Source organism: Rutidosis leptorrhynchoides, chromosome 8, assembly GCF_046630445.1.
Source record: "Rutidosis leptorrhynchoides isolate AG116_Rl617_1_P2 chromosome 8, CSIRO_AGI_Rlap_v1, whole genome shotgun sequence".
Taxonomy (NCBI): Eukaryota; Viridiplantae; Streptophyta; class Magnoliopsida; order Asterales; family Asteraceae; genus Rutidosis; species Rutidosis leptorrhynchoides.
Genome location: NC_092340.1, coordinates 144,320,696 through 144,392,784, shown reverse-complemented (window position 1 = coordinate 144,392,784; position 72,089 = coordinate 144,320,696). Strand labels below are relative to the sequence as shown.

At 32.2% G+C, this 72,089-nt stretch overlaps 1 protein-coding gene across 1 annotated transcript; it reads left to right on the top strand.

Annotated features, from left to right (window-relative positions):
- Positions 1 to 14,704: 14,704 nt before the first annotated feature.
- LOC139863861 (uncharacterized) lies at positions 14,705 to 67,371 on the top strand. The gene is made up of 16 exons (XM_071852463.1): positions 14,705 to 14,861; positions 14,997 to 15,203; positions 15,465 to 15,557; positions 15,700 to 15,846; positions 15,962 to 16,406; positions 16,524 to 16,770; positions 53,942 to 54,113; positions 60,564 to 60,740; positions 60,802 to 61,269; positions 61,406 to 61,589; positions 61,709 to 61,941; positions 62,326 to 62,447; positions 62,498 to 62,582; positions 65,403 to 65,936; positions 65,994 to 66,589; positions 67,342 to 67,371. Exons 1-16 carry the CDS (start codon positions 14,705 to 14,707, stop codon positions 67,369 to 67,371), a joined length of 3,897 nt encoding a protein of 1,298 aa, XP_071708564.1.
- Positions 67,372 to 72,089: the final 4,718 nt, after the last annotated feature.

The following is a 72,089-nucleotide window of genomic DNA, read 5'->3' as shown; positions in this document are numbered from 1 at the left end:
ATGAAAGCCGATGTTGCTAAATACGTAGGAGAATGTTTGACGTGTTCTAAGGTCAAAGCTGAGCATCAGAAACCATTAGGTCTACTTCAACAACCCGAAATCCCGGAATGGAAATGGGAAAACATTACCATAGATTTCATCACTAAATTGCCAAGGACTGCAAGTGGTTTTGATACTATTTGGGTAATAGTTGATCGTCTCACCAAGTCAGCACACTTCCTGCCAATAAGATAAGATGACAAGATGGAGAAGTTAGCACGACTGTATTTGAAGGAAGTCGTCTCCAGACATGGAATACCAATCTCTATTATCTCTGATAGGGATGGCAGATTTATTTCAAGATTCTGGCAGACATTACAGCAAGCATTGGGAACTCGTCTAGACATGAGTACTGCCTATCATCCACAAACTAATGGATAGAGCGAAAGGACGATACAAACGCTTGAAGACATGCTATGAGCTTGTGTTATTGATTTCGGAAACAGTTGGGATCGACATCTACCGTTAGCAGAATTTTCCTACAACAACAGCTACCATTCAAGCATTGAGATGGCGCCGTTTGAAGGACTTTATGGTAGAAAGTGCAGGTCTCCGATTTGTTTGAGTGAAGTGGGGGATAGACAGATTACGGGTTCGGAGATAATACAAGAAACTACCGAGAAGATCATCCAAATTCAACAATGGTTGAAAACCGCCCAAAGTCGACAAAAGAGCTACGCTGACATTAAAAGAAAAGATATAGAATTTGAAATTGGAGAGATGGTCATGCTTAAAGTTGCACCTTGGAAAGGCATTGTTCGATTTGGTAAACGGGGGAAACTAAATCCAAGGTACATTGGACCATTCAAGATTATAGATCGTGTCAGACCAGTAGCTTACCAACTGGAGCTACCTCAACAACTCGCGGCTGTACATAACACTTTCTACGTCTCAAATTTGAAGAAATGTTTTGCTAAAGAAGATCTCACTATCCCGTTGGACGAAATCCAAATCAATGAAAAACTTCAATTCATTGAAGAACCCGTCGAAATAATGGATCGTGAGGTTAAGAGACTTAAACAAAACAAGATACCGATTGTTAAGGTTCGATGGAATGCTCGTAGAGGACCCGAGTTCACCTGGGAGCATGAAGATCATATGAAGAAGAAATACCCGCATTTATTTCCAGAAGATACGTCAACACCTCCAACTGCTTAAAATTTCGGGACGAAATTTATTTAACGGGTAGGTACTGTAGTGACCCGAACTTTTCCATGTTTATATATATATATATTAAATGAAATTGTTATTTACATGATTAAGTGTTTCCAACATGTTAAGCAATCAAACTTGTTAAGACTTGATTAATTGAAATAGGTTTCATATAGACAATTGACCACCCAAGTTGACCGGTGATTCACGAACGTTAAAACTTGTAAAAACTATATGATGACATATATATGGATACATATATAGTTAACATGATATTATGATAAGTAAACATATCATTAAGTATATTAACAATGAACTACATATGTAAAAACAAGACTACTAACTTAATGATTTTGAAACGAAACATATATGTAACGATTATCGTTGTAACGACATTTAATGTATATATATCATACTAAGAGATATTAATACATCATAATATCATGATAATATAATAATTTAAAATCTCATTTGATATTATAAACATTGGGTTAACAACATTTAACAAGATCGTTAACCTAAAGGTTTCAAAACAACATTTACATGTAACAACTAACGATGACTTAACGACTCAGTTAAAATGTATATACATGTAGTGTTTTAATATGTATTCATACACTTTTAAAAGACTTCAAGACACTTATCAAAATACTTCTACTTAACAAAAATGCTTACAATTACATCCTCGTTCAGTTTCATCAACAATTCTACTCGTATGCACCCGTATTCGTACTCGTACAATACACAGCTTTTAGATGTATGTACTATTGGTATATACACTCCAATTATTAGCTCTTAGCAGCCCATGTGAGTCACCTAACACATGTGGGAACCATCATTTGGCAACTAGCATGAAATATCTCATAAAATTACAAAAATATGAGTAATCATTCATGACTTATTTACATGAAAACAAAATTACATATCCTTTATATCTAATCCATACACCAACGACCAAAAACACCTATAAACACTTTCATTCTTCAATTTTATTCATCTAATTGATCTCACTCAAGTTCTAAGTGTTCTTCATAAATTCCAAAAGTTCTAGTTTCATAAAATCAAAAATACTTCCAAGATTGCAAGTTTACTTCCAAGTTTTCTAAATCCATTCCAAGTAACCATCCAAGATCAAGAAACCTTTGTTACTTACAGTAGGTTATCTTTCTAATACAAGGTAATAATCATATTCAAACTTTAATTCAATTTCTATAACTATAACAATCTTATTTGTGAAAATCTTACTTGAAATTGTTTTCGTGTCATGATTCTGCTTCAAGAACTTTCAAGCCATCCAAGGATCCTTTAAAGCTAGATCCATTTTTCTCATTTCCAGTAGGTTTATCCAAGGAACTTGAGGTAGTAATGATGTTCATAACATCATTCGATTCATACATATAAAGCTATCTTATTCGAAGGTTTAAACTTGTAATCACTAGAACATAGTTTAGTTAATTCTAAACTTGTTCGCAAATAAAAGTTAATCCTTCTAACTTGACTTTTAAAATCAACTAACACATGTTCTATATCTATATGATATGCTAAATTATTGATTTAAAACCTGGAAACACGAAAAACACTGCAAAACCGGATTTACGTCGTCGTAGTAACACAGCGGGCTGTTTTGGGTTAGTTAATTAAAAACTATGATAAACTTTGATTTAAAAGTTTTTATTCTGAGAAAATGATTTTTATTATGAACATGAAACTATATCCAAAAATCATGGTTAAACTCAAAGTGGAAGTATGTTTTCTAAAATGGTCATCTAGACGTCGTTCTTTCGACTGAAATGACTACCTTTACAAAAATGACTTGTAACTTATTTTTCCGACTATAAACCTATACTTTTTCTATTTAGATTCATAAAATAGAGTTCAATATGAAACCATAGCAATTTGATTCACTCAAAACGGATTTAAAATGAAGAAGTTATGGGTAAAACAAGATTGGATAATTTTTCTCATTTTAGCTACGTGAAAATTGGTAACAAATCTATTCCAACCATAACTTAATCAACTTGTATTGTATATTATGTAATCTTGAGATACCATAGACACGTATACAATGTTTCGACCTATCATGTCGACACATCTATATATATTTCGGAACAACCATAGACACTCTATATGTGAATGTTGGAGTTAGCTATACAGGGTTGAGGTTGATTCCAAAATATATATAGTTTGAGTTGTGATCAATACTGAGATACGTATACACTGGGTCGTGGATTGATTCAAGATAATATTTATCAATTTATTTCTGTACATCTAACTGTGGACAACTAGTTGTAGGTTACTAACGAGGACAGCTGACTTAATAAACTTAATACATCAAAATATATTAAAAGTGTTGTAAATATATTTTGAACATACTTTGATATATATGTATATATTGTTATAGGTTCGTGAATCAACCAGTGGCCAAGTCTTACTTCCCGACGAAGTAAATATCTGTGAAAGTGAGTTATAGTCCCACTTTTAAAATCTAATATTTTTGGGATGAGAATACATGCAGGTTTTATAAATGATTTACAAAATAGACACAAGTACGTGAAACTACATTCTATGGTTGAATTATCGAAATCGAATATGCCCCTTTTTATTAAGTCTGGTAATCTAAGAATTAGGGAACAGACACCCTAAAGATAGATCTATTGTGCCTAACAAACCCCATCCAAAGTACCGGATGCTTTAGTACTTCGAAATTTATATCATATCCGAAGGGTGTCCCGGAATGATGGGGATATTCTTATATATGCATCTTGTTAATGTCGGTTACCAGGTGTTCACCATATAAATGATTTTTATCTCTATGTATGGGATGTGTATTGAAATATGCAATCTTGTGGTCTATTGTTACGATTTGATATATATAGGTTAAACCTATAACTTACCAACATTTTTGTTGACGTTTAAAGCATGTTTATTCTCAGGTGAATACTAAGAGCTTGCTGTTGCATACTAAAATAAGGAAAAGATTTGGAGTCCATGTTTGTTTGATATTGTGTAAAAACTGCATTCAAGAAACTGATTTCGATGTAACATATTTGTATTGTAAACCATTATGTAATGGTCGTGTGTAAACAGGATATTTTAGATTATCATTATTTGATAATCTACGTAAAGCTTTTTAAACCTTTATTTATGAAATAAAGGTTATGGTTTGTTTTAAAAATGAATGCAGTCTTTGAAAAACGTCTCATATAGAGGTCAAAACCTTGCAACGAAATCAATTAATATGGAACGTTTTTAATCAATAAGAACGGGACATTTCAACGTTGTACTGCATTGACTGCATGAATAGTGTATAGACAAAATTCATATCTTAGCGTATCTGCTACTTCATATCTTAGCGTATCTGTTACTGTAACTTTGCCTGACAACTTCCGTAGATTCCTCCGTAACTTATGGGATTTTAGTATTATATATGCATATGTAAATTATGTATTGCAGGGTACTAATCTACATCATATAATCTATTTCTTATCGAAAATCCTTCATCTGATCGTACGAGATGAATCCTGCAACCAGTTCGAGTCCCTCAGATTCCAATAGCTATTCCGATAGTTATTCCGACAGCTATTCCGACATAGATGTTCACCTAAGCTCTGAAAACAGCGTCATCGGCATGAATCAACCAATCATCCATTATCAATTCATCTGATGGGTTCATAGTCGACTTAATTAATGGAAACGCGCAGAAGGTAATCCCTTCCACCAACCGAATTCACCTCTTGACAATGAACATGAAGCGTTTACCGACGAACCTGTTCGAAACACCATTTTCAGTCTCATTTCCAGGGTAACTCGACAAGATTATATTCTATCCACAATTCTGAACCTTATTCATCCACTCGTTCTGACCGACAATTATCCTGGAGTAATAAGTCAACGAACTTCGCGCTCGAATAATCAATTCGGAGAATATAGTGCAAAATGTACCTGCTTCAGCAACATCACCGGCACCAACAGTACCATCAATAATAGCACCAGTACCATCAACAATCCATGCTTCAATATCATCATCTGTACATTGAGTATGATCTTCGTTCTACGTATCGTTCTACCTCATTTATCTTCGTTCGACATGGCAAATATGTAATCTCTAAAGCTTTAGAGATTATTTATTCTAGTTCCAACCGAAAAGCAAATGAGTTTAATATCATATTAACTCATTAAATCCATGAATACATCTGAAGAAAATATATATGTATATATGTTTTCATAAAGATTGTAATTAAAAAAATTCTCTTGTACAAACTGTTAATGGTGAAAATATTTTAACGGGTAGGTAATACCCGAGGAATATTTAAATTTCACATTAATAAGTTACATTGTACGTTCTTCGAATCTTATTCAACGATCATATACTATCCTACTTACATCCACCGATATACAAATTCGTTCACCACAGAATAACCATATTCATCCAATTTCATATTTGGATTTTGATTTATCAGAATCCAACAAGTGGCATAATGAAGAAAACATTTGACAAAATAAAATTTGTTAGAAACAAATAAATTAACTATGAGAAATTTTGTTAAGAATCCACGCTAACTGTTCCTAGCTAATTGTTCCTAGCTAACTGATTACATTTTATTTATCGCAATTTACATGCTCGCAATTTTATTTATCGTCATTTAATTTCTGTTATTTACTTTACGCACTTTATTTATCGTCATTTAAATTCTGTTTTATGCACTTTAAATATCGGGACACGTATACAAGGTTTTGACATATCATATCGATGCATCTATATATATTATTTGGAATCACCATAGACATTCTATATGCAGTAATGATCGAGTTCTCTATACAGGGTTGAGGTTGATTCTATAATAATATATATACTTTGAGTTGTGATCGAGTCTGAGACATGTACACGGGTCACGATACGTATTAATTAATTGGAATATTATATATTAAACTATATATGAATTATTGAATTGCTAACTGTGGACTATCAACTGAGGACTATCAACATTGGACAATTAAAATGAATTAAAATATTGATTATAACATATGAAACTAAATAATTCTTCAAGTTTGCCACATGATTTCATCTTAAACCTCATTGTATCTCGACGATTACAATCTGCGTTCAAGCCTTTCGTGATTCTTTAAAACACCTCAATCGAGAGGATGAACCAACCGCACTTCATCTACGTAAGAAGATATTGATGCATATAGTTATGCACTTGAAAACTCTCGGAACCTGAGTAAACGTTTAACACGTATCTGTGATAGCTCCTTTGGCGTTGTTGTTACCAAAATTAATTTTACAATCCCTCTCCAAATTAGCCAATTTCTTCACAGCTCCAGCAAATCAACTTTGACTCTTCGTTTGAAACAACCTTATTATAACTATGTTATATATGTGTGCTCTTTTATTGTTACCGGGGAACCTTTCATATTCCATCATGTTACCATCAGCGTTTAATCATCTAAAAACATAATTCTCTTGAAACTACTTCGGAATGATAACCGGCGACTCATATATCATAGCATTAAATGCAGAGGAAAAAAAATTGTAGATGGTCTAAACGGACAACAGTTTGATGATAAAGAATAGTATGTTGGAAAAGCTCAGAAAAGTTGGAACTGGAAAATGGATTGAGCTAACCACGAAGGATACCAAGGACAAACACAAGGACCATACCATATATTCAAAGAATCCAGGTAATTCTGGATCCGATGAAACTTTCAACGAATATCCTGCTCGTACTCATATTAAAATCTTGCGTAAAATCTTTCTTCATCAACCATCGGACTTAGAAATCCCAAAATATCATCATAAATATCTTCGATATTTCTGAGGATATTTTCATAACTCTTCTTGTTCAAAATTTTATACCTCTTAGTGCTATCTGTATTACATTATATTGAAAATTGTTATAGTTTTCAATATTCTGTAACATCTAAGTATAAATTATGAATGAATTCTGGAGAAGTGTCGGGGACTGAAGCATGAGTTAGTATAATATAATGACACTTGATCAACGTGATTATATATTACAGTAAGTCATGCTGAGTTTCTAAATGGAATATGATGATTCACATATTATAACGTCATCATGTGTCATGTTACATAACTCTTTCATTCTGATTAACTTCTGAACATATCAAGAAAATATATTCTTGATAGTTTTATTCTCAGTGATTCTGGTAATTTGAAAATCAAATCGTACTATCACGTTCCCTCATGCTTAGAACATTATAATCATTCGAAATTCTATATCTACAAATTCTGGACCATTATTCGCTTGACTTGAAGTCGGGAAGGGAAAACAAAAGCATAGAGCTTTGAAATATAAGGGAGAATATAAAGCCCGATAACAACATATAAATTACAAACCGTTTATATCAATGTTTATCGCAACATAAAGACACGGGAGAATTAAAAACATTATAATCCCAAGGGCGAAGTAGAAGAAAGCAGATTCCTCTGGTGGAAGTTGGAAAAGGAGAATGATTGTTGCGATAGTAAGGATGATGACAAGGATCAGAACTGGATTAAGCATTTTTAGAATCTTTTGGATGTATGAAACAAGAAGGAAAGTATATGAATGGTGAGAATAATTGAACAGAAGAGTTTAATTTATAAGGGAAATATCAGACAGAGTAATCGAGGCAGATCACCGTATTTAATTATAGAGATCTTAATTTCCTTACTCGTCGAAGAAACAAATCTTTTAGATTTCGAAGATTTTCTTTCAAATCCCTTGAATTCCGGAATTTAACCGAGACAACTTCAAAAGTTAAGACGAATCTTTACTTTTCTCATTTCAATCTTTTGCGATAGCTTCACTCATACGCTTCAAGTAATCGAATCGTTTTATCTAAATTGCTCACTAATGATAAAACTCAAATTTCTAACTCGTATGCATCATGAAAACATACTTATTGTCAGCCATGATGATCCCACTCAAATTTCGAGACGAAATTTCTTTAACGGGTAGGTACTGTGATGACCCGGAGATTTCCGACCAAATTTAAACTTAACTCTTACTTGATTTTGACACAATAACCAACGTCTGTAATGTTGAGTTTCAAAAATTATAAACTATTTACAAAGATTCATTTAACCTTTGACCATCTCTGACGATTCACGAACTGTTGTTTGTAAATAAATATGTACATATACATAATGTAGTGTATATAATAACTTGAAATTATATAATATAATTTAAACATTTAAAACTAAATATATAAGATAAGATATAAAATAATTAAGTTATACTTAAAATGAATATATATATATATATATATATATATATATATATATATATATATATATATATATATATATATATATATATATATATATATATATATATATATATATATATATATATATATAGGATTTCTATAGATAATTATTATAATATGTACATTATAACATATATAAAATAAATGGCGGTTGTAATATTAATAAATTACAAGTTTAGATATAGTGATATATCTATATTATTATTACTCTCACTATTATTAATAATATTAATTTTAAGTACTAATATTAATATAATATATATACTATATAGATATGAAATTTGACACATGTAACTTATATATATTGATTGTTACTTGTAATATCATTAGATATTATTATTACCTTTATCCTTGATAACCATTATTTTTATTATCATAATTAATAATATTAGTAATATCATCTTTATAACTATTATTATAATAATTAATATTATTATTATTAATATCATTAGTATTATTATAGTTATATTTGTTAGAAAATAATATAATCTATTATTACTATCATTAATCATATAATTATTATCATTTTTATGATTATTAGTATCTTTATTATTTATAATTATAATTAATATAACTATTATTATTACTAATGTATTTATTAATTATTAATATTAATTATTATATAAATTAAATTAACTTGAATATCTTACAATCTTGTTACATGTATCTATCATTCTGTAGATACAGTCTTTGCTCGTGATATATGTTGAAATCAGTGTACATTACAATACAGATTCAGTGTAAATCATTTGTCCACTTTTTTTTTTTTTAACTTTTCCTCCTGGATGAATCTTTGTGTCTCTTACATGTCAATGAAATTCTTTGTATAAACCAATTCACTCATTGTGTTAAACGAATTATACAGTTTTTTTTTCCATTACCAAATATCGTTTACAACAGCAATTACTAGATCGAATTTTTAAAAAAAATTAAATAAAAATGAAGAAGAACCAGGTACTCCCTGTACGCGTAATTATTTTCTTTCAAATTTCTAAATTTAATCCCATTTCAAAATCCATTAACACAGAGTTGTTAGGAATCATTCATTCAAAATATCTGCAAGTTTTCAAGTCTTAATTCGCGAAATCAAAGATTAATTTGGGAGTCAAAGATTCAAAGTAAAAAGTCAAACTTTTTGTTCTTCGCAAAATTCGTAATCGTTTTGATGTTTCAAGGTAAATTGATGATTCCTATAGTTTTCATTTATGATTTGAAAACTATTTCATGTTATAATTATTGTTCAATACGTTCTAAAAATCAAAGTTAATTTTTTTTTTGTTAAACAGCGACGGCCGCTGGCTGTTTTAATTTTTTTTTCTTTTGTTTACAATTAAAACGAACACTAGTTAGTGATTATTATTACTATTTTGAAGAATCTAAATGTGTTGACTAGTTGTTTTGATTATTGTTTTGGGTCGATTGTTTGTCAAAGGAAGAAGAAGAAGGAACAAAACAGAATAATACGGGTTTTATGAATTTTAGATGATAATTAAAACAGAAAAACGGGTCTGGCTGAGTGGTATGTGTGTTGACGGGTATTCGTGAGGTCTTGGGTTCGAATCTCACCTGGAGCATTTCTTTTTACTTGAAGCTATTAAGGGTATACACCACTTTTATTATTATTATTATTATTATTATTATTATTATTATTATTATTATTATTATTATTATTATTATTATTATTATTATTATTATTATTATTATTATTATTATTATTGTTATTGTTATTGTTATTGTTATTGTTATTGTTATTGTTATTACTATCATTATTATTATTATTATTATTATTATTATTATTATTATTATTATTATTATTATTATTATTATTATTATTATTATTATTATTATTATTATTATTATTATTATTATTATTATTATTATTATTATTATTATTATTATTATTATTATTATTATTAAGTAATATTAGTAACAAGATTCTTAGTTAAATTAATATGATTATCATTATTGTTATATTTACAACTATGATTGTTATCATTAGGTATATTATACGGTTATGAACTAAATTAGGATGTTATGAAAAACCTTATGATCTTGAATGAGATAGTGTTTAGATAAACATAAGATTTAATCTGATTAGGAGTTAAATAATAAAACTATGGTCGTACAGATTATAAACAAAGTATCTATATAAATATATATATATATATATATATATATATATATATATATATATATATATATATATATATATATATATATATATATACGTATAGATATAAAACCGTTAAGTTCTTAAGACATTAATAACTATTATTATTGGTAATATAATTATTATTATTACAACTAATATAATTATTATTAACATAAATACCATTTTTAACAATGTCGTACCATTTTTAGTATATTCAATATCAATAAAGTTATGATTATTAGAAAATCATTATTATCAAAACTAGCATTTTTGTTATAGATAAATATTTAGTATCTAACATATATTTAATACACATATTATAAATATATTAATAGTTTGTATAATATATATCACACATATTAACATTATTTATATAGCTATATATATGTAGCAAAACTAATGAATTATTTTAATATAATACTAACCATATATATATATATATATATATATATATATATATATATATATATATATATATATACAACATAAATGTATTTAAATATATAATTTAAGATATAATATGAGTATTTATCTTTAATGGAATTTAGTATAAATTTTATATAACTAAAAATATATATAAATAATACATACTAATAAAAGAAATCATGTGATTCCATTAAATGCATTAATAAATATACAAATGATATAGGTTCGTGAATCTGAGGCCAACCCTACACTTGATAAATGACGTCATATGTATTTTTACTACAAAATACATTAGGTGAGTTTCATTTACCTTTTTACCCTTTATATTTTTGGGCTGAGAATACATGCAAATTCTTTATTAACTGTTTTACAATATTTATATGCGTGAGTTTCATTTGCCCTTTTTACTCTTTATGTTTTTGGGCTGAGAATACATGCAAATGCTTTATTAACTGTTTTACAATATTTATATGCGTGAGTTTCATTTACCTTTTTACCCTTTATATTTTTGGGCTGAGAATACATGCAAATGCTTTATTAACTGTTTTACAATATTTATATGCGTGAGTTTCATTTGCTCCTTTTTTTTTTAAATTGCTTTTGCAATATATATTTTTGGGACTGAGAATACATGCGCTGCTTTTATAACTGTTTTACAAAATGGACACAAGTAATTGAAACTACATTATATGGTTGAATTATCGAAATCGAATATGCCCCTTTTTATTAAGTCTGGTAATATAAGAATTAGGGAACAGACACCCTAATTGACGCGAACTCTAAAGATAGATCTATCGGGCCCAAAGCCCCATCCAAAGTACCGGATGCTTTAGTACTTCGATATTTATATCATGTCCGAAGGAGGATCCCAGAATGATGGGGATAGTCTTATATGCATATTGTGAATGTCGGTTACCAGGTGTTCAATCCATATGAATGATTTTTGTCTCTATGCATGGGACGTATATTTATGAGAAATGGAAATTTGAAATCTTGTGGTCTATTAAAATGATGAAAATGATTATTTATGTTAAACTAATGAACTCACCAACCTTTTTGGTTGACACTTTAAAGCATGTTTATTCTCAGGTATGAAAGAAATCTTCCGCTGTGCAATTGCTCATTTTAAAGATATTACTTGGAGTCATTCATGCCATATTTCAAAAGACATTGCATTCGAGTCGTTGAGTTCATCAAGATTATTATTAAGTCAATTATAGTTAGATATTATAAAATGGTATGCATGCCGTTAACTTTCGATGTAATGAAATATTGTCTTTTCAAAAACGAATGAAATGTTTGTAAAATTTATCATATAGAGGTCAAGTACCTCGCGATGTAATCAACTGTTGTGAATCGTTTATAATCGATATGGACTTCTTCCGGATAGATTAGGACGGGTCTTCACAGTGGTACCGTAAGTTACTATTATAACCCAAACAGACTCGTTTATCTCTATTAGCCACTCAATTTTTTTACCAAAAAAATAAGTGATTTCCTAAAATTTTGTTATCAATATATATCTTTAGTAACAAACTATATATTTACTTGTATATAATTTCTTTCTTATATATTACTTCTCACATGTAAACTTACTGAATTGTACTCATTATTATTATTTCTGCAGAATATGTCTAACAAAGAACTTTCTGATGCACAATCTTCCAGCCATTTACCTATTAATCCAGATTTTTCTCCTGATGCTTCTGACCCAATTATGACTCAGGAAATCTCGGATACAGAATCTAAAAAAAATGAGGTCGATGTTAACGAAGACCTTGATGATATGGATTTTGGAGATTGGGAAAGTTGGGACGAGTTTGACAGTATTGTTAACCCTATAATGAATCAAAGACATACACTAATTATGATACCTACGTCATGTGGACAACGATTCCAAAAGGGAACTCTTGGGTAACTTAACTTAAATTACAGTGACTTTTATATTATGTTTTATACATTTCACAATTTTTTAGTATTAGTATGTGTTTGTTAACACCTATTTCCTTATGAGGTAAGGCTTAGTGTGTCAACAAGATACTAGAAGTAATCTAGCTTTAGGAGGGTGGAGTGTTGCCGATTGATTTTTACCCTCGGGAAATAATCCCTGCAGACCCGGTTCACAAGTGTATAAACTTGTGGGGTGGCTTAATCAATCTGTCATCCGTAGAGCGTAAAAGTGCTAGCCGGATGACTTCTAGTGAGAGAAAGTAGAGAGAGAAAGAGAAGTGAAGTCTCAGCTCTCAAAGTTTCCAGAATATCTGAACTGTGTAAAATGACGACCCAAGGGGTCTATTTATAGTGTCAAATCCACTAGATTGCTTGGGGACACGTGTCAAATGATGATACGTTCTGTTATTCATGATCCGAAATTTACGCTGAAGGTGACGTTCTCCGGCCAGGGCTTACGCGCTAGGCGGCCTTCAGGGCTTACGCATGACGGAGCAGCCTGTACAACGGAGAACGCTGGACGGTTAACTCCACAAAACTGTTGTTTCCAGCCTTCCTGATGCTACTTTTATGCAACCATTATGCCTTTTATGTGTGTATACGATAGGATCCACCATTAGTGTTTATAGTTATTTGTTTGAATAAGCAAATGTAACATTCATGTTTGTTTTGTAGCATCTTTCAATTTTCTTTCTTCAAATTCCCGAGCTCCGTAGAAACAAAGTTTATGAGTGTTTAGATATACATGAAAGATCACATTGGTGGGGACTAAAGGGGGATAACCACAGAAACAGACGAAATTTGTACTTTTCAGCTGGATGGAGAGGGTTTCTCAAATTAAATGGCTACAAGGGTGGTGAAGAAATCAAGCTTTGCTTCAGACGATCCGACCGTGTCTTTTTTATCCAGCCGTATGGTCATTTACGTTGATGGAGGTGATCATGGTTATGCTTTGTCTTTTTTTGAAGTAATAAAGTTATGTATGTTTCAAAACAGATTGTATTATGTAGGATGAAAATGTTACTCTTTTGATAATGGTTGTGTTATCGGACATGTATGTATGGTTAATGGTATTTTAATTAGGTTTTGATTATTTTTTTGTATTAATTTTGATGTTAGTTTTTTAAAATTACAATTCTACCTTTGTTTATTACCTTACAGAAATGTAGAATAGTATGCTGGCACTAATATTAAACATAAGGTTTAAACATCATAAATGTCTCTTAGTTATAGATTTAACATATTCATCATATAAAGTCAATCCAACTATTTCATAAAATGACTTTTTTATACCCCAATTGGTCTAAAGTAAAAGTTTGACCATGAAATATTTTTTTAATTATGCCTTTTTATGCCTTTAATTTATCTGGAAAGAGTAAAATAATTTTTAGTTAATATAATTTTGAATTTTGGTGATTTCTTTCCTAAAATATAGGATCCATTTTTTATTGTCATTAAAAGAATATTACGAAAGATTTTTTTTAAAAAACCGCCATTACTAGAAAAAAGGAAGGTTACAATAAAATTTAAAAAAAAAATTAAACAAGCAAATCATCCGTATTTTCTCATCATCATCATCACGAATTGCTTTAATCATAGTTCGTTTTCAAAACTGCAAAAATCAGACAAGAAACTAATTTAGTGTTGTTCAAGATTACTTTCATTAATCCCTTTTCTTTGCTTCTAAATACCAATTAAAAAAATACAATCCTAATGGAATCTGCATTATCGAAGAGGAAACAAACGTCTAAATCCAAAGTTAACAAAGAGAATCAAGCTACACAATCAACGAGTAAAAGAATCAACCGAAAACCACTTGGAGAAATTCATCTTAATCAACAAAATGCTAGAGTACATTTGAACAATAAATGTTTTTACTTTTGTAAATAATTTTTATATAAACTAAGCCTTCTTTGTTCATACATCTTATTTACACACTCATAACTTAATATTTTGTTCTTTTAAATGTTATGTCATCATTAATTAAACAAACGTGAGAATACAGATTATGCCGCTACATCAACACAATCCAAACAACTTCACCCAGTATATACAAACTATGGTTATATCATGAACCAACCAGGGTCGAATTGTGGAAAGGAAAACTTAATGCCAAATATGGTTTTGCATACTCCGAGACCTTCACAATATTCTTGCAATTGTTTCCAACCAATGACGCCCGCCATCATTAATCCATTCAACTATTACCAGAGTAAGTTTCATTGTTTTATATATTTTTAAACTGTTTACCATACTTATTGTTACAAACATAATTATTACCTTTTATTACTGAATGAGTGTTAATAGTAACTATTAAAAATGATGTTTGTATATTGAGGTCCACTGTCAACTGGATTGTTATCATAATATCCAACTGTCCCACTTCATTTTACAAATGGTAAATGTATTGTATAATCATACAGTTGTAACAACTTTTTAAACAAATATGTAACCATCTTTGATTGTTTTTTAGCACATCACCAATCAACACCATGTAATCTATTGAATAATAAATGCACAACGTCCATTATTTCTCCAGAATCACAGGCTAAGCAGGATGCCAAGAGTAAGTTTGTTTTTTTTTTAAAACATTTAACACAATTTATATTTAATTAAATTTATTTATATAAATTTTGTTTATAATTGTATTGATGTTGCTATTTTAATAATGTGCCTTCAAATTTTTTATGATTTTGCATTTTTGTTAGTTAAAGGAGCTAATAGAATAGCAATACTAAAGCAACGAAAAATAAGTCAACGTACCAACAGAAAAAACATAACACCGATACCATTTGATATTAGTGAAGCTGGGACATCTGGTGTTAATAAACCGATTATCACTAGAATTTCCAAAGGTATATATAAATACAATAGGCTCTGAATTATTGTAAATCAATATAATACATGTTAGTCCCTTATTTAATTCTTTTATTTTAACTACCTTGCATTTGTTGTGTATTTTACAAACAGATTATAAAGACGAAGGGGACATGTGTCACAAGTGTTCCGCTTGTGGTGCTTTGCTATGGTACAAAGAGACGCGTCGTGGTAAGAATACCAAAGAATTGCAAGGCTCTTTTTCTCTTTGTTGTTTGAAAGGAAAAATTTCTCTACCCGAGTTCACCAAATCACCTCCAAAACTTTTGCTTGATTTATATATTAAAAAACATCCAAAGAGTAAACATTTTATTGAAAATTTAAGGCAGTATAATTTGATATTTGCCTTTACATCAATGGGTGGCAAAGTTGATACATCGGTAAACAGAGGAAGAGGCCCTTGGACTTTCCGTATTCGTGGCCAAAATTGTCATCTGCTCAGTGGTTTGGTACTTTCTGAAGGAAAGACACCAAAATATTCACAACTGTATATTTATGATACGACTAACAAAGCAGCTAATAGAAAAAGGGGCATCGGGTAACTCCATTTTCCAAATCAGCTACTGTATTAATAAAGTTTTAACATTACTTTTATACGAACTGTAATTTTGGTATCATATTATAATGATTCGTATGTGTTTCCTTTTTTTATTAGTGGAAAAAACCAAACTCAACCAACTTCATCAAAAAACACTCTCGATGAAGAACTTATTAAGGAACTTATGGAAATGCTTGATGAGTGCAATCCACTTGTCAAGATGTATCAGATTGCACGTGATCGTTTTGAAAAGAATCGGAAAGATAACTTCAAAATAAAGTTAATCGCCAGACGTAGCACAGACGGTCATAACTACAACTTGCCATCCATTGAGGAAGTAGCAGCATTAGTAGTTGGCGATATTGTAACAACCCAACCCGCCGAATATCGGCCCATAAAAATTTTTCCTTTTAATATACGTTAAATAACACTTTAGGTCCCATTACACAATTTCCCAAACGTATTTATTATCAAAGTAAGCTCAACGAACTTGAAAACATACAATAATAATTTAAACTCCTTAATACAATAATACGTTAGTTAAATCATAAACCGGTTATATTCATTATGACCCGACTAGTTACTTTTACACAAAACCGAGCATGGTGATTGGGACTACGCTACCGAATCCTAATCGAGTCCAAAAGAAAGATCTTCTAAAGCAACCTAGCCAAGATCTCTAATCCCCACGCTTACCCGAGCGGCCAACACGCGAACCTATAAAAATATCAACAATGAGAGGGTAAGCTAATGCTTAGTGAATGTAAAGATACTATACACATACATATGCATAAAATGGCTACGCATCACCAAGCACAAAAAGTAAACACATACCGTCTCCGCATGGTAAACAAACTACAAAAGAGCACATACACAAAGTAGCTACACGCTACGTAATCACCAAGCTAACGCCACAGGATTAGCTACAACACAACAATAAGTATATACACATATACAATAAATATAATCAACAATAACAATAAGGTTAACCCCTTAACCTAAACCACATGAAGGTTGGCCGAACTACCCTGACCTTAGTGAAATCGCACTACCCGAGATTCACTTCCTTCAACGCTTCAACAATCGAGGTTGGCCGAACTACCCGAGCCTTAGTGAATTCGCGCAACCCGAAATTCACCACCTCATCACCAAGATGATCGAACTACCCGAGTCATCGTGAATCCGCACTACCCGAGATTCATCTTCTCAACATCAAATGCTAGCAAACCCATCGCCAAAGGGTTTATCCAATACGCTGGCCAATTTACAACACCAAGGGTAATAACCCAAAACGCATAAGCGTATCACATGGACCCAAAGCACAAAAGGAGTCCATTCTTCCACACAAACATAGAGTAAACCCAAGCAAGGGTCACCCTACACACACGCACCCATTTTACACATACGCATGTGCATAGTAAATTTACACTCACCTAAAACGCCTCGAAGAAGTGCAATCCAATCCCACAACTCGCCAATGGAATGTACCTATTCCATTTATCATATAATCATTAATACAAACTTATTTGGACTCTCGACCCACCCAAATAAACAACAAGTGCAAATCACATATTAACGCTACTCGAAGATCCGAAACTAACGAGACTAGTTCCCGCGTTCCCGAAATACCCAAAGACACCACATTTAGCCATGAAACACACACTAGTCCACTTATTCCCCCAAAACCCATTTTGACCCCTTAAAACTCAACATCTTGCCGTTTGCTAGTTTTGACCTTAAAACACCATTAACTCAAGTTTATACTTTAACTTAACTCATTTTAAGTTTATAAACTTACTCAATCAACAATCGAACCGAAATCACCAACAAACCCTAATTTTGACTCTATTCAAAATTAGTCAACCAAATGTACACAAATGGTTTCCACTAATTCAATAATCACTAAATACTAGTGATTGCATTCATTTGTAAGCATTTAACTTGGTTAATTAGTTTACCAAACCAAAACCTGCCTTCAACACCTTTAAACTCGAATCCTAGTTATTATCTTCCATTAACAACTAGTGGGGTTCCATTTATGAATATACAATCAAAAGCTTACAAATAGTTGTTCGTGAATCGTCGAGAACAGTCGAAGGTCAAATGAATATATGAAACAGTTCAAAATTTTAAGACTCAGTTTAATAGACTCTGCTTATCGTGTCGAAACTATATAAAGATTGGGTTTAAATTTGATCAGAAATTTTCGGGTCATCACAATACTCGTGGTAAGCTCTAACTCCGAATTTCGTTTTCATGTTCATCATCTAAATTTGGGGCTTTTGATTGTATATATATATATATATATATATATATATATATATATATATATATATAGATTTTAAATTGAAATTATAATTTAGTTATTATTTAAATATTATTATCTATTATTATTATTATTATCATTATTTTACTTTTATCCTTATTATCAATATTCTTAATATTACTATTATTCCATATTATTTATATCATTAATATTAGTATAAGTTCTATTATTTTTATTATTATTACTTCTATTATTACTTTCATTAATATCTTTATCATTGGTAATAATATGAAATTAATAGAACTTTAGTATTGACGTAATTATATATTAAATTCAGATCATTAAAAATCAAATCAAAATATGATACTGAATCCTTTAACTATTACTACCTGATTTAATTTTTATTTTTATTTATTTTGTTTTCTTCTTTAAGATTGAAGATTCCAAATTTGTACGACTTCAATTAATCATTCCACTTTACAAACAATAATACTTCCGTGACCTAATTGATGAATTATTACTCCCGGTCATTATCTTACTTTCTAAAATATCTATATATGATTATAAATACATAGCAAACGGAACCATTATTCTTTACTTCATCCGTTTTCTTCTCCTTCTCCATTTACATCTCCCTCCCCTATCTTAATAACCATGAACCATCACCATGATCGAACACCCCATCTGATTATCAAGACTATCAAATAATTATTGCTTCTATTTTATTGCTAGACCGAGACCAAACTATCAATACCTTTAATCATCATTACTAAAATCGATCCTAAAACTTCAATATATAACATCTTACTTACAAGAACCACCATCACCACATTCGTTAATATTACTACCTATGTCTACTTCTGCTTGATCGAACAAGATCACCAACATCTTCGTGTTACTGTACCATTTCGTTCGATTCAACACCATGACAACCGGATACCACTCAATTGAAGTTACTGTTATGATTAAACCCATAACCCCCATTATATCACCACCACTCAACTACAATCTCATCATCCTTATAGTTGTTTTATTCTTTATTTCTATGTAAACCGCAAACCGTCACCACCATTGTTTCACCACTCTATCACCACCATGATCATCGAACCCTCAGCAACAAATGCTACTACTCATTTATATTCAAAAACCAACACCCTAAACCACAATAACCCGTCACCATATGTTCTTGTATCTACTGCTCGAAAGGTTGCTATTACTTGGGTTGTGTTTGACGAGAAACCGGAACACACATTTACACTTGTTCCACTTGTTTGCTACTCTCTTTGTAAACCGCTATTACTCGTATTTTCTATTATGAATTGATCAGACCTACACTGAAATTCACAAACCTTTAATCATTATTCCTTCTTTTCGATTATTACTAATTGTTGTTATAACAACACCATCAAAGCTCATTGTTATTTAATGCTCCTTTTGACGAAATCTAAACCCAAAACCAGGAAAAGTATATCCACTGCTATATACTTTTCGTATCTACGTGAACAACAACATTGGCTGCAGCCGTTGCTCGCTACTTCTGTTTTCTGTCGCAAGGATCCAATCCAAACCAAACAGACCACCATTAAAACACCCTTAACCAGCTGTTCTTTTTCCCTTCTGATTGCCGATATTTATATATTTTTTTCTATCTGTTTCTGTTGTGCAAACCAGACAAACACTATGAATATAAATCGACGATGAATAATATTATAGTGCAACTGCTATTATGCGTTTTACTTTTTCCTTTATGACCATCAAGTCAATAAAGCAAATAACCTTACCTAACATAAAGGGATCAATGATGATTGTGAATCTGGTCCCGATAATCTCTTTTAGTTGCAGTAGGGTCGACAGCAACCTAAACCTCCCACTTGTTCGCTGATTAAAAAAAAAAAAGGGGAGCCGATGTCATTAAAGATTTTTGCTGGCCACCACGTTTTCTTTACTCCTTTTCCTATTTTCGAATCTAGCTTAGGCTATTTAAATGGGTTTATTAAATTAGGCTTGTGACTTTAAACTATGAATTGGTTTCCTGTTGGGCCGAGCCTTTCTCGGATTGGGCTGTGAGTATTTCCATTTGGTTGATGGGCCGTCTGATTAAGGTTAAGCCCAACAACTATTTGTATAGAGGCCTTGTACGAAAAGCATGGGATGTATATGGTAATATATGAACTAGTCGCTTTCTGTTTCTAATTTGATCGTAAACCTCTTATTCGAATACCTTGAAATCAGTTATACATAATATAATGATACAATGGTGAGATGGCGTATTGATGAAGAAGATATTATGATTCGTAGACAATGATAAAATGGTTATGATTATGATTATATTTATGATCATAATCATTATTATGTTATGACTATAGTTAGATGATACGTATCAATGATTTGATGATGATGATGATATGAAGCATGATGATGATCACGATGATAGGTGGTCATGATCATGGCAATGATGGTTACTACATTGATGATAAGGGTCGACAATATGATGATCCGTGTATTAAGGTTGCATGTTGATGATAATTACCGAAATGATATTAAGATAATATTAGGATGATGATCGATCAATGATAAACATATAGATAAGGATGAATAAATTCATGGTATTGGTTTTAAAGAAGAAAAGGAAATAGATTTATACGATTTACATATAATTAGGATTGTAAAAGAATCATGAAAAATGAAAACGGATGAGTGGTTAAGGATGCTATCGGGTTAGCGGGACGTCGCGGGTTCAAACCCGAACTTGGGCATTTTTTTTAAGGATTACTTCTTTGAGGTAGAATTCCTACTAACATATTATTATTACTACTTTTATTATTATTAACATTATTATTAACATTATTATTATTAATATTATTATCATGATTTATAAATATACATGATTATTATCATTATTTTGATTAACATTAATAATATTATTATTATTATCATGGTTATTATTACTATAATTATTTTTATTAATAAAGTATTATTACTATTATTATTATTATTATTATTATTACTATTATTATTATTATTATTATATTATTATTATTATTATTATTATTATTATTATTATTATTATTATTATTATTATTATTATTATTATTATTATTATTATTATTATTATAAGATAATACAACTTTTATTTATTATTATTTTACCAAATAACAATTAGTTACATAAAACTATAATTAATATATATATAACATATAATTTAACAAGTATATCATTAATAATATATATATTCGTTCGATTACAATTCTATGTGTTAATATATATATATATATATATATATATATATATATATATATATATATATATATATATATATATATATATATATATATATATATATATATATATATATATAAAATGATATAGGTTCGTGAATCCGAGGACAACCCTGCATTGTTCAAAATAGTCATATGTATTTTTACTACAAAATACATTAGGTGAGTTTCATTTGCTCCCTTTTTAAATGCTTTTGCAATATATATTTTTGGGACTGAGAATACATGCGCTTTTATAACTGTTTTACGAAATAGACACAAGTAATTAAAACTACATTATATGGTTAAATGGATCGAAGCCGAATATGCCCCTTTTTAGCTTGGTAGCCTAAGAATTTGGGAACAGACCCCCAAATTGACGCGAATCCTAAAGATAGATCTATCGGGCCCAACAAGTCCCATTCTGGAATTTGGAATGCTTTAGTTCTTCGAAATTATCATGTCCGATGGGTGTCCCGGAATGATGGGGATATTCTATATGCATTTTGTTAATGTCGGTTACCAGGTGTTCAATCCATATGAATGATTATTTTTGTCTCTATGCATGGGACGTATATTTATGAGAACTGGAAATGAAAATCTTGTGGTCTATTAAAATATTGAAATGATTGTTATGATAAACCTATGAACTCACCAACCTTTTGATTGATACTAGCATGTTTATTCTCAGGTACGAAAGAAATATTCCGCTGTGCATTTGCTCATTTTAGAAATATTACTTGGAGTCATTCATGGCATATTTCAAAAGACGTTGCATTCGAGTCGTCGAGTTCATCAAGATTATTACTAAGTCAATTATAGTTGGATATATTATGAAATGGTATGTATGCCGTCAACTTTCGATGTAATGAAAGATTGTCTTTTAAAAACGAATGCAATGTTTGTAAAATGTATCATATAGAGGTCAAGTACCTCGCGATGTAACCAAATGTAATGTATTCGTCCAGATAGATTAGGACGGGTCGTTAGAGTTGGTTTCAGAGCGGTGGTCTTAGCGAACCAAGTCTTGCATTACTGTGTCTAACTGATAGTTGTTTAGATGCATTAGTGGGTCTGGACTTTGACCGTGTCTGCATGTCAAAAGTTTTGCTTATCATTTAGATCCTTAAAGTCTAGACACGTCTTACTGCCTCTATAGCATAGACAGTGTATAGATAAATTCATATCTTAGCGTATCTGTTATTGTTACCTTTGCCTGAAAACTTTCGTAGATTCCTCCGTAACTTATGGGATTTTAGTATTATATATGCATATGTAAATTATGTATAGCAGGGTACTAATCTACATCCTATAATCTATTTCTTATCGAAAATCCTTCATCTGATCGTACGAGATGAATCCCTCAACCAGTTCGAATTCCTCGGATTCCGACAGCTATTTCGATATGGAGTTTCACCTAAGCTCCGGAAGCAGCATCACCAGAATGAATCAGCCAATCAACCATCCCCAGTTCACTTGATGGGTTCATAGTCTACTTAATCATTGGAGACAAGAAGAAGGCGATCCTTTCCGTCAACCGAATTCACCTCTTGGTGAAGAACCTGAAGCACTTACCGGCGAACCTATCCGCAACACCATTTTCACCCTCATTTCCTGAATATCTCGTCACGATTATATACTATCTCAAATTCTAAACCTTATTCATCCGCTCGTTCCAGCCAACAATCATCCTGGAATAATAGAAGAAGTCAACGAACTTCGCGCTCGAGTAATCAATTTGGAGAATATAGTGCAAAATTTACCAGCTTCAACAACATCACCGGCACCAACAGTACCATCAGTAACAGCACCAGTACCATCAACAATCCATGTCTCAACATCTCATTCTGTACCTCGAGTATAATCATCGCTCTACGTATCGTTGTACATCAATTATCTTCGTTCTTCATGACGATGATGTAATCTCTAATATTTTAGAGATTATGTATTCTAGTTTTGACGGGAAATCAATTGAGATTAATATCATATTAACTCATTAAATCCATGATTACATCTGAAGAAAATATATATGTAACTATATTTTCATAAAGATTGTAATTAAAAATTCTTTTGTACAAACTGTTAATGGTGAAAATATTTTAACGGGTAGGTAATACCCGAGGAATATTCAGATTTCACATTAATAAGTACACTGTACATTCTTTCAAATCTAATTCAACAGTCATTTACTATCCTATTTACAACCACCGATATACGTATCCGTTCACCGCAAAGAATAACCGTTTTTATTCAATTTCATATTTGGATTTTGACTTATCAGAATCCAACAAGTGGCATAATGAAGAAAACATGGGACAAATAAAATTTATTAGAAACAAACAAATTAACTATGAGGAAAATTTTGTTAAGAATCCACGCTAACTGTTTCCAGCTAACTGTTCCTAGCTAACTGATTACATTTTATTTATCGCAATTTAAATTCTCGCAATTTTATTTATCGTCATTTAATTTATGTTATTTATTTTACGCACTTTAAATATCGGGACACATATACAAGGTTTTGACATATCATATCGTCGCATCTATATATATTATTTGGAATCACCATAGACACTCTATATGCAGTAATGTTTGAGTTAGCTATACAGGGTTGAGGTTGATTTTATAATAATATATATATATACTTTGAGTTATGATCGAGTCTGAGACATGTACACGGGTCACGATACGTATTAATTAATTCAAATATTATAAACTATATATGAATTATTGAATAAGTAACTGTGGACTACCAATATTAGACAATTAAAATGGATTAAAATATTGATTATAACATATGAAACTAAACAATTCTTCAAGTCTGCCACTTAATTTCATCTTAAACCTCATTTGTATCTTAACAATTACAATCTGCTTTCAAACTTTTCATGATTCTTGAAAACACCTAAATCGAGAGGATGAACCAACCGCACTTCATCTACGGAAGAAAAGATTTATGCATATAGTTATGCACCTGAAAATACTCGGAAACTGAGTAAACGTTTAACACGTAACTGTGTTAGCTCCTTTGGCATTGTTTTTACCCAAATTAACTTTGCAATCTCTTTCCAAATTAGCCAATTTTGTCACAGCTCCAGCAAGTCAACTTTGACTTTTCAGTCGGACTAGCCTTATTATAACCTTGATATATACGTTGTCTTTTCGCCTTCGTTACCGGAGAACCGTTTATATTCCACCACATTAGCAGTAAACTTGCCAGCAACTTCATTACCCATTGACTTAAATCTCTCCGAAGAACCATTAGATATGTTCATTAGAATCCTATCATATACTCATCCGCACCTAGTAACGAGAATTGTCATACCAATTACCAGAAATCAGCAATCAATATTTGAATCTCGCAGCGTTTCTACATCAACAGTTAAATGTATACATATAACATTTATTTTTTTAGAATTATGATCTTCCATTTTGAAATTTTGAAAAGCACTCAATCTATGAATTAATACTCCAAACTTTGAAAAATTTATGATGAAGCAGCAAAAACTGTAAATGACCATAACAGTCAGAAGTTGATGATAAAGAATGGATTGTTGGAAACACTCAATAGAAAATTTAATACCAAAAAAAAACGGATTATGCGAAATTATGAAGGAGAATGTGGACAAATTACAAGGACTAAACTTGTACATAAAGAATCCTGATGATTATGTTTCTGATGAAATCTTTAGCGAATATCTTGCTCCTTAATCACTCTAAATCATCGTGAATGAATTTCTTCATCACAATTTGATTCTAAAATTCCAAGATATCATCGTATCTTTCATTATAAATATCCTTAATATTTCTGAAGATATCTTCATAAATATTCTCGTCCAAAATTAATTATCTCTCCGTGCTATCTGTGTTACATCATAAAGAAAATTGTTTAGTTTCTATATTCTATAAACCTTCTACCTTAAATTATGAATGTTTTTGAAGTAGTGTTGGAAACTGATGCATGAGTTAGTATAATATAATGACACTTGATCAATGTGATTATATTATAGTATATCATGCTGAGTTTCTAACGAAACGTGATGATTCACAGACCATAACGTCATCATGTTCCATGTTACACGACTCTTACATTCTACTCAATCTTCAAACATATTAAGAACATATGATCATGATAGTTCTATCTTTTCTCTTGAATTCTGATAATTTAACCAATCAAGATCGTACGATTACAATCTCTCTCTTAAAACATTAGTCATGTTCATTCAAAACTTCATACTTGCGAATTCTGAACCATTATTCGTTTAACTTAAAGTCGGGAAGAGAAAACAAAAGGATGGAACTCCAAAATATAAAGGAAATGAAGAGGGTAGATTTATAGTGAACTATCCGACAGAGCAATCAAGACAGATCATTGCATTTAATCAAAGAGGATCTTAATTTCTCTAATTATCGAAGAATAAAATCTTATTACAAGAATTTTCTCCAAATCCCTTGAACTCTGGAAATCAATCATGTCTACGTCAAAAGATATGACGAATGTACATTTACTCATTTCACTCTTTTGCGATAGCTTCACTCGTACTCTTCACATAAACAAATTATTTTATCCATATTACTCTTTGGTGATAAAACTCTAATTTCCAACTAGTACGCGTCATGAAAACATACTTATTGTCAGTCATGACCATCCGAATCAAATTTCGGGACGAAATTTCTTTAACGGGTAGGTACTGTGACGACCCGGAAATTTCCGATCAAATTTAAACCTAATCTTTATATAGTTTCGACACGATAAGCAGAGTCTATTACACTGAGTCTTAAAATTTTGAACTGTTTCATATATTCATTTGACCTTCGACTGTTCCCGATGATTCACGAACAACTATTTGTATATATATATATATATATATATATATATATATATATATATATATATATATATATATATATAGATTTTAAATTGAAATTATAATTTAGTTATTATTTAAATATTATTAGCTATTATTATTATTATCATTATTTTACTTTTATCCTTATTATCAATATTCTTAATATTAGTATTATTCCATATTATTTATATCATTAATACTAGTATTAGTTCTATTATTTTTATTATTATTACTTCTATTATTACTTTCATTAATATCTTTATCATTGGTAATAATATGAAATTAATAGAAATTTAATATTGACGTATTTATATATTAAACTCAGATCATTAAACAACAAATCAAAATCAGATATGATATTGAATCCTTTAACCATTACTACCTGATTTAATTTTTATTTTTATTTGTTTTGTTTTTTTCTTTAAGATTGAAGATTCTAAATTTGTACGACTTAAATTAATCAATCCACTTTACAAACAATAATACTTCCGTGACCTAATTGATGAATTATTACTCCCGGTCATTATCTAACTTTCTAAAATATCTATATATGATTATAAATACAAAGCAAAAGGAACCATTATTCTTTACTTCATCCTTTTTCTTCTCATTCTCCATTAACATCTCCCTCCCCTATCTTAATAACCATGAACCATCACCATGATCGAACACCCCATCTGATTATCAAGACTATCGAATAATTATTGCTTCTATTTTATTGCTAGACCGAGACCAAACTATCAATACCTTTGATCATCATTACTAAAATCGATCCTAAAACTTCAATATATAACAACTTACTTACAAGAACCACCATCACCACATTCGTTAATATTACTACCTATGTCTACTTCTGCTTGATCGAACAAGATCACCAACATGTTCGTGTTACTGTACCATTTCGTTCGATTCAACACCATGACAACCGGATACCACTCAATTGAAGTTACTGTTACAATTAAACCCATAACCCCCATTATATCAACACCACTCAACCACCAAGCTCATCATCCTTGTAGTTGTTTTATTCTTTGTTTCTATGTAAACCGCAAACTGTCACCACCATTGTTTCACCACTCTATCACCACCATGATCATCGAACCCTCAGGAACAAATGCTACTAATCATTTATATTCGAAAACCAACACCCTAAACCACAACAACCCGTCACCATATGTTCTTATATCTACTGCTCGAAAGGCTGCTATTACTTGGGCTGTGTTTGACGAGAAACCGAAACACACACTTACACTTGTTCCACTTGTTTGCTATTCTCTTGGTAAACTGCTATTACTCGTATTTTCTATTATGAATTGATCAGACCCACACTAATATTCACAAACCTTTAATCATTGTTCCTTCTTTTCGATTATTATTGATTGTTGTTCCAACAACACCATCAAAGCTCGTTGTTATTTAATGCTCCTTTTGATGAAACCTAAACCCAAAACTAGGAAAAGTATATCCACTGCTATATACTTTTCGTATCTGCGTGAACAACAACATTGGCTGCAGCCGTTGCTCGCTACTTCTGTTTTCTGTCGCAAGGATCTAATCCAAACCAAACAGACCACCATTAAAACACCCTTAACATGCTGTTGCTTTTTCCCTTCTGATTAGGGATATTTATATATTTTTTTCTATCTGTTTCTGTTGTGCAAACCAGACAAACACTATGAATATAAATCGACGATGAATAATATTATAGTGCAACTGCTATTATGCGTTTTACTTTTTCCTTTATGACCAACAAGTCAATAAAGCAAATAACCTTACCTAACATAAAGGGATCGATGATGATTGTGAATCTGGTCCCAATAATCTCTTTTAGTTGCAGTAGGGTCGACAGCCACCTAAACCTCCCACTTGTTCGCTGATTAAAAAAAAAGGGGGGGAAGCCAATGTCATTAAAGATTTTTGCTGGCCACCACGTTTTCTTTACTCCTTTTCCTGTTTCCAAATCTAGCTTGGGCTGTTTAAATGGGTTTATTAAATTAGGCTTGTGACTTTGAACTATGAATTGGTTTCCTGTTGGGCCGAGCCTTTCTCGATTTGGGCCGTGAGTATTTCCATTTGGTTGATGGGCCGTCTGATTAAGGTTAAGCCCTACAACTGTTTGTATAGAGGCCTTGTATGAAAAGCATGGGATGTATATGGTAATATATGAACTAGTCGCTTTCTGTTTCTAATTTGATCGTAAACCTCTTATTCGAATACCTTGAAATCTGTTATACATAATATAATGATACAATGGTGAGATTGCGTATTGATAAAGAAGATATTATGATTCGTAGACAATGATAAAATGGTTATGATTATGATTATATTTATGATCATAATCATTATTATGTTATGACTATAGTTAGATGATACGTATCAATGATTTGATGATGATGATATGAAGCATGATGATGATCACAATGATAGGTGGTCATGATCATGGTAATGATGGTTACTACATTGATTATAAGGTTCGATAAGATGATGATCCGTGTATTAAGGTTGCATGTTGTTGATAATTACCGAAATGATATTAAGATAATATTAGGATGATGATTGATCAATGATAAAGATATAGATAAGGATGAATAAATTCATGGTATTGGTTTTGAAGAAGAAAAGGAAATAGATTTATCCTATTTACATATAATTAGGATGGGAAAAGAATCATGAAAAATGAAAACGGATGAGTGGTTATTATTACCATAATTATTTTTATTAATAAAGTATTATTACTATTATTATTATTATTATTATTATTATTATTATTATTATTATTATTATTATTATTATTATTATTAGATAATACAACTTTTATTTATTATTATTTTACCAAATAACAATTAATTTAATAAAACTATAATTAATACATATAACATATAATTTAACAAGTATATCATTAATAATATATATATTCGTTCGATTACAATTCTATGTGTTAATATATATATATATATATATATATATATATATATATATATATATATATATATGTATATATATATGTATATATATATGTATATATATATATATATATATATATATATATATATATATATATATATATATATAAATGATATAGGTTCGTGAATCTGAGGCCAACCTTGCATTGTTCAAAATAGTCATATGTATTTTTACTACAAAATACATTAGGTGAGTTTCATTTGCTCCCTTTTTATATGCTTTTGCAATATATATTTTTGGGACTGAGAATACATGCGCTTTTATAACTGTTTTACGAAATAGACACAAGTAATTGAAACTACATTATATGGTTGAATGGATCGAAGCCGAATATGCCCCTTTTTAGCTTGGTAGCCTAAGAATTTGGGAACAGACTCCCAAATTGACATGAATCCTAAAGATAGATCTATCGGGCCCAACAAGCCCCATTCTGAAATTTGGAATGCTTTAGTACTTAGAAATTATCATATTCGATGGGTGTCCCGGAATGATGGGGATATTCTATATGCATTTTGTTAATGTCGGTTACCAGGTGTTCAATCCATATGAATGATTATTTTTGTCTCTATGCATGGGATGTATATTTATGAGAACTGAAAATGAAAATCTTGTGGTCTATTAAAATATTGAAATGATTGTTATGATAAACCTATGAACTCACCAACCTTTTGATTGATACTAGCATGTTTATTCTCAGGTACGAAAGAAATATTCTTTAACAACCCTCACTTTTCGACTTCTAAATTACTGAATTAACCCTAGGGTTATATGTCTGACTATATGTATTAAGGGTTGTTATATACAATTAAATATTGACCGAATAGTAATTTTTAGTCAACAATGTATGCTTAAATAAATAATATATTATTAATTTATATAATTTGACATAATTTAACTAAGTATATAAACTTTGTATCACTTTTATTATTTAGTTAATGTATTATATATTTAACTATATAATAAATCCAATTAAATATAAATGTAATAATATTTACAAACTTACTAAAACTATAGTTTAATAATTAAAATCATAATTATTATTAAAAATACAAAATACCGAATTATTTATTATTTTTATGCAAAATTTGTATTTATTAATTAAATAAAACAAAAATAAAAAAATCAAAAAAAATATTATTGACAAATATTCTTGGAAAAACATTAAATAAATTTGTTTATTTACATAAAAAAATCCTTAAAATAAATAAATAAATAAATTACTTTTTAATTAAAAATTTTAATGGAAAAACTACTTTTATTATTTTATTTTGTGCATTATCCCATGACCTAACATTTAATACTTTTTAATTTTAAAATCCCATTGAGAATTAAATATTTCTTTTTCTTTTAATTATTTTATTCTTTTTACCTAATTTTTTCAAGTATAAATACCCCTCATTTCTCATTCAAACTCACACCAAAATTTCTATCATTCTCTCTTTGAAGAATTACTACTAGTAAGTATTCTTTTCTTACTTTTTATTTTTTTTTACTTTTCACTTTTTACTTTTTACTTTTTACTTTTTACTTTTTACTTCGGTTATTATTTTTACCGAAATATGTAAATAATGTTATAAATTATATGCAATTAAAAATAAAATAAATAACATGTATACACTATTACTATTACTAGCACCTAAAACCTACTACTTATATTGTAACATAAAAATATTTTGGGATATGTATTAGAGATGTATAGAAACTTAGTAAAACAAACTATACTTAAACACATACTTAAACTTAAACATGGGCAAAACACTTAACTACTCTTAAATGTCAATAGGTTGACTTTTCTGCTCACTCGTTCAACTCTTTATTCCGAGGAATAACACTCTCTCTACTTACTAAGGTGAATTCATAGCCCCTCTTTAATTGCTAGCAAACTTACTTACTTTTGGGGTGAGACACATGCTGTTTTTACTTTTTACACTTAGACACAAGTACCAAACTGTTAAACTATGCTATACCCGGCTATGTCCGACTAAGTCCCTACAGTGATATTTTTAATTGATGCGGCATGCTTAATTATTGGGGGTAGGCCTATCGGGAGTAACGTCCCCGATACATTTGACCAAGTCATTGTGTAAATTAATAATGAAATTAAACTGACAAGGACAGACACAACTTGTCACGCGACAAACTTGAACGTTTAGTCTAAATATCACGCATTGGCATAACTTTTTAATCCTGCGGGAGATCAACTTTACAAACTAAATATTGTGGTCTAAAACAACGACAAACTTTTTGTTAAACCTATGAACTTCACTCAACCTTTTTGGTTGACACTTTAGCATGTTTTGTCTCAGGTACTGTTTGATTCAAGCTCTTATACTTACTGCTTATGTGATGCTACTTGGACATAGGATCAAGAGATATCGCATTTATTACTTCTGCATGTGAACATTTACGATATTGTTATTCCTGTCATTGTAACGATATTTCATTTTTTGCTGCGTACTCATTAAAGTTAAATTCATCATTTAGTATTGTTCTCGTTTATTATAATATGTTGGTATGTTTTGATATTAGTAACGTTCCTTCCAGACCCTATTGAGAGGACGTTACAGATTGGTATCAGAGCATAACCAGGCTGTTATAGAGAACCAGGATTGCATTTTTATGTGTGCCTTACTTGTTAGCTAGGGTTCCTTAGCAATCTAGGAAACTATAACCTTTCATGCCTTAGAATTAAAGCACTTAGGATTGCTCCATAATCTTAACGATTATGCTTTAATATACTTAACTTAAAGATTCTAATCAAAATCTCTTTCCTAATATTAGGATGTCTAATTCTCATCAAGCGAACAAAATGAATCTTTTCGAGCCAACCGAAAAAGATACTGAAAGATCTTCCACTGAAAGACCAGTCCAAAGCCCACCTTATGGCTTTGGTGGTCCTCCATCACCAAATTATAGCCCAAATACTAATCTTGATTCACATGGGTCTCCTCAATACTATCCAACCCTAAGAAATAAAGACAAGAGGAAACGTCTTGAAGAAACTGGCCCGTCAAAGAAAAGATCCCGATCTCCTTCCTACGATGAAGTTGATGTCAAGTACGAGATCATGAATCTGCAAAGAACTACCGAAGGCCTAATTCGCCATATTGCAAGGATCGATGCTCAAATGAAGGAAAAAGACCTAGCGATCAAGAAGCTCATGAAGGAAAATGCTGAGTTAAAGAAAGAGATTATATACATACATTTGTTTTATCCCATGACCGATGTGGGACTTTGGTTTGCACCCTTACAAGAAATGCCCGATGGGGGAAGCAATATCTCTCCTACCTAAGAGAAGATGTTGACTTTAGATTGAAGATGGAGGAAAACCGCGTGAATAATCAACTTTCTATGAGGGACCACAAGTACCATGTAATCAACAATGATGTTTCCAATCTTTATGATAACATCGAGTATCTTTATGAGGAACAAAAGGAGAAGAACGACAAGTTTGAGAAGTTTATAAGGAGGTTGAGGACGAGAAGAAGAAATATGAAAACTACTTCAATCTTAATATTTCCTAGTTATTTTCTATCTATGCAAAGGCTAGGCCTTAAACTATTCTATCCCCGAATCGTGTAATAAGAAGGCTTGTTTAAAGCCTTATTCTTAATAAAATAAAGTGTTTCATTTATATCATATTCATCTTTATTCCACTTAATTTTTTTTCAAACTTATGACCTATCAAGTTTATCAAACATCTATATGTTATTGAAGATAACGGTTCGTCCACAAGCTCCTGCTACTACTTCAAACACTCACGTATCTTATGCCTTTATGCATTGGTTTGCGAACCAGAAAATATTATTGGGTTATCACAGTATACGAATTGAAATTCTTTAATCAATATCTGGTTACAAATCTCAACACGTCATACCACCATTATTACATAAATGGATGACACATCATATCTTATCATATATTATCATGTCTATAAACTTTGTCTACCACTTATCCTAAATTTCCTCCGTAAATTACGGAAATCTTTTTGCTATAAATACGTATTCAAGGAGACGAATATATCATTCGGTATTCAATACCCATTTCATATCAAACCCTATTCCAAACATATAATATGAATTTCTCAAACTCTTCAAGCTCCCACGGTAGCGTAACCGGAACAAACGAACCAATCAACCATCATCTATTCTGGATGAATTGGGGATGGGTTCGTAGCCGAATCAATCAATGGAGACAAGAAGAAGGTGATCCCTTCCACCAACTGAATTCACCTCTTGGCGAAGAACCTGAAGCGCTTACCGGCGAACCAGTCCGAAACACCATTTTCTCTCTTCTTTCCAGGGTATCCCGTCACGAATATATAATATCGAAGATTCTAGATCTTATTCACTCCCTTGTTCCAACCACTAATCATCCCGGAATAATAGAAGAAGTCAACGAGCTTCACGCTCGAGTAGTGGCTCTGGAAAATCTGGTGCGAAACCTACGAACACCAGCAGAAGCACCAGCAGCATAACCAGCATCACCACCAGTACCATCAACATCACCACTAACAGCATCAGCTTCATCAACAACAACATTCGCATCCCCCGCCTCAACAACACACTCAGTACCTCAAACATCAACATGATACGCCCCATAGATACCAAGGAATATTAGCAATAAAGAGTTAAGATGTATTGACTCATTCTTCGTGAAGACTTATATATGTATACCTTATATATATATATATATATATATATATATATATATATATATATATATATATATATATGATTTGGAACAATAATAAATCTTGTCGTACTAAGCAATTACGTGAGAATCTCAACTAGTATGTACTACTTGGTTAATTCATATCACTAATATGCTATGATGTACACCCTTCGCTAATGACTTAACAATTGTTAATCACTGCTTCAGCACAATAAACTCCATTTCATAATAAATCAAGTATAACGATGAATGTATTGATTCATAACTTCATTAGCGAAATATTTCGCAATAATTATGAAATCTCTAAGATTTTGGAGATTATTTACTCTCGTTCCAAACCGCAAATCAAATGAGTTTAATATATATTAACTCATTAAATCCATGATTATATCTGAAGAATACATATATGAACGTATATCTTCATAAAGATTGTAAAAACTGTTAATTGTGAAAATATTTTAACGGGTAGGTAATACCCGAGAAATATTTACATCTCACATAAATACACTGTACATTCTTCAATTTCGACTCATAAATCATTAATTATACTCACTGCCTTCACTGTGATACACAATCATTTTCATACAAATTTAATTACACATTCTGAAATTAACATACCAGAATTCAAGTAAAGCTTTAGCAGGTGTTATCTTCCTAAAGATCACTACATTCATGAATTATATTCATTCATATTCTATGATGAATTATCACATCAAACCACCGAAATTATCATCAACAACGCCTATTCGTTAACCATTAGATCCGTTGACGATTACAATCAGCGTTTAATCATCTAAAAAAATAAAATTTCTTGAAACCATCTCGGATTGATAACCAATGATTCAGATATGGTAGCATTAAATGTAGAGGAAACAAAAGAATTTTCCTCGTCATTGGAACTTAGAAATTCTGAGATATCACTGTATCTTTCGTTATAAATATCCTCTATATTTCTGAAGATAACTTTATAATGATTCTTGTCAGCAATTAATTATCTCTTTGCGATATCTTTATCACATTATAAAGGAAACTATTTTAGTTTCTATATTCTGTAAAGTTCAAGTTTAAATTATGAATGATTTGAAGTAGTGTTGGAAATTGAAGCATGAGTTAGTATAATATAATGACGTCAGGCCAACGTGATTATATTACAGTAAGTCATGCTAAATTTTTAATGCAAGATGATGATTCATAGACTTTATAATCATCATTTGCCATGTTACACGACTCTTATCTATTTAAACTCTAAACATATCAAGAAAATATTTTTCTTGATAATTCGGTCTTTTCCGGATATTCTGGTAATATGACAAATCAAATCGTGCTATTACCTTTCCTTCTGCTTTGAATATCATGATCATTCGAAACTTCATACCTACGAATTCTAGACCGTTACTTGCTTTACAAAAGCATGAAGCTTCGACATATAAGGGAAAATATAAATCCCGATAACAACACTGAAATTATAAACCGTGTATATCAATGCGTATAGCAATATAAAGACACGGGAGAACTAAAAACACAATAAATTCTAGAGCATAGTAGAAGTAAACAGACTCCTCTGGTGGGAGTTGGAAAAGAAGGATGATTGTGGCGATAACCAATATAATGTCAAAGACAAGAACTGGATTGAGCATATTAACAAAACTTTTGGAAGTATGAATTGAGAAAGAAAGTATATAAGTGGTGAAGATAATGAAACGGAAGAAGCTAATTTATTGCAAAAATTCCAGACACAGCAATCGAGGCAATTCACCGCCTTTAATTAAATAAAATCCTAATTTCTCTAATTACCGGAAAATCAAATCTTATAAAGATTTTGAAGATTTCTTTAATTCCTTGAAATCCGGAAATCAATCGTAACTACGTCAAATATTAAGGCAAACATTTAATTTTCTCATTTACTCTTTTACGATAGCTTCGTTTATACTCTTTCTATAATCGAATTACTTTATCCGTATTATTTAATGTCGATAAAACTCTAATTCATCATTCTTGTTATAAAGAATGACGATCTCTATCAAATTTCATGACTATGATTTTCATGAACTCCTCTCTGTTTTGTCTGCCTAATATTGCAGCATAAACGCTCAAGGTTTTAAATGAGCTCAATATTATTCATAACACATTTCATGTATCCAATTTACTGAAATGACTTGCATAACATCATCATTTTGAATGATCTCTGCATTAATGATAAAATGCACTTCGTAGAAGAACCTATAGAGATTATGGTTTGTATGACTTAAACGCTTGAAACAAAACAATATTCTATCCTTTGGAAAACACGCAAGGCCCCGAACATACCTGGGAACGTGAAGACCAAATGAAACAGAAATATCCCCATCTCTTCTCAACCGCTGATGCATCCGAGAAGTCTACCTAAAACTTCGGGACGAAGTTTTTATTAACGGGGAGGTACTGTAACAACCCTCACTTTTCGACTTCTAAATTACTGAATTAACCCTAGGGTTATATGTCTGACTATATGTATTAAGGGTTGTTATATACAATTAAATATTGACCGAATAGTAATTTTTAGTCAACAATGTACGCTTAAATAAATAATATATTATTAATTTATAAAATTTGACATAATTTAACTAAGTATATAAACTTTGTATCACTTTTATTATTTAGTTAATGTATTATATATTTAACTATATAATAAATCCAATTATATATAAATGTAATAATATTTACAAACTTACTAAAACTATAGTTTAATAATTAAAATCATAATTATTATTAAAAATACAAAATACCGAATTATTTATTATTTTTATGCAAAATTTGTATTTATTAATTAAATAAAACAAAAATAAAAAAATAAAAAAAATATTATTGAAAAATATTCTTGGAAAAACATTAAATAAATTTGTTTATTTACATAAAAAAAATCCTTAAAATAAATAAATAAATAAATTACTTTTTAATTAAAAATTTTAATGGAAAAACTACTTTTATTATTTTATTTTGTGCATTATCCCATGACCTAACATTTAATACTTTTTAATTTTAAAATCCCATTAAGAATTAAATATTTCTTTTTCTTTTAATTATTTTATTCTTTTTACCTAATTTTTTCAAGTATAAATACCCCTCATTTCTCATTCAAACTCACACCAAAATTTCTCTCATTCTCTCTTTGAAGAATTACTACTAGTAAGTATTCTTTTCTTACTTTTTATTTTTTTTACTTTTTACTTTTTACTTTTTACTTTTTACTTTTTACTTCAGTTATTATTTTTACCGAAATATGTAAATAATGTTATAAATTATATGCAATTAAAAATAAAATAAATAACATGTATACATTATTACTATTACTAGCACCTATAACCTACTACTTATATTGTAACATAAAAACATTTTGGGATATGTATTAGAGATGTATAGATCTTCGAACTTTCTTGACGAATGGTTTCTATGAGATTCTAGGCAGAGGGTTTGGATTTCCGATTTAAAGGGTCCTATGGCTCAAGCCCCTAGATCTAAATTAGCCATTCGAAGGGAAAGGGGAGATTGGAAGCTTATCTAATACGACAAGTATCCTAAAATGGAAAACACTGATAAAAGTAGAAACTCTCTAGTCATAGAAACTTAGTAAAATAAGAAACTTTCTAAAAATGGAAACTTTATAAAAATAGTAACTAACTAGGAATAGAAACTTAGTAAAACAAACTATACTTAAACACATACTTAAACTTAAACATGGGCAAAACACTTAACTACTCTTAAATGTCAATAGGTTGACTTTTCTGCTCACTCGTTCAACTCTTTATTCCGAGGAATAACACTCTCTCTACTTACTAAGGTGAATTCATAGCCCCTCTTTAATTGCTAGCAAACTTACTTACTTTTGGGGTGAGACACATGCTGTTTTTACTTTTTACACTTAGCCACAAGTACCAAACTGTTAAACTATGCTATACCCGGCTATGTCCGACTAAGTCCCTACAGTGATATTTTTAATTGCTGCGGCATGCTTAATTATTGGGGGTAGGCCTATCGGGAGTAACGTCCCCGATACATTTGACCAAGTCATTGTATTACTTAATAATGAAATTAAACCGACAAGGACAGACACAACTTGTCATGGGGAAAACTTGAACGTTTAGTCTAAATATCACGCATTGGCATAACTTTTTGATCCTGCGGGAGATCAACTTTACAAACTAAATCTTGTGGTCTAAAACAACGACAAACTTTTTGTTAAACCTATGAACTTCACTCAACCTTTTTGGTTGACACTTTAGCATGTTTTGTCTCAGGTACTGTTTGATTCAAGCTCTTATACTTATGCTTATGTGATGCTACTTGGACATAGGATCAAGAGATATCGCATTTATTACTTCTGCATATGAACATTTACGATATTGTTATTCCTGTCATTGTAACAATATTTCATTTTCTGCTGCGTACTCATTAAAGTTAAATTCATCATTTAGTATTGTTCTCGTTTATTATAATATGTTGGTATGTTTTGATATTAGTGACGTTCCTTCCAGACCCTATTGGGAGGACGTTACATATTCCGCTATGCATTTGCTCATTTTAGAAATATTACTTGGAGTCATTCATGGCATATTTCAAAAGACGTTGCATTCGAGTCATCGAGTTCATCAAGATTATTACTAAGTCAATTATAGTTGGATATATTATGAAATGGTAAGCATGCCGTCAAATTTTGATGTAATGAAAGATTATCTTTTAAAAACGAATGCAATGTTTGTAAAATGTATCATATAGAGGTCAAGTACCTCGTGATGTAACCAAATATAATGTATTCATCCAGATGGATTAGGACGGGTTATTAGAAGTATCACCTTGTAGCTAAGAATGAGAAGAACAAAGTTGCCTCTTACGCTTTCGATCGAATCCCGCTTCCTCCTTTCCAAAATCCCTCTTAAACGTTGTGATATTACTTAGGGTTTCTTTTTTTATGTTTGAAATGTTGAAGTATTTAAACATGTGTGAAATGCTTATGTTTGGAATAATGTAATGTATAATATATATATAATATATAACATTTTTATTTAAAAGTCAACGTTAGTCAACATCCGTCTAGACCTCCGTCTCGACCCCGTCTCGACCGTCTCGACCCTTTTAGGACCCGACCGTCTCGACCCCGTCTCGCGTCTTTTGCAACCTCGATTGGAAGTATTTAAGTTTTGAGAGAAAATGAAGAAGAAAAGAAAAAAGAAATAAAGAAACTGAGATGGGTGGATGAGATTTAAGATCCCAAATCTGGCATACACGTAAAATGACCGAAATGCCCCTAAAAACCATTAAAACTACGAAATCCGGAACCAGACTCCCAGAGGCGCCGCGTCGCGGCCCTCTTCCTCCGCGCCGCGAGATTGTACATGGTCTGGTGGTCGTTTTACAAGCTATCTGATCTTGTTTCTAGTTAAATGTCGCGCCGCGGCTCTCTTGGTCGCGCTGCAACCTAATATGGGTTTCTGTCCATTTCTTGCGTACTTGAACTCCAACACACGAACACGTCTCAAACCCTTCATACACTAGTCGTACATACACGATACACCTATATATATATATATATATATATATATATATATATATATATATATATATATATATATATATATATATATATATATATATATATATATATATATTCTTGAACGTTTCCATAAACTCGCCATGCATACACACATTCATGACTTCACGTCACAACTCGAATAATATCATATTAAGTCCATCGTACGCCCTTTAAATCTACATATATTCGTTCTACGTCGTACGTGCTCTACTTATACATTGTACGAACAAACGGGTCTTACAACTCTCCCCCACTTATTTCTGAAATGTCCCGTTCATATTGATTATAAACGTTCCATATTAATTGATTTCGTTGCGAGGTTTTGACCTCTATATGAGACGTTTTTCAAATATTACATTTGTTTTTTAAAACAAACCATAACCTTTATTTTATCGACAAGGTTAACAAGACACCACTTAGATTATCCAGAAATGATAATCTAACAAATATCACACTTACACACTACCAATACATATTGGTTTACAAATATTAATATGTTACAACAAAATAAATCTCGAATGTAGTTTTAAACAATATTATACAAGCATGCTGACACCAAATCTTGTCCATATAATAGCATGCAACAGAGGAAGCTCTTAATAATCACCTGAGAATAAACATGCTTTAAACGTCAACAAAAATGTTAGTGAGTTATAGGTTTAACCTATATTTATCAAATCGTAATAATAGACCACAAGATTTCATATTTCAATATACATCCCATGCATAGAGATAAAAATCATTCATATGGTGAACACCTGGTAACCGACCTTAACAAGATGCATATAGAATATCCCCTATCATTCCGGGACTCCCTTCGGACATGATGAATTCAAAGTACTAAAGCATCCGGTACTTTGGATGGGGCTCGTTGGGCCCAATAGATCTATCTTTAGGATTCGCGTCAATTAGGGTGTCTGTTCCCTAATTCTTAGATTACCAGACTAAAAGGGGGCATATTCAGTTTAATAATCCATCCATAGAATATAGTTTCATTTACTTGTGTCTATTTTGTAAAACATTTATAAAACTGCATGTATTCTCATCCCAAAATATTAGATTTTAAAAGTGGGACTATAACTCACTTTCACAAATTTTTACTTCGTCGGGAAGTAAGACTTAGCCACTGGTCGATTCACGAACCTATAATAAATATGTACATATATATCAAAGTATGTTCAAAATATATTTACAACATTTTTAATATATTTTAATGTTGAATCAATATATATTATCTTGAATCAATCCACAACCTCGTGTATACAACCTCAGGCTAGATCACAACTCAAAGTATATATAATATTTTGGAATCAACCTCAACCCTGTATAGCTCACTCCAATATTACTGCATATAGAGTGTCTATGGTTGTTCCGAAATATATATATAGATAGGTCGATATGATATGTCAAAACATTGTATTCGTGTCTATGGTATCCCAAGATTACATAATATATTAAAATACATGTATAATACAATATAAGTTAGCTAGGATATGATTAATATAGATTTGTTACCAATTTTCACGTAGCTACAACAAGAAAAATTATCCAATCTTGTTTTACCCATAACTTCTTCGTTTTAAATCCGTTTTGAGTATTTCAAGTTGCTATGGTTTCATATTGAACTTACATTTATGAAACTAAACAGAAAAAGTATAAATTTATAGTAAGAAATACAGGTTACAAATTGTTTTTGTAAAGGTAGTCATTTCAGTCGAAAGAACGACGTCTGGATGACCATTTTGGAAAACATACTTTCACTTTGAGTTTAACCATGATTTTTGGATATAGTTTCATGTTCATAAGAAAAATCATTTTCCCAGAAGAACAACTTTTAAATCAAAGTTTATCATAGTTTTTAATTAACTAACCAAAAACAGCCCGCGGTGTTACTACGACGGCGTATATCCGGTTTTACGGTGTTTTTCATGTTTCCAAGTTTTAAATCATTAAGTTAGCATATCATACAGATATAGAACATGTGTTTAGTTGATTTTAAAAGTCAAGTTAGAAGGATTAACTTTATTTGCGAATAAGTTTAGAATTAACTAAACTATGTTCTAGTGATTACAAGTTTAAATCTTCGAATAAGATAGTTTTATATGTATGAATTGAATGATGTTATGAACATTATTACTACCTTAATTTTAGTAGGTAAACCTACTGGAAATGAGAAAAATAGATCTAGCTTCAAAGGATCCTTGGATGGCTTGAAAGTTCTTGAAGTAAAATCATGACACCAAAACAAGTTCAAGTAAGATTTCCACTCGAAATAAGATTGTTATAGTTATAGAAATTGAATCAAAGTTTGAATATGAGTATTGCCTTGTATTAGAAAGATATATTACTGTAAATAATAAAGATTTCTTGAGGTTGGATGATCACTTTACAAGATTGGAAGTAAGCTAGCAAACTTGGAAGTATTCTTGATTTTATGAAACTAGAACTTATAGAATTTATGAAGAACACTTAGAACTTGAAGATAGAACTTGAGAGAGATCAATTAGATGAAGAAAATTGAAGAATGAAAGTATTTGTAGGTGTTTTTGGTCGTTGGTATATGGATTAGATATAAAGTATTTGTAGGTGTTTTAGGGTCACCTAATGAGGTACATTGTGTTTTAGATAATTAGCAAATACCTGTGTGTAGTGGGGAATGGGGTTTCCTTACAATGAAGAAACCCCTAAATCAACATATATACCCTGTACGTTCTAATCCTTCCCTTTTTAGAAACTTTAAACCCTAAAACACACTTAGCTCTATAAATTCATAAAATCAAAAGTGTAAATTGAAGGCTTGTGATTTCATCTATCTGATTCCAGCATTTACTAGGATCAAAACAAGGTAAACATCACTGAATTTGGTGTAATTTAGAGTGGGTTTTGGGTTAAAATGGGTTTTGATGAATTTTGAGTTTGATTCTTGATTATATGTGTTTGTTTTGCTTGATTGATGTTAGAAATAGTTTATATAAGTGTTATGTGATATTATTGAGCCTTTGAATCAACCAAAACAAGCAAAAATCGAGTCTTTGTTTTAAAAACGCGAAAAACGGCGTGCTGGAGCGGTTCTTCAGCTCCCATGTGACGACCCAAAAATTTCTGATCAAATTTAAACCTAACCTTTATATGTTTCTGACACGATAAGCAGAATTTGTAATGTTGAATCTCAAAAAGTTTGGAACTACATTCATGTAATCAATTACCCTTTGACCGTGTTCGACGATTCACGAACAATTATGTGTATATAGATATGTATATATAATATATAATATTAACTGAAAACATTAACAAAGTATTAGATATATGATACTTTACATGAACATATTTGTTTCGATATATTTATCGACAGAACTAAGAGATAATATTAAATGATTGAATTATCAGATACATTATGATATGATTACAGGCTAATGTTATGAGGTCCACTATGATTTAAGAAATCTATTCTTTTTGACAATATTTGGAAAATGGTAAAGTGATCTATAAGTAAGAACGTGGAGTGTAAATAACTTAGATGTTGGATATCGACAAGTTAAGTAACTCGACATTTTTCATTAAGATGATTTCATACGTTTATTAAACCTTTGGACTTTATCCCATGCTTCACCAACAGACTGTAATTTAAAAACTTGAAACCTATTATGAATATATATAATTCTACTTTTCTAAAATCTTTTATGATATAACGATTTAAATTAATATTAAATATATTTATACGCTTATTATACGTACATAGTTTTATACTTTTACTATACTTTAACTTTACCTTTACTTTACTTTTACTTTACTTTTACTTTACTTTAACTTTAATAATTCACTTTAATAATTCACTTTAATAATTCATACTTTAATAATTCACTTTAATAATTCATACTTTAATAATTCACTTTAATAATTCAAAAATCTATTATAAATAGAATTCAATAGGTTTCATTATTTCATAAAAACTTGAAAATATATTTCTCTAAACTCTCTCAATCGAATTACATATATATATTTACTTAGTATTATTTCAAGATATTATTAGTATACATAAAATACTACGACGGAGTTATATTCAGACGATTTCAAAATAAGTTTTCAAATGGGATAGAGCTAAGGAAATTATGAGTTATAGCTATGGAGGTTATGGGTATTGTTCGAGGGTATTGCTCGTGAGGTCAACCTAACGTTTATCATTTTCGTTGCATCTACGTACTTTCCTGCAATATTGAATCACAATATTGATACGTGAGCATTCATATCTTATCTTTTATATATTAATAGTGTATCCTTGACTAGTGCTCGAGTATATATGATTATGCATGTTTGTATGCTTAGTTTCATCGTTAAATAGTTTATGATAAATCACGAATTTGATACATATGCTATTGAGATAAGGTATATGATATGCATGTCGTTGAAAAGCTAAAGAAAAATTAATAACTTTTCATTTAGAAATCGTGTGGGTTCGATGAACGGATTAAAAGATATGGTCAACTGAATTATTATTAATTTTAATATTATTATTAAAATGATTATTATAATTGTTATCAGTTGACGTTATTACTAAAATTATCTTTATTACTAAAAATTAATATTTTTATTGAAACTATCATTTTATTATTTTTATCATTATTATTATTATCAATATTATTTTATCAAATAAATATGCGTACAAAGATATTTTTACCACACGTAATATAATTACATTAATAATACATACCACTATATTTTTATGATATTAAGTGAATTTTATAAATTTTATTACTTGAGATATATAAAAGTATATTTTTATCATATATGAATTTAAATATAAATTTTATTTATTAATAAATGACTTGTATTATTTAGTATAATAAGATCTGATAAATATATTTAAATATATAAAACGACTATATATAAGTTATATAATAAACATGTATAGATTTTGGAAGTCATTTTGGGTCAAGTTAACTTTTGTTGACTTTTGCATGTCGGTCTTGAGCATTAGGATTGTGATACACTACGACTTGACCTAAATTGTTAGACAGATATTGACCAACATATAAATATATATACTTAATATAGGTTCGTGAATCCGAGACAAACCCTGCACTTGTTCAGTGCTGTCATATACATAATTGCTACGAAATATAGTATTGTGAGTTTCATTACTCCCTTTTTATATATATTTTTGGGCTGAGAATACATGCACTGTTTTATAACTGTTTTATGAAATGGACACAAGTACTAAAAACATATTATACTTTGAGTTGTACCACTTTACATATTTTTCCCTAATAGCTTGGTAACTACCATTTACATGCGGTATTGTAAACGCGAATCCTGTTGATAGATCTATCGGGCCTGACAACCCCAACCGGACTGGACGACCAGTATTCAACGGTTGCACAGTAGTTCGTTTCAGTGACTACACTTGGTACAGTGTAGTGAGATTTCATAATAACGGGAATATGCGACGTTGATTAAATGTTAAGTATGGTTACCAAGTGCTCAACCACTTAGAATATTTTTATTAAAATGTTTATGTATATGAAATCTTGTGGTCTATTACTATTGCATAAATGGTTGATTATGATAAACTAATGAACTCACCAACCTTTTGGTTGACACTTTAAAGCATGTTTATTCTCAGGTATTAAAGAAATCTTCCGCTGTGCATTAGCTCATTTTAAGGATATTACTTGGAGTCATTCATGACATACTTTGAAAGACGTTGCATTCGAGTCGTTGAGTTCATCAAGATTAATATTAAGTCAAATATAGTTGGATGTAATATGAAATGGTATGCATGCCGTCAATTTTAGATGTAAATAAAGTTTGTCTTTTAAAAACGAATGCAATGTTTGTAAAACGTATCATATAGAGGTCAAATACCTCGCAATGTAATCAACTATTGTGAATCGTTTATAATGTATATGAACGGCTCCTTTCAGTTGGTATCAGAGTGGTGGTCTTAGTGAATCAGGTCTTGCATTAATGTGTCTAACTGATAGTTGTTAAGATGCATTAGTGAGTCTGGACTTCGACCGTGTCTGCATGTCAAAAAGTTTGCTTATCAATTCTAGTCGGAAATCATCTACTTATCATCCTTAGGAAATTACCTGCTTATCATCTTAAGTCTAGATGCGTTTCCTGCATTTATTACATAATAGTGTATAGACGAATTCTTATCTTAGCACATCTATTACTGTGAACTTTGACTGACATCTTTTCAAAGATTCTCCGTAATTTACGGAATTTTGGTATTATATATACATATGCAAATTATGTAATTGAAGAATACCAAATCTAAATTCTACAATCTATTTCTTACCAAAAATTCTTTCCCTTATCCTACGAGATGGATCCCTCAACCAGTTCGAATTCCTCAGATTCCAACAGCTATTCCGATATGGATATCTACCTGAGCTCCGAAAGTAGCATCACCGGAATGGATCAACCAATTTCCCATCATCTATTTTGGATGAATTGGGGATGGGTCTGTAGTCAACTCAACCATTGGAGACAAGAAGAAGGTGATCCCTTCCATCCACCACATTGCCCTCTTGGCGATGAACTTGAAGCACTTACCGGTGAACCTGTTCGAGACACCATTTTCTCACTCATTACTAGAGTATCTCGTCATGATTATATACTATCCCATACTGTGAATCTTATTCATCCGCTCATTTCAACCGCCAATCATCCCGGTGTACTAGCATAAATTAACGAACTTCGCGCCCGAGTAGTGGCTTTGGAACACATGGTGCAAGGATTACAAACACCATCAGTAGCACCAGCAACATAACCAATACCGCCTGTAACATCCACATCGCAAGCCTCAATACCACAAGCTTCAGCAGCATCACCAGCAGTTACCGGCAGTATCATCAGCATCAACAATATCGTCAGCACCACCATCACCGTCAGTACTGTCAGCATCATCAGCACTAGCAGCACCTATAACATCACAAGTTCTGTCAGTTCAAGAATCGCCGTGGACGTCATCATTGATCAACAACGAGTATTTTGTATCAACGAGTTATGAAGTATTAACTCATTCTTCTGAAGAAATTATATATATATATATATATATATATATATATATATATATATATATATATATATATATATATATATATATATATATATATATATATATATGAATGCTGAAACTATAAAAATCTTTCGTACTAAGCTATTGAATATGAATTGAAAAAGGGTAGATACTACTCAGTTAAATTCATATTACTAATATGCTATGATGTACATCCTTCGTTAACAACCTAACCATCGTAACTACAATCTTTTATTCAATTAAATGAATTCGGTTTCATAATAAACCAAGTGTATCATTCAATAACATGTTTGATTTTACACTTTCATCTTCAATGTAACTCGAAACTTACTGGAAAACAACATTCGTATCTTGTGAAGTTAGCAAGAGTTCTATGAGCATCAGCATAATTCACTAAGGAAATATCTATAAGAATAAATATTGAAGTATTGATTAAATTAGCGAAATACTCTGCGAAGATTATGTAATCTCTAATGTTTTAGAGATTATTCTTTACTAATCCAAGCCGAAAATCAAATGAGCTTAATATGATATTAACTCATTAAATCTGTATTACATCTGAAGAAAATATACATACATATATTTTCATAAAGACTGTAATGAAAAATTCTTGTTCAAAATATTATTTGTGATATTTTTTTAACGGGTAGGTAATACCTGAGAGATATATAAATGCACAATTAATATATTACATTCTTCGATTCTAATTCAGTAAATCATCAACTATACTCCCTATTTTCACAACAGTATACCTTCTTTTATAAGAAATCAAAACAACCATACTCATTCAAATTCAATCACCTATTCTAATTTTTGAAATCTCAGAATGCAACTCGAGATATAAGCAAAACCATCACTCTTATATCCTTACATTTTTTTCAAAGCGATACTTTGACTTCAAAACTGTGATAGAACATCACTTTTAATTGTAACACTCAAAAGGATACGAGAATCAATCAAGATTTATGACGAACTTATCCTTTGGATATTAACAATGACAAGCTGCATTTAAAATGCTTCGAAATTTCAGAAGACACTTCAAATAAGGAACAATCGAGTTGATGATCCAATCACACATTACCCGAAGTCTTGTACCTGAAAAACTCTCGAACTCAAAGTCATAGTTTAACACGTACCCGCATTGAATTCTTTAGCATTTATTAGCAAAAACAACCTTACGATTCTTTTCGAAGTAGCCAGTTTTTTCACAGCTCCAACAAGTCAACTTCGACTTTTCAGTAAAACTAATTTTATTTTAACTTCGATAGATACGATGCCCTTTCACCATTGTTACTGGGGAACCTTTCATATCTCACCACATTAGCAGTAAACTTATCAACAACTTCATTAACCTTCGACTTAAACCTCTCTGAAAAGTCACTATACTTATTCATTGAAACTCCATCTCTTACTCATCCGCATCTTGCAACAAGAATTGCCATACCAATTACTGAAAATCAGCAATCAGTATTTTGAAATCTCGCAGCGTTTCTACTTCAATAGTTATATATACATATAACGTCTATTTCCTAAACTTACACACTTCGAATGTGAAGTTTCTGAAAAACATCTCAAACTGTGAATTAGTTCTCGAAATGCTATTGAAGAAGCAGAAGCTGTAAACGACTTTAACAGTCAAAAGTTTGACGACAAAGAATAATGTGTTGGTAAAGCCCAGAAAAAGAGAAGAGTTGGTACTGAATAATGGATTGAGAAGACCATGAAGGAGACCAAGGACAAATACAAGGACCAAAGTCTGTATTTAAAGAATCTTGATGATTCTGTTTCTGACGAAGTCATTAACGAATACCTTGCTCCTGACTCTAAACCTTTGCGGACCTTATTCTTCATCATCATCATCTTATCTTAAATATTATAAGATATCTACGTATCTCTCATTATACATATTCTCCATATTTCTGGAGATATTTTCACAACTATTCTTATCTGAGATCATTTATCTCTCCATAATATCTGCAACATAAAAGAAACTGTGTTGGTTTCTAAATTCTGAAAAAAATTCAAATATGAATGTTTTGAAGTAGTGTTGGGAACTGAAGCATGAGTTAGTATAATATAATGACACTTGATCAACGTGATTATATTACAGTAATTCATGCTGAGTTTCTAATGGAACGTGATGATTCACAGAACATACCATTATCATGTGCCATTTACACGACTCTTACATTCTACAAAATCTCCAAACATATTAAGAACATATCTTCTTGATAGTTCTATCTTTCCGGATATTCTGGTAATTTGCCAAATCAAGATCGTACCATTACGATTTCCTTCTTAGAACATTAACTATGCTCATCCAAAACTTCATACCTACTAATTCTGGACCATTATTCGCTTGACTTAAAGCCGGGAAGAGACAACAAAAGTATGAAACTCCGAAATGTAAGGGAGAATATAAAGTCCAATAACAACACATAAATTACAAACCGTGTATATCAATGTTTATCGCAACATAAAGACACGGGAGAATTAAAAACACTATAACCCCAAGGGCGAAGTAGAAGAAAACAGATTCTTCTGGTGGAAGTTGGAAAAGGAGAATGATTGTTACGATAGTAAGGATAAGGACAAGGATTAGAACTGGATTAAGCATTTTCGCAATCTTTTGAAATTGGAATTGAGTATAGAAGTGGTAAAAACTAATGGAATGGAAAAGGTAAATATATAAGGGAAATATCAGACGTAGTAATCGGGACAAATCATCGCATTTAATTAAAGAGATCCTAATTTTCTTAAATCTCGAAGAAACAGATCTTATAGATTTCCAAGATTTTTTTTATTTTTTTTTAATCCCTTGAATTCCGGAATTCAACCATGACTACGTCAAAAATTATGACGAAACTTATTTTCCTCATTCCACTATTTTGTGATAGCTTCACTCATACGCTTCGAGTAATCGGATCATTTTATCCATATTACTCTATGGTAATAAAATCCTATCTATCAACACATATCCGTCATGAAAACATTTTTATGGTTAGCCATGACGACCTCGATCAAATTTCGGGACGAAATTTCTTTAACGGGTAGGTACTGTGACGACCCGGAAATTTCCGACCAAATTTAAACCTAACCTTTATATGTTTCTGACACGATAAGCAGAATTTGTAATGTTGAATCTCAAAAAGTTTGGAACTACATTCATGTAATCAATTACCCTTTGACCGTGTTCGACGATTCACGAACAATTATGTGTATATAGATAAGTATATATAATATATAATATTAACTGAAAACATTAACAAAGTATTAGATATATGATACTTTACATGAACGTATTTGTTTCGATATATTTATCGACAGAATTAAGAGATAATATCAAATGATTGAATTATCAGATACATTATGATATGATTACGGGCCAATATTATGAGGTCCACTGTGATTTAAGAAATCTATTCTTTTGGACAATATTCGAAAAATGGTAAAGTGATCTATAAGTAAGAACATGGAGTGTAAATAACTTAGATGTTGGATATCGATAAGTTAAGTAACTCGACATTTTTCATTAAGATGATTTCATACGTTTATTAAACCTTTGGACTTTATCCCATGCTTCACCAACAGACTGTAATTTAAAAACTTGAAACCTATTATGAATATATATAATTCTACTTTTCTAAAATGTTTTATGATATAACGATTTAAATTAATATTAAATATATTTATACGCGTATTATACGTACATAGTTTTATACTTTTACTATACTTTAACTTTACCTTTACTTTACTTTTACTTTACTTTTACTTTATTTTAATTTTAATAATTTACTTTAATAATTCACTTTAATAATTCACTTTAATAATTCATACTTTAATAATTCACTTTAATAATTCATACTTTAATAATTCACTTTAATAATTCACTTTAATAATTCATACTTTAATAATTCACTTTAATAATTCAAAAATCTATTATAAATAGAATTCAATAGGTTTCATTATTTCATAAAAACTTGAAAATATATTTCTCTAAACTCTCTCAATCGAATTACATATATATATTTACTTAGTATTATTTCAAGATATTATTAGTATACATAAAATACTACGACGGAGTTATATTCAGACGATTTCAAAATAAGTTTTCAAACGGGATAGAGCTAAGAAAATTATGGGTTATAGCTATGGAGGTTATGGGTATTGTTCGAGGGTATTGCTCATGAGGTCAACCTAACGTTTATCATTTTCGTTGCGTCTACGTACTTTCCTGCAATATTGAATCACAATATTGATACGTGAGCATTCATATCTTATCTTTTATATATTAATAGTGTATCCCTGACTAGTGCTCGAGTATATATGATTATGCATGTTTGTATGCTTAGTTTCGTCGTTAAATATTTTATGATAAATCACGAATTTGATACATATGCTACTGAGATAAGGTATATGATATGCATGTCGTTGAAAAGCTAAAGAAAAATTAATAACTTTTCATTTAGAAATCGTGTGGGTTCGATGAACGGATTAAAAGATATGGTCAACTGAATTATTATTAATTTTAATATTATTATTAAAACGATTATTATAATTGTTATCAGTTGACGTTATTACTAAAATTATCTTTATTACTAAAAATTAATATTTTTATTGAAACTATCATTTTATTATTTTTATCATTATTATTATTATCAATATTATTTTATCAAATAAATATGCGTACAAAGATATTTTTACCACACGTAATATAATTACATTTATAATACATACCACTATATTTTTATGATATTAAGTGAATTTTATAAATTTTATTACTTGATATATATAAAAGTATATTTTTATCATATATGAATTTAAATATAAATTTTTATTTATTAATAAATGACTTGCATTATTTAGTATAATAAGATCTGATAAATATATTTAAATATATAAAACGACTATATATAAGTTATATAATAGACATGTATAGATTTTGGAAGTCATTTTGGGTCAAGTTGACTTTTGTTGACTTTTGCATGTCAGTCTCGAGCATTAGGATTGTGATACACTACGACTTGACCTAAATTGTTAGACAGATATTGACCAACATATAAATATATATACTTAATATAGGTTCGTGAATCCGAGACAAACCCTGCACTTGTTCAGTGCCGTCATATACATAATTGCTACGAAATACAGTATTGTGAGTTTCATTACTCCCTTTTTATATATATTTTTGGGCTGAGAATACATGCACTGTTTTATAACTGTTTTACGAAATGGACACAAGTACTAAAAACATATTCTACGTTGAGTTGTACCAATTTGCATATTTTTCCCTAATAGCTTGGTAACTACCATTTACATGCGGTATTGTAAACGCGAATCCTGTTGATAGATCTATCGGGCCTAACAACCCCAACCGGACTGGACGACCAGTATTCAACGGTTGCACAGTACTTCGTTTCAGTGACTACACTTGGTACAGTGTAGTGAGATTTCATAATAAAGGGAACATGCGACGTTGATTAAATATTAAGTATGGTTACCAAGTGCTCAACCACTTAGAATATTTTTATTAAAATGTTTATGTATATGAAATCTTGTGGTCTATTACTATTACGGAAATGGTTGATTATGATAAACTAATGAACTCACCAACCTTTTGGTTGACACTTTAAAGCATGTTTATTCTCAGGTATTAAAGAAATCTTCCGCTGTGCATTAGCTCATTTTAAGGATATTACTTGGAGTCATTCATGACATACTTTGAAAGACGTTGCATTCGAGTCGTTGAGTTCATCAAGATTAATATTAAGTCAATTATAGTTGGATGTAATATGAAATGGTATGCATGCCATTAATTTTAGATGTAAAGAAAGTTTGTCTTTTAAAAACGAATGCAATGTTTGTAAAACGTATCATATAGAGGTCAAATACCTCGCGATGTAATCAACTATTGTGAATCGTTTATAATGTATATGAACGGGTCCTTTCATCCCACACGAGTGACAGGTCACTCGTACCAGTGACCACACTTTTGAGGGTCAACCACACGTGTGAGGACTCACTCGCACGAGTGAGGCCTCAGCCAAGCATGTGAGCACCGGTCAGATTTGTGGAAACTTGTTTTGGTCATAACTTTCAAACCGTAACTCCGTTTTTGATGAATAAACTATCGTTGGAATCGTCTTGAGGTGTAGTATCTAATGATAAGGATTTAAAACACTAAATCAAACTTTAAATTGGGTGGAAAAAGCTCGAATTGCAGTTATGCTGCTGTTCTTGCTCAACCGTGCGAGTGGGGCACTCGCCCGTACGGGTGAGGTGTCCAACCGTGCGTGTGAGTTACTAAACCGTGTGAGTGGACTTTAAAGTCACTTTTGGTAGTAGGTTGGTCAGTCGTGAGAGTGAGGATGTTCATCCGTACGAGTGAGCTGGTTAGTCGCACGAGTGAGACCCAACCCGTGTGAGTGATAGTGTATGTATGATTGGGTCAAGTGCAATTCTGACCCATTTACTGTATTGATGAGTTTATTTATTCTAATGTATAATTTGATTGAAATGGTTACTAAATAGAGAAATGATATTCTCATGTGATAAAGGAAAAAGTGAAGGCTCAGTGAAATATGACTACTGAGTTCTTGTATTTCTAGGTGAGTGGGAATATCCTAATGTTTATAAGTATTTAGTAGCGGGTTATGCTACTGTTACCTTGGCTTACTCACCTGAATGCTTAGTATATGATATATTGTGCTATATTCTGTGACTTGTTGTGGCCACCCTGGATGCCGACTACGGGTTAGTAGTCTGGTAGTGATATTGCCGATTGCGGGTTTTGTAGCGGCAACTGGCTTACATGTGGGGCAGCTATGGTTTTGTAGCTATGCCAAATTTGTAAGTTGGGCAAGAGGCAGGAATGAGTCTTTCTAGGTCAGGAATTACTATTCACGTAGTATAGTTGAATGATGCACCACCTGCATCTGGATACTATGCGAGGGAGACAGTAATTGAAATTATCGGTATACTCCAGCTTGATCAATTGGAGTTAAGGGCCCGGCCAGGCCGCCGATCCTCTTGTTATCAAGACCTTGTTTGTGTATTGGCTAGCTTGATGCTATATGCTTATACATGTTAGAACTGTGCCATTCACTTAGCCTTGTGCTAACCCCTCACTTCCTCCCCTGCAGGTAGGCTAGTTTGCTAGGGTTTTTGGGAGGAGCTTGCTGTTTTGATAGATATGTTTGAAGAACAAACTCTGATGTCTTTTGTATAACATAATATTAGTTGTTTAACGTAATGCCTGATAAATTATAATAATCGTGTGGTATTGTAAAACTAAGGTATTATATGTATAAAGTTTCTGCTGTGTATAAAAAAAATGGACGGTGTTACAGAAGTCTACAACGATCACTTACAATACGCAGAGTCGCCACGTACTCTTCCAACTCCTCTAGGCAATTCTTCTCAAAGAGTCACCATTAATAACTAAATCGTCACATCGGGAAAACTCAACCAATCTCGTACTGAGATATCAACTCCTAGCGTACCATACCAAGTACATCACTAGTAACAACCACATACCACAAAAAAGTCAACACCCAAATCGATGAAGACCGAAATGAAAGCGAATCCTAACGGATAACACTTACCACTTAACACCCCTTGTATTGCACACCACTACTAATACGCAACTACCGTAAACACGTGAGCAAAATACGACTATTGAATCACAATTCACACCAACATGGCCGAAACAACCCGAGCCTAAACACATATGGAGGATGGTCGAAACAACCCGAACCTTAGTGAATTTGTAACAACCCGAAATTCACCAACCCAATCCATATTTCCCACAATGAAATGACCGCACAACCCGAGTCATTGTGAATACGCACAAACTGATATTCACTACCTCCACCACATAGTATAACCGAGGATGGCCGTACAACCCGAGCCTTAGTGAATCCGAACTACCCGACATTCACTACCTCAAACTATGAGTCCAACCAACAGGGACAATCATACTACCCGACATATTGTGAATACGAACAACCCGATATTCACGTCCCATATCACAACACAAAGAATGGTACTCCCATTCCCTATCGGTACTCGCATTTCCCGATAACGTTATACCATACCGATATAACACTACTCCCAACACAACTATCCATTAGTGTACTTAGCACCGCGTAATACTAATCCCATGGTGAAGTTAGCAGACCGAATCAATGGCCATAACCCACCAATCACACACGCTCTTTTGGCCTCAATCAACGAGTAGTGTGGCATCACGCACTGCACACACCATAGTGAATCCTGGTGGATAATCACTAACCTACACATGCTCTTTTGGCCTCGACCGCAACGAGTAGTGTAACATCGCGCCCTGCTATACCATAGTGAATCCTAACGGATTACACTAACCATTCACCACAAATAAAGTATGTACACATTCTTAAAATCATTCCCACTGCCTGGAATTTCCGCACCTAAATTATTCGCACGCGCGAACATTTCCAAGACAATCGAGCAAGAACCACCTATATCGCACATAGGCACAAAACAATAATTCTCTAGAAGAGAATCAGGCACGCACATCCCTTAACCGAGGGATTTCACCTTGCTCGTCTAATACGCCCATTATCTCTCAATGAGATTCACCACATTACCACCTCGGTGATAATTCAAATCCGAAACCATAAGTGCAATTTAACTGAAATTGTACTCTTCCACAAATCGACCAAAATCTAGGTCCCGACACTAATTCCAGATCTACTATGAGCATTATCCGAAATCTCACACTAAAACCTCCTCGTTCGGGACTGTAACTCCCCCACTTGGAATTACGTTCCATAACCTCATCGCCGTGGTAACATCATCCGCGGTAATTACCACTCTCCGACATACATGACCAATCTCTCCATCGGTCATACTACTCGAATTCTCGTGAATTCATTTCGCACACTAGAAATTGACGTTCACCGTCACCCGTTGGCTTTATTTAAACAACGACATAAAACCAACACAACACGCACCTTGTGCGACCGTACAATACTACTGAATGGTGGAATTTTCTACAATTGGGTTCACACGACCCATCACTACACCTTGCTCCAATCTTGAGCACACGAAGGATTTTAACCAATCCTTAAACACTTCGAACGAAGAGTTTACCACAAATTATGCAAACTTTACTCTCGCAATCATTCAATTGCTATAGTTTGTCAAATTTCCCACCTAGTCACTCATGTACCTAGGGGTTTCTCTCCAGTACCCTAAGTACAATGTAACCGCAACACCATCGGAGTCGAACACCACGCTAGTAGGTATGAAAGGGGCACCTATCTTTGCGTTCCGTAGACTCCATTACAAAATTAATTGAGATCTAAGGCACTCGATCTCAAGGGTTCTATCCACCCAACGAATGTCACGGTTCTTCAACTTCAACACGAGAGCGAACACGCTCTAACATCCGGACACCAAAGCCCATTCCCTTGGCTTGGTAGAAACATTTTCCAAACACTAAGAAATGCTTGGTTGCACCAAGTCTTACGCCCTTCATCCAACAATCAAAACGTCACCATAGGGTAATTCCATTAGGAACGTCACCCATAACAATAACATGCACAACACAATGCATTCAACAAACCGAGTTCATCGGCACATAATAAATGACCAAGAGACATATTTATCAAAACGAAACGTACCTTAATGTCTCCTCGCGACATTCGCCGCCGCCAACTCTGGACAATCCGGCTTGCGATGTCCCTCCTTATGACAATAGTAGCACATCTCGTCATCACTTATCGGCATTGTGCACTCCTATAACTCCTGGCCCCTAACACCATAATTGAAACATCTAGGTGCACGAGAATCCATCGTGCCGTTACCCACATTACATGTACTCGCACTTGCACCCTCATTTTTCTTACTTGGGGCGCGATACGAATCAACCCTTCTCTTACTTGAAGGTTCGCAAACCTTCGATCGCGAATACGATTCGAAACCCCTAGCCACCGCGAATAACTCCGCAAACGACTTCGCTTGACCTCTGCTAATTTTTTTCTTCAAGTCATCATTCAAGGTTCGATAGAAATCTTCCATCAACATACGATCATTCCCCATATACTCCAGGTAAAAACGAGCCTTCGCCATAAAGGTCGTCTTGAGAGTATTCAAATCCATAGAACCCTGTTGCAAATCTCGCAAGTCATTACGTACATCCGATAAATCAGCGTGTGTCCGGAACTCCTCGAAGAATTCCTTCTTAAAATCATCCCACGATAACCCCACAAACGTCTCACCACCAACAATATCAATTTTACCATCCAACCAATCTTTCTCCCTACCCCGCAACAAGCTAGTAGCGAGTCTTGTCATCTTCTCGGGAGGGCATTCGATGGTGCGAAAACACCCTATGACATCCGAAATCCATGTTGTACTTACCAAAGGATCCGGTTTCCCGTCATACACCGGGGGTTTAGTCCTCATGAAGCTCTTTAAAAACAACGCTCTATTTCACTACTACTTCAAAATTTGGAATACTTCCTATCCATTTCTTCTCGAAACACACCCATTTGCTCCGCCACGGCGGCCACAACTCTAGTGTTAAACTCATCGTCGCTCGCCTCGATCCCGTTTCTCATCGTCATTCTAAAGAATGCAAAACGATTAGTCCACGAACGAGTAAAACCACACGCACAACACCGCCCCACCTTGCTAAACACTCGTCGTACATCACTTGTTAGACACGATTTGCACCTGTAATAAGGTTTGCAAGTCCTTATTACGCACACATGCTGTATTAACTCGTTAGTACAACGACCGCCTCGCTCGATGATAGAAACCAACACAACGAAAATTCTACGCGATATATACACACGCAAGAATTACATCACAACACAAGCCACAATCCTAGTTAGTTCACCTACACGCTAAGGCAATAACCAAGTCCCCGTCTGACCCGTTCACCTACAAGTCCCGCAGTAAATAAGCACACACAGAAGTCTAAGTCTAGACACCTATCTCAAGTCGCCTAAATCCCTTAGACCATGCTCTGATACCACTTGTAACGACCCAACCCGTCGAATACCGGCCCATAAAAATTTTTCCTTTTAATATACGTTAAATAACACTTTAGGTCCCATTACAAAATTTCCCAAACGTATTTATTATCAAAGTAAGTTCAACGAACTTGAAAACATACAATAATAATTTAAACTCCTTAATAAAATAATACGTTAGTTAAATCATAACCCGGTTATATTCATTATGACCCAACTAGTTACTTTTACATAAAACCGAGCATGGTGATTGGGACTACGCTACCCAATCCTAATCGAGTCCAAAAGCAAGATCTTCTAAAGCAACCTAGCCAAGATCTCTAATCCCCACGCTTACCCGAGCCGCCAAGATGCAAACCTATAAAAATATCAACAACGAGAGGATAAGCTAATGCTTAGTGAATGTAAAGATACTACACACATACATATGCATAAAATGGCTACGCATCACCAAGCACAAAAAGTAAACACATATCGTCTACGCATGGTAAACAAACTACAAAAGAGCACATACACAAAGCAGCTACATGCTACGTAATCACCAAGCTAACGCAACAAGATTAGCTACAATACAACAATAAGTATATACACATATACAATAAATATAATCAACAATAACAATAAGGTTAACCCCTTAACCCAAACCACATGAAGGTTGGCCGAACTACCCGAACCTTAGTGAAATCGCACTACCCAAGATTCACTTCCTTCACCGCTTCAACAACTGAGGTTGGCCGAACTACCCGAGCCTTAGTGAATTCGCGTAACCCGAAATTCACCACCTCATCACCAAGATGACCAAACTACCCGAGTCATTCTGAATCCGCACTACCCGAGATCATCTTCTCAACATCAATTGCTAGCAAACCCATCGCCAAAGGGTTTATCCAATACGCTAGCCAATTCACAACACCAAGGGTATTAACCCAAAATGCATAAGCATATCACATGGACCCGAAGCACAAGAGGATTCCATTCTCCTACACAAACAAAGAGTAAACCCAAGTAAGGGTCACCCTACACACACGCACCCATTTTACACATATGCATGTGGATAGTAAATTTACACTCACCTTAAACGCCTCGATGAAGTGCAATCCAATCCTGCAACTCACCAATGGAATGTACCTATTCCATTTATCATATAATCATCAATACAAACTCATTTGGGCTCTCGACCCGCCCAAATGAACAACAAGTGCAAATCACACCCTTTTGCACTTTAACGCTACTCGAAGGTTCGAAACTAACGAGACTAGTTCCTGCATTCCTGAAATACCCAAAGACACCACATTTAGCCATGAAACACACACTAGTCCGCTTATTCGCCCAAAACCCATTTTGACCCCTAAAAGTCAACATCTCGCCGTTTGCTAGTTTTGACCTTCAAACACCATTAACTCAAGTTTATACTTTAACTTAACTCATTTTAAGTTTATAAACTTACTCAATCGACAATCGAACCGAAATTACCAACAAACCCAAATTTTGACTATATTCAAAATTAGTCAACCAAATGTACACAAATGGTTTCCACTACTTCAATAATCACTAAATACTAGTGATTACATTCATTTGTAAGCATTTAACTTGGTTAATTAGTTTACCAAACCAAAACCCGCCTTCAACACCTTTAAACCTGAATCCTAGTTATTATCTTCCATTAACAACTAGTGGGGTTCCATTTATGAACATACAATCAAAAGCTCCAAATTTAGATGATGAACACAAAAACGAAATTCGAAGTTAGAGCTTACCACTAGTATCACCTTGTAGCTAAGAACGAGGAGAACAAAGTTACCTCTTACACTTTCGATCGAATCCTGCTTCTTCCTTTCCAAAATCCCTCTTGAATGATTGGAAGTATTTAAGTTTTGAAAGAAAATGAAGAAGAAAAGGAAAAAGAAATAAAGAAACTGAGATGGCGGAATGAGATTTAAGATCCCAAATCTGGCACACATGCGAAATGACCGAAATGCCCCTACAAACCCTTAAAACTATGAAATACGGAACCAGACTCCCAGAGGCGCGACACTGCGGCCCTCTTCCTCCGCGCCGCGAGATTGTACATGCTTTGGTGGTTGTTTTACAAGCTATCTGATCCTATTTCTAGTTAAATGCCACACCGCGGCTCCCTTGGTCGCGCCGCGACCTAATATGGGTTTCTTTCCATTTCTCGCGTACTTGAACTCCAACACACGAACACGTCTCAAACCCTTCATACACTAATCGTACATACACGATACACCTATATATATATATATATATATATATATATATATATATATATATATATATATATATATATATATATATATATATATATATATATATATATATATATATATATATATATTCTTGAACATTTCCATAAACTCGCTATGCATACACACATTCATGACTTCACGTCACAACTCGAATAATATCATATTAAATCCATCGTACGCCCTTTAAATCTATATATATTCGTTCTACGTCGTACGTGCTCTACTTATACATTGTACGAACAAACAGGTCTTATAGATATCGATTTGAATTTTGATAAGAGACACATAGTTGTGCATAGTCTTTCTGAAGGGTTAAAAAGAATTAGTGAACTACACCTACAGTATTTGGCACTACAATACCCTCAATTGTTTGCATATGCCGAAGATGGATATAGGCCAGATATTGATCATCAAGATGTGGATGGTACAACCACACGTAATAAGAAAAAGGTCAGTATGAGCAAATTTTTTGCATACAATCCAAGATCGGTCCGAGACAACGCTGGCCCATATGGCGCGAAAGCTGCATCAACAAATGTTGGTAGATGCATACACAATGGTCGAATCTGAACAAATTCATTACATTAGAAACAACCCAAAGATACAGAGAGCAGATACATTCGCAAACCTTACACTTGCTACTCTATCAGATGATGTGATCAACAGTATGCTAGGCAATTGTGTTAAGTTACCAGCTTCTTTTACGGGTAGTGCTAGATATATGCTTGAAAATTACCGTGATGCTATGGAATTGTGTCGTATATATGGTTATCTAGACCTATTCATTACTTTCACATGTAACTCTAAATGGCCAGAGATCACAAGAGCATTAGAAGGAACATGTTTTACTCTAGAAGATAAACCTGAATACCAGGCTAGAGTATTTAAAATGAAACTCGACTGCCTCATGGAAGATATAAAGAAAAACAAAATTTTTGGAAAAGTTGAGCCAGGTATGTTATTTTTTAAAACAATTCTTCTTCAATGGTTTAACTGTTGTCTTTAAAAAATAAATAAATCGTATAACATTCTTACTTAAAAAAACAAAACTGTTACATTAAATTTTGTTATATGTTCCTGTACTTGCAGATCTTTTTACAATCGAGTTCCAAAAATGTGTCTTACCACACACACACATATGCATCTTCCTTCATGAAAGCGATAAATTGCCTGAACCGGAAGATGTTGATGAGTACATTTCTGCTGAATTACCGGACAAAGAAGAAGATCCAGAATTATATCAACTCATCACAGAGTTAATGATTCATGGCCCGTGTGGTGAAAAAATCCAACATGTCCGTGTACTGATATCGAAAAGAAATGCACGAAACGATTTCCAAAGGATTTTGCAGACATTACTAGTGTAGATCATGATGGCTATCCGATATATAGAAGGAGAGAGGATGGCAGAAAAGTCATCAAACAAGGACATGAGCTTGATTATAGAAATGTTGTTCCGTACAATGAATTTCTTCTTAGAAAAAATCAAGCTCACATCAATGTTGAGTGGTGTAATCAAGTTGGTGCTATTAGGTATTTGTTCAAGTATATCAATAAAGGCAATGATAGAGTAATTGCAGGGCTATGCGATGAAGAAACTGATGAAATCAAGGAATACTATGACTGTAGATACATATCATCCTGTGAGGCTGTATGGAGGATACTAAAATTTGATATACATAATCGAAATCCTACTGTTATATGACTCGCTTTTCACTTGGAAGATCAACACTCAATCATATTTGATGAAGAAGATTTTATTGAGAATGTTTTGGATCAACCTTCGGTTAACACATCGTAATTTCTTGAATGGATGAAGTGTAACCAGACCTGCGAAGAAGCCAGGCAATTGACTTACGTGGAGCTTCCAACAAAGTTTGTATGGAACAAACAAACATGATTATGGACTAACCGAAAAAGATTTACCGGCTCTATTGGGCGTATACATCATGTACCCCCTATAACTGGTGAAATTTTTTATCTTTGTATTTTACTGAACAAAATTAAAGGGCCAACTTCATACGAAGATATCGGGACTATTGACGGGAAGATGTGTTCAACGTTCAAAAATGCATGCTTTGAAATGGGTTTACTGGATGATGACCAGGAATACATAAATGGTATCAAGGACGTAAGTACATGGGGTTCTGGACATTTTGTTCGTAATTTCAAATACTTCAGTCTGATAGCCTTAGTCATCCAGAAGATGTTTTTGAAAAGACATTTGATTATTTATCAGTGGAAATAATTCCTCACCGACTTTCAGGTATGGTTAATATTGTGACATGTTTTCAAATTAGTATTGCTTATTCCATTATTCACGAAAACTTGAATAAATTATATGTTTAATACATTTTTTAATTACTAATTAGAGTATCAACAACAAATTGTGTTGTAATACAAAATATCTTTGAAGTTTCCTGGACTATAAATCTAAGTATAACTTATTTTTTCATATTTGACATATCCATTTGCTTATTTTTAATGCAGCAATACAGCCTACAAGACAAATGATGCAGGACCTTTTGTTGATTGAGATAGAAAAAATTCTTCAATGTAATGGAAAGTCATTGAGGAAATTAAGTTCTATGTCATACCCTTTGTAACATCCCGCATTTTTCCATTAATTCATTTTAACGCCCGTCTCTTTTTTTTAGATAATATCTTTCGTTATCTAAATTCACACCTTTCGTTAACTAACGTTCTTAATATTCTCGTTATTTGATCATAACATCTCCCGTTTATTTCCGCATATTTAAAATAATTTGTTCGGTTAATTCACGCACCCGCTTTCAAACTTGAGGGACCAAAGTTGCCAATGAACCAAAGAAGTTGACTAGTTGAACTAGTCAAGCCCTTCACCACCATTCATTTCATTTTATTTTCTTTTTCCAATTTTCCTTTCAAGTATTACTTCCATCTTTCACCATTTTCATCTTCATCATTCAATCATCATCCATTTTGAATCTAGGAAGCTCATCATAAAACAAATTATACTTTTGGAATCCTTGTATCTTCCTCTACGTTTTGATACTAACTTCATCACTTTTGGGTAACTTTTCTAAAACTCTAGATTTCTCTAATTCATTTTATAGACTTAAAATGGTGTTAATTAGTGTCTATGGCTCAATTCTAACATAGATATGTGATTTGTTTGCTCGATTTTGTTATTTTGAGTAACTAGCATGAACACTTGAAATAGGTTAGTTTAATCCTTGATTTTGGTTGATTAAATGTTGTTTAAATGTTAAAGTTCATGTTACTATCATCATTAGCTTCGTTTTGGTATGTAGGTTGATTTAGAAAAACTTCATAAACATAATTGATGAATTCATGATTCTTGGTTAGGGTTTGATAAACTTTAAAATGAACTTTTGTTGCTTTGAATGCTATGAGACGTTATTGGCAAGTGTTTAGTTGTATTGTGTGTTTAATTACCTTCGAAGCGGCATATCGTATGTTTAAATTGGAACCCTGAATCATCTTATGCGTTTATGAACTTTGAACTTTTGATAATGAACATTCAAGGATCTTTCAATGCGGATTTAATTGTTATAAAAGCTAGTTTTAGTTGATGATATGTTCTTTGTTGTATTCTTTGTCAAAATACCTTTCCAACGATATAAGATACGTGCTGTAAGTGTTTTCGGTTCATAAAATGTGTTTGAATGAAGTTTGTTTCGAGACTTGAACAATTGAAACAGCTCAGGCATCAGCTCACGCCCATTGGTGCGGCGCGACACCCATAGCCGCGGCGCGACATATGTCGTGGTTGTGGGATGTTCAATTTCGCGTTTTCACGTTAAATTCTAACTATGCTACGCACCTCCGATTAACATGTAACTTGTTCTAACATGTCTGAGACCCGACCCGAACGTGTTGACTTTTTCGTTGACTTTTACTTTGACCAAAGTTGACTTTTATGCAAACTAAACTAATAATTTGTTTAATTGTTATAACCTCTCTCTTGTACTTGTATCTTGCATGAAATTTGATAACGTGATTCACATGCTATATAATCGAGTCGTAACGAGCCATAGGACTAATTGAACGCATTTCGCCCGACCTTGTGTCGTACCCAGTATTGATATAACTTAAATGTTTAGGTCAAGGCTAAACAACTTTAATTGCACAATGTTTAATTACAAGTACTTTAGCATGCAACTACGGTGAGATCATAGTCCCATCTTTTCAACAACTTTTGTACTTTTAAATCATGGGATGAGAAACATATACGTATCATACTTTTATGCTTTGAACACAAGTACGAAAATAAACATTCCACAGCGAGTTAGAACAAGAAGCCTTAATTCGATTATCATTAGTTACACTTGTAGGGTGTAAACGTGAACTTATGTTGTGTGGATCCATGCGGGCTTCACGCGCCCTCATTCGGACGGTTCGCTACCGTTAGCAGATGAAATATATTTTCGGGTATAGTGTATGTTCTAACACTACGTAACAGGGTACAAAACAGTTAAGTCTTGATAATTGGGTGCTCGCGAACGTACTTTTGGAATGCAAACGATTTGGGTAATCAACTTTATGGAAATACTAAATCTTGTGGTTCAAAAACAACGTTTACAAATACACCTATGATATCACCAACGTGTTTCATTGACAGTTTTCTATATGTTTCTCAAGTTCATACTTGGCTACTTAATACATGCTTCCGCACACTTTGATTACTTACTTGGGGTGAAGCATACATGCATACGCTAGTGATAGCACCTTTGGATTCAAACTTAATGTTTACATGCATACGCTATTTATAGCATCTGTGATTTTCAACTCATATTATGTCGCAAGTTATTTCATTTATACATTACTACTTTTGTAAACTTATATTTGTGTCGAACTGTTTAGTTTACTTAGAACTTTGCAAGTCTTACACGTTTCAAATGAATGCGACATAATTTTGGTCAGACGCGTCTCATTTAGGGACTATGATCACGTAACGGTACCTAAGTTAACGGCGCCGTCAATGATGATTTAGTCGGGTCGTTAAACCCTTCATCAAGTTCATTTCATTTATCTGAAAATCAACTGATCATAGACGAACTTTCTTATGATGTGTCTTTGCTAGAATCAGAACATTCGCATCTAATTGATAAGTTAACCGAAGAACAACGAGATACATACAACACCATTTTAAATGCGGTGGAGAAACAAATTGGAGGTGTCTTATTTTTATACAGATATGGTGGCACAGGCAAAACTTTCCTTTGGAAAACATTATCAACTGCACTGCGTAGTAAGGGTGTGATAGTATTAGATGTTGCATCAAGTGGAATAGAAGCTTTGTTGTTACCTGGAGGTAGGACTGCCCACTCGCATTTTGCAATACCAATAGATCCTACCGATGAATCTGTTTGTACCATTCTGCCTAACAGTAATTTGGCTGGTCTAACTAGAAGAACAAAATTGATTATTTGGGACAAGGCACCCATGGTAAATTGCAGGGGTGTGGAAGCATTAGATCGCTCATTACGGGACATTTGTCGAACAATTAATCCTAATAGTAATGAAACTCCATTCGGAGGAAAAGTTGTGGTTATCGGAGGGGACTTTAGACAAGTGTTACCCGTTATTACTCGTGGAAAAAGAGAGGATATCGTGGGTGCTTCCCTTAATTCTTCATACATATGAGATCATGTTACTGTTTTAAAATTGACAGTTAACATGAGACTATCTAACTCTTCTTTAAATAATTCTGATGAAGATAATCAAGACAATTTGTCCGATATTTGTAAGTTTGCAGATTGGTTGTTAGACGTCAGTAATGGTAATGTCAACCCAAGCGAAGACGGGATTTCAAAGATAGAGATGCCCAAAGATGTTTTAGTAAAAGACATACACGATCCTATCGGTTCTATTATTAATGTTATTTATCCTGAATTTCTCGATAACCTTGGTAATCCCACTTACTACGAACAACGTGCTATCCTTGCTCCAACTCATGAAGTGGTAAACATCATTAATGATCATATGATGCAGTTTCTTGAAGGTGAAGAAAGATCATATTTAAACTCCGATAGCATTTGCCAATCTAAACGAGACTCACATTTCAATAGAGAGTTGTACACAACTGAGTGTCTTTATAGCATTAACATAGGTGGTTTACAAAAGCATGATCTACGACTTAAGGTAGGAGTACCAGTTATGCTTCTTAGGAATATAGATCATGCGGGTGGTTTTTGCAATGGTACAAGGTTGAAAATTGTTGAGCTTAAAGATAAAGTCATTAAGGCAAATATTTTGACTGGAACTCATGTTGGCACAATTACAGCTGTCGCAACCGGGAAATTTCTGACCAAATTTAAACTTAATCTTTATATGATAACACTATTTTGACAAGTTTTAAAACTTTTGAAATGAGTTTTATACCAACAACTGACCACCCATTTGTCCGAAGATTCACGAACATCATAACTTGTTTTAATTGTGTATATATATGGATATATATATATATATATATATATATATATATATATATATATATATATATATATATATAATTATTAGTGGTCATCTATCAATTTAATATAGATATAAATAATACGTACTATATGCTTTATGGTGTATAAAAATAATAGTAAGAGATGCAGACAAAAATGAAAAGAACTTAAAATTTTAAAAACGCGTATGCTTTTGGGTTGTTGGTAATCAATAAGTGATTTTAGACTTTTTAGAGTGGAATCTTCATAGTGGGTCGTTGCATAATGCTTTTGGTTTTACATATCACGTGTTGAATGTTAATTGCTAGTAATCATGTTGAATAGCTATCTAGCTAAGTAGACTTTTGACAAGGTAATGTTAGAAATTAACGTGGCACTCTAGTTTCCTTAAGTTGTTAATAATAGATTTTGATGTCAAACAAAGTACACGTAGTAGAAAGTATATTACTACAAGTTTAAGAACACTTTTATATTAAAGTTAAGAGGAGTATTTAAAGGATTAGTTGTTTATCATATTAGTTAGTGGCCTATCAATATTGCTGAAGTGACAATCTATTATATATGTAGGCTTATGACTACATAAATTGGTGTTCATAACATATTATATAATTTAATAGTTACATATAATATATAAAGAATTATATGCATAAAAGAAATGTTATGATCAAAGGTTTTATTTACATTATAGAAAGTAAGGATGATTCTAGATATACTTCTAATAATGTACAAACTATCAAGCATAAGTTACAACTAATTATAGCACACTCATTTACTTTAGTCTTGTGATGTATGTGTAATCATGAGATGGTTAAAAAAAAAAGAGATAAAGACAGTTATAGTCACATGAAGCTAGTGTGTGTTGCCATCCTAGACTTTAGGTGGCTAGTTATGGTGATCTTATTGTCTACTGAATAGATTATACTTATTCGAATATAATTATAATTGGAACTAAGAGCTTTTGGTACTTCAAGAGTTAACACACTCAAATTGTTAGAGAAATTCTAGATAGTAAAATTGTAGGAATATAGAATAAAGCAGGAAGTTGTCTACTATCTTTGACTCTCCTTTCTTTTTCTTCCTTAAAATCACAAGACACAAACTTAGTACATGCATTCATATTATATTTTTTTCACCTCTTCTTTCATAAACACTCTTTCTTCTTCATCAAAATTTCAAGAACATATCATCTGCATTTTTCAATTTTCTTGCTCAAGTATTGCTTGGAATTTGTATTCTACAATTGTGTAGTCGTCATCCATCATCGTTCTTCAATTTCTTTGCTCTTAATTGTAAGGAACTCTAACCTTAGCTTTGTAATATGAGTTTATTTATATTTTTATCATCACAATCATACTAGAGTTCAAGTTATGCATCAATGATTAAAAAACATGTGTTAATTTTGTCATTGGGTTGTTTAAAATTCGTAACCTGTTTTTGGTCAGCTCGTTTGGGATATTAACCTTTTTTTTATTAATTATTATTTTATGTTTGAATTGTTCATGAAAATTAGTTAAGTTTTCATATATTATTCATAGTTTTTGTTGGAACGGTCATTGAGATATGATTTATTTAAGTTACATATGTTCATTTTTGTGTTATTTATCACGTGTAAAAAGAAAGAAATTAATAAAACATTATTTTTGTAATATAACTTACTTGAACTCGAGTCATAGAGATTGTGATTTGTGGCATAACCCGTTAGTTAATATATATTGACTAAGTTTTACCTAAACGATAACTTATCACTCTAGGTTGAGTATTCAGTCATTCGATCACACATGTACATGGTTGAGATCTACGATTACTTTACATTCCGAGTTTCAGTCACATTTCGGTGAATGAATTTATGTGCTGCTAAGGTGAGTTTCATTTGCTCCCTTTTTAAGTGCTTTTGCAATCTATATTTTTGGGCTCAGAATACATGCACTTTATTTTAAAAGCAATGGATACACGTACATACTAAATTCTACACCGAGTTTGAATCGAAAATCCCTTAGCTTTGGTAACTAGTAACTGCCAGTTATAAGAACTGGTGGGAGCGAGTAGTTGTATATGGATTCATAGGGCTTGACATCCCCGTATGTTCCAGGTATAGAAAGCCTAGCCTGAACTATAAAACAGACGTATGCTATTTGAGTTTAGTACACGTTGGATTGCGTGTATTGTAAATGTTGGTTGCATGTATGTTCAAACAGGGGTACTTATTATAACGTTAAAGTTTAGTTATCAGGGTGCTCAATTCCGTATAATATTTTGATAAACGTTTCGGATGAAACAACTGAAATCTTGTGATCCACCTTTATATACAGATTATGCGCAACACTAAAACTATGAACTCACCAACCTTTGTGTTGACACTTTTAAGCATGTTTATTCTCAGGTTCCTAGAAGTCTTCCACTCTTTGCTTATACGTTATACAAGCTATGTGCATGAAGTCATACATGCTTTTATTCGAGAAAACTTTGCATTCACAAAATCATCACCATGTATCTTATTTGACTGTATTGTCAACGGATGTATTGTTAAAAACAATTATATACGGTGACTGTCTATATGTAGAAGTCATCAGATGTCAAAAACCTTGAATTTATATATTCATTTATGGTGTGCCCTTTCGAAAGAATGCAATGTTTACAAAACGTATCATATATAGGTCAAAACCTCACTATGGAATCAATGAATGATGTATTCGTTCAAGTAGATTTGGATGGGTCATCACAGTTGGCATCAGAGCTTGAGGTCATAGGGAACCAGAATTTGCATTACTGTATTTAACTGGTAATTGTTAGGATGCATTAGTGAGTCTGGACTATGATCATATTTGTTTTTACCAATATTTGTTTATCATTTCTTGTTGAAAATTTCCTGTTTATCATCTTAATTCTAAACGCGTCTTACTGCATTTATTGCATAGATAGTGTATAGACAAATTTCATATCTTAAGCATATCTATTACAGTAAACTCTGTCTTACACTTTCCGAAAACTCCTCCGTAACTTATGGGATTTTGATATTATATATACATATGTAAATTATGTATCGGAGAATACCAAACTAAATCATATAATCTATTACATATCAAAATTCATTTCCCTGATCGTACGAGATGGATCTCTCGACTAGTTCAAGTTCATCGGATTTTGACAGCTATTCTGATATGGATATCCACCTGAGCTCCGAAAGCAGTGTAACCGGAATGGATCAACCCATTAGCCATCATCTATTCTGGATGGATTGGGGATGGGTTCGTTGCCGACTCAGTCAATGGAGACAAGAAGAAGGCGATCCTTTCCACCCACCAAATTGCCCTATTGGCGAAGAACTTGAAGCACTTACCGGTGAACCAGTCCGAAACACCATTTTCTCTCTCATTTTCAGAGTATCTCGCTACGATTTTATATTATCTAAACTCCTAGATCTTATTCATCCGCTCGTTCGAATCGACAATCATCCCAGTGTAGTAGAAGAAGTCAACGAGCTTCGCGCTCGGGTAGTGGCTTTGGAGAATATGGTGCAAAGATTACAAGCACCAGCAACATCACCAGCATCAACAGTACCACCATCATCAACACCAACAGTATCATTACCACCACCAACAACAACATCCGCATCCCACACCTCATCATCACAATCTGTACCTCGAACATCAACATCATACGCACCATAGATACCAAGGAATATCAACAACAACAAACGATGAAGTATTGATTCATAACTTCATCGAAGTAATATTCTGCAGAGAATATGTAGTTTCTAAAAATTTTAGACATTACTTATTCTAGTTCTAATTGTAAACCAGATGAATGAGCGAATAGAAATGATGAAATAAAACCCTGATCGGAATGATGCACGATTTACAAGCTAGATCTGTTTTACCAGCAGCATCAACAGTACCGTCAGCATCTTCAGCATCAGCAGAATCTACAACATCACAAGCTCCGCCAGATCTATAATCACCGCAAACATCATCACTAATCAATAAGGCCGTATATCGTATCAACGAGTTATGAAGTATTAACTCATTCCCACTGAAGAAATTATATGTATATTTTATATATATATGAATTTTGAGATCAAAATAAATCTTTTCATACTAAGCTATTACGTGTGAATCTTAACTAGTAGGTACTACTCGGTTAGTTCATGTTACTGATATGCTATGATGTACATCCTTCGTTAACCACAATCTCTGTTTCAAAGCAATGAATTCTATTTCATAATAAACTAAGTATATTATTCAATTATATGTTTGATTTTATACTTTCATGTTCGATATATTCGAAACTTTCTAGAAAACATCATTCGTACCTTGCGAAGTTAGTAAGAGTTCCATGAGCACCAACATGATTCACTGAGGAAATATCAATAAAACTGAATAACGAAGTACTGATTACATTAGTGAAATACTCTGCGAAGATTATTAAATCTTTAATGTTTTAGAGATTATTCATTTCTAATTCAGCCGAAAATCAAATAAGCTTAATATGATATTAACTCATTAAATCTTTATTACATCTGAAGAAAATATACATACATATATTTTCATAAAGACTATAATAAAATTTTCTGGTACAAAATATTACTTGTGAAATTTTTAACTGGTAGGTAATACCCAAAAGATATATAAATTCACAATTAATATGTTACATTCTTCGATTCTGATTCAGCAAATCATCAACTATACTCATTACTTTCACAACGATATACATTCTTTCCTAGAAATCGAAACAACCATTCGCATCCAAATTTGATTACATGTCTTGATTTTGAAAAATTAGAATCCAAGCCAAGATTTAACAGAAAACATCACTCTTAGATTCTTACATCTTTCAAATGCCATACTTTGAATTCAAAACTGTACTAGAACATCATATGTATACATATAACATTCATCTCTTAGAATTATGAGCTTTCATTCTAAATTTCAGAAAAGCAACCAGTCTACGAATCAATACTCTGAATGTTAAGAAAAAAAAGTTGAAGGAAGCAGCAAAAACTATAAACGACCTTAACAGTCAAAAGTTTGATGATAAAGAATAGTGGCTGAAGAAGTTCAGAAAATGAGAAAATTTGGTACTGAAAAATGGATAGAGCAAACCATGAAGGAGGTTGTGGACAAATAACAAAGACTAAACCTGCCTTCAAAGAATCCAAATGTCTCAGTGTCTGCTGAAGTCATTAACGAATACCTTACTCCTGACTCTAAACCTTTGCGGACAAATCTTCTTCATCATCTTTCGATATTAGAAATTCTAAGATATCATCGTATCTTTCATTATAAATATCCTCGATATTTCTGAAGATATTTTCATAA

Coding starts and splice junctions, on each gene's coding strand:
- LOC139863861 (XM_071852463.1), top strand. CDS start 14,705: ATGGAATCTGCATTATCGAAGAGGAAACAAACGTCTAAATCCAAAGTT. Junction 15,558..15,699: donor GGCTAAGCAGGATGCCAAGA/GTAAGTTTGTTT, acceptor CATTTTTGTTAG/TTAAAGGAGCTAATAGAATA. Junction 62,583..65,402: donor AATTCCTCACCGACTTTCAG/GTATGGTTAATA, acceptor TGTCTTTGCTAG/AATCAGAACATTCGCATCTA.